The sequence below is a fragment of the Tribolium castaneum genome, chromosome 1 (genome assembly GCF_031307605.1).
Source record: "Tribolium castaneum strain GA2 chromosome 1, icTriCast1.1, whole genome shotgun sequence".
Lineage (NCBI taxonomy): Eukaryota > Metazoa > Arthropoda > Insecta > Coleoptera > Tenebrionidae > Tribolium > Tribolium castaneum.
In genome coordinates this window covers 6,751,231-6,808,941 of record NC_087394.1, presented here as the reverse complement: position 1 = coordinate 6,808,941, position 57,711 = coordinate 6,751,231, and the positions used below count along the sequence as shown (strand labels likewise).

General features: G+C 29.7%; 1 protein-coding gene across 6 annotated transcripts; it reads right to left on the bottom strand.

Moving 5' to 3' along the window:
• Window positions 1-660: 660 nt before the first annotated feature.
• On the bottom strand, window positions 661-56,832 carry Rdl (Resistant to dieldrin). Of its 6 annotated transcripts, none has more exons than XM_015984597.2 (9): window positions 56,287-56,832; window positions 55,912-56,015; window positions 52,383-52,450; window positions 33,967-34,193; window positions 24,256-24,338; window positions 16,251-16,388; window positions 10,096-10,380; window positions 6,047-6,204; window positions 661-5,994 (listed from the first exon to the last, which is right to left on the bottom strand). In XM_015984597.2, exons 1-9 carry the CDS (start codon window positions 56,352-56,354, stop codon window positions 5,677-5,679), a joined length of 1,449 nt encoding a protein of 482 aa, XP_015840083.1. In that variant the 5' UTR covers window positions 56,355-56,832; the 3' UTR covers window positions 661-5,676. The 6 variants fall into 6 exon arrangements, with proteins under 6 accessions (XP_015840083.1, XP_015840084.1, XP_015840086.1 ...); XM_015984598.2 differs by lacking the exon at window positions 16,251-16,388 and adding an exon at window positions 15,984-16,121 and having other exon boundaries at window positions 661-5,991; window positions 56,287-56,631; NM_001114337.1 differs by lacking the exon at window positions 16,251-16,388 and adding an exon at window positions 15,984-16,121 and having other exon boundaries at window positions 5,677-5,994; window positions 56,287-56,354.
• Between the last annotated feature and the right edge of the window lie 879 nt (window positions 56,833-57,711).

The following is a 57,711-nucleotide window of genomic DNA, read 5'->3' as shown; positions in this document are numbered from 1 at the left end:
CGGTATACAATTTGAAACGTGCTTTCATTGCAAGTGTTAAATATGGGTTTGAAATTTGTAATTTAACCAATTCGGCGATTTAAGTAGTTTTAATTTATAACTACACATAGATACACAAGTTTTTTCATTTTGGAATAACTTTGGAATTGCTATTGCTAAAAAGAACAATGCAAAAAAATTTAAAACTGTACTGTTAAAAATGGTGGATGCGCCGGGATATCTTTTGCTCTTTTTTTTTATAGCATTATTTTGAGAACTATTTAAGACACAGAAAATGTAAAACCTCCGTTGTGTAAAATTAAGATAGGCAATATCTATAGTGAAAAATTTTATTTACCAAAAAAAATTCATAACTCAAAAACTAAAAGTCGTAGAGCGATGCGGTTTGTTCTAGTGAATTCAGCGGCTCATTTTGCGTATAAAATCATTTTTTAACAAGACGTAAACTTTTAAAGTTTTTTGCTAAAAATTAAGGTATGCAATATCTATAGTGAAAAATTTTATTTACCAAAAAAAATTCATAACTCGAATTTAGTAATCAACGGAGCAAAAAATTTATTTCAGCGTAGGACTTCTAGCTTTACTGTAGATTTATCCTCTATCTCTTTAAAGAAATTACAGTCAGTGTGGTTTTGTTGTGAGGGTTTGAAGTGAAAGTCGTTTCATTAAAATTTTTTTTATTCAAATAAAAACGCCAAACAGTATATACCTACGCAATACGTAGTTAATAAATAATTGGAATGTTTCAAATATAGTACATACAACTCTTTCTTATCATTTAGAATATTCAATAGTGAGCAATAGTCGCTCGCAGTGCGGGTGAGGGAGTGCACGGAGCCCGAGCCCTCCATGGAGTCCGCGCGCCCCCTGCCCTCAACGAGCTCGCCGTCACTGACACTGGCAAATTCTAAATTCGTTCGTTCGATCGTATTTGAAAAGTGTTGTTGGTTGGCGGCCGCATCATCATCATCATCCACTCGATCACACGAAGCGTCGTCGTCAGTTTCCGGTGCGCTCGCTGGTGGGTGCAGGATGCGGTGTCGATTTCATAAGAAGGAAGTTTACTCTGTTATTAAGTATTGCTCCGTAACTTCAGACTCTTGCTCTGTGCGCTGTGGTGCTACAACTCGTTTATAAATACTGGTGGAGTGTGTGTACGTTGTCGGGGAAATGTTTCGCTTAATTCACTGGGAGTTATTTACAGACGCGCGCTGCGCTTTGCCACGAAGAGGACGCCCAGAGCGACGCAGTTTTCGTCTGTTGTTCAATCTGTGCTGATCCGACGCGCTCGCAATTATGCTAAATGCGTATATACCATTATTTATAATATATAATCATGGGTCTAGTTATTTATATATTATGTACAGTCAGTGTCATCTAGGTATGGTATCAAGTTGACTACGAGCGCGTGTCCTATCTAAGTTTTTTTTCATTTATGTATAATATAATATTTGTATATAATTATATTTATTTTACATTTTTTAGAATTTCGTTTCGCCGCTTTCTTCCAACGGCTTCTGCATAGTATATGCGTGGATCCCTGAAGGAGTTCGTCTCCTGTTTGGGGTGCGGGTTTTTCGCGTGCGGACTACACACTAAATGCATTTTTCTTGGGCTCTGTGCGCGAAGAATATAAAACAGGAACGACTATCTTATGGGTTTTGGTTGCGTTGTTATATGTACAAAGATAAATAAAGTTTTTAACTCAACTAGACTACCTGCGACTAGATGTAACGATAATTAAACTCTTTTTACGCATAGAATAACTTATACAATTTAACTTATATATGTACTTGGCGGCACGGAAATTGACGCAACGATTAAACGGAACTTTTCAACCAAATTTCATACCTAGATTTTGAAACGCTACTATTTTTTGTCTATCGCTGGACTACTGAATTTTGCAAAAATCCAAAAAAGTGGAACAACCGTTTTGTAGCAAATTTTCGCGGCTTTATTTTTATTGATTGCGTTTTTTTGTAACAAGTATTGTCTTCGAGATATGAACGAAATAGCGCAAAACAACACTGCCAAAAATGGTGGATGCGCCGGGATAATTTTTCTTTACTTTTTTATAGCAATATCTCGAGAACTGTTTAAGATACAGAAAATGTACAGCCACTGTTTTGTAGCGAATTTTGTCGATTGTAATTTTGATATTGCGATTTTTTTCGTTTTTTCGTTGATTTGATTGTTTATAGAAAAATAAATCAATCGTTTTTTCAACTCATTTAAACTTAGATACAAATATTCAAATTGGGGTAAAAACTGAATTGTGATGTAATGATTTAATTTTGCGTAGAAAGTGGGCAATTATTACATTTTCTTCATTTCTAATTTTTACAAGAAATTATTGACTTTTAAGTGCTGATCTGTGTTTTCACTCATTAAAATGATTATTTCTTTAGTTTCATTGAGACGATGTAAGAAAAATAAAATTAAAATAACGCAAAACGGCACTGCCTAAAATGGTGGATGCGCCGGGATAATTTTTCTTTATTTTTTTATAGCGATATCTCGAGAACTGTTTCAGATACAGAAAATGTACAACCACTTTTTTGTAGCGAATTATGTCGATTTTAATTTTGATATTGCGATTTTTTTCGTTACATGTTTTGTCTTTGAGATACGAGCAAAAAACGTCAAAAGTGGTAATGATGTTTTTTTCATTTGATTCAATTGTAACTTTGTTTATAGAAAAATAAATCAATCGTTCTTTCAACTCATTTAAACTTGGATACAAATATTCAAATTGGGGTAAAAACTGAACTGTGAGGTAATGATTCAATTTTGCGTAGAAAGTGGGCTATTATTACATTTTTTTTTGATTTCTAATGTTTACAAGAAATTATTGACTTTTAACTGCTGATCTGTGTTTTCACTCAATAAAATTGATTATCTCTTCAGTTTCATTGAGATGATGTAAGAAAAATAAAACTTATATTACGTAGTCTAATTATATTCAGTAGAGCAATAAATTTATTTGAACGTAGAATTCTCATACATTCGTAGTTACTATTTGTAATATTGTCAATTATAATTGACTATTTTACTATTATAAATCAACTGTTTTTATTTAGGGAATAAATTTGTTTTGTATCTTATTTTGTAATAAATAACACCAGTTTGGTGATTTCTCACTATGTTTTGGCAACATTTTGCTCAAAAATCAAGCGAAACTGGGAATTTATTTTCAAAACGTGCTCAGGCGCTTAGAAAAGTTAAAAGTTGTTTACAATGTTCAGTATTTTTTTGTCACGCTGTGTTTTTTTACGTTCAATAAAATGACTCAGTTTGGAGAATTTTCTTGTTTACAAACAAACCAAGTTTAGAAAAAAGAACAGAATAACAGCAGTTTTTTTTAAATTTGGTAATATTACATTATCACAAATTTTTTTTCACGTCCTTTAACACAATTTTCTACGTGGTTTGCTTTTTCAACTTATTTTGACAAATCTGATTTTTCACTTCGTTTTTTTTTAATCTTTTCTTGTTCAAATTTTCCGAAAAACTAATATTTTATTTTAGAAACAATTTCATTTATTTCGTTTACTATGTAATTGTGAGATTCTGCTTAAAAACGAATTCTGCACGAAATAACAAAATGCCAACGGTTTTTAATCCAATTTTAAAATCTTTTTGAGTTTAACACTGGATCTATTTGTGAAAAAAAAAATTTGCAAAATTTTTAGCCTAATTTGGTTTGGTTATGTTTTTTTTCGGTTTGCTTTGACGAAATTTTGAAAAAAGTGGCTATTTGGGAAATTCATTTTGTGTCGAAATTAAAATTACTTTAGTTCCGTTGTATTGATCAAATAGTTCGAACTGAACTTTTCAGCTTACAAACGTCTTAAAATTTGATTTTTTTCTAGTTTGCGGCTTATTTAGAGATAATTTTGCTTTAAAACGAATAAAGCAGGCTATGAATTAGTTGTTGACCTTTTTTTTTCAGATTTTTAAATTTCAAAAATGTTCTAAAACGGTAAAAAAGACATAAATATGAAATAAGTTAAAGTTTTTGCGTCTTGTTTGTGCAAATTTGTGCAAGAAAATTTTATTTTTGTTTAAAACTAGACGAACTAAATTATACAAAGGAGGATACAGTAACAATATTTTCAGCTTAGTTTTGAGACTTTCTTATTTGCTTTCATGAAATTTTTGTTCAAATTTCAAATTTGAACTAGTTTAGTAATTTTTTGGCAAAATCTTGCAAAGAAACCAATTTTTTCTACTTTAAAATGCGTTTAAACACCATTTTTTATCCAGTCTGATAATTGTTTGACTTGTTTTAACAAAACTGGCTTAAAACGACGACAATTTCAATCTAGTTTAATGTTTTTTTGGTCGAAATTTTACAAAATAAGTAAGTATGTGGCTCGTAAATTGGAATATTGGAAGTAAAGCTAGTTATTAATCTCTCGGAACGAGCAAAAATGACTCTATTTTCAGATTTTGCCTAAGAAACCTCGCCAAAAAGTATGCTATTTCTAATTCAAAAATCTCGTACAATTGAATTATGTTTATTATTGAGTTGGGAAAAGCATGGAACTAAGCGTTTTTTGTCTGCCTTAACTATTCACTTTATAAAAAAACTAATTAATACATTATGATGTACCTTAGAAATGTGATCATTTGTCAGAAGTAAAATTTTTCGAATTTTTTTTTTATGTTTAGCAATTTTTTTTTAAATAGCACCATCCATCAACAATTTTTTTCTCAATAATATTGTATTCAAACAAGCATTTTTTTTAAATACATTATTGAAAAAAAATTTTGCTTCAAATTCACCACGAAGATATTCCACATTTGACCGAAAATATGTTTCATGCAGTGACAGCGTATCAAATCACAATTTATTAATTCAGTGAATTTTTTTCAGTGATTCGAAATTTTTCGCAAATTACAAATTCGGTCAAGTTTGAAAAATCTTACCGTAATGAGCTCGCAACACTGATTTAAAGAAAATATTATTGAATTAGAAGTCATTTTAAAGTATGGATTTTTAACCAAAAAAGTCGTTGTAATTGGGTGCCATTAAAAAAATGCATAACTCAAAAACTGAAAAAGATTTCAAAAAATTCTATTTTTTGAAACAATCACATTTAAGCTAAGTTTGTAATTTACTAATTATTTTTGTCGTAAAGTATACAATTTAGGCAAAAAAAACTCTTGGTTGCATACTTTTGTTCAATCCTGTATGTAGGTACAATCGGTTATTTTTAAAATGTCGGACATTTTTACAATGACCGCAAGTAGTTTGTGTCTTTGAAATAAAATACTGAAAACATGTTACATGTTTTCCCTAATAAACTTTTTTAATTTTATTTAACTACAAAATTGAGTAGTCTAGAGATATATTTGGGAATTTATGGCCGTGTGTTTGAAATTTGGTTGAAAACACTTGTTTGTTCGTTGTAACAATTTCGGTGCTCGCTGATTATGATAGTATAAAGGTCGTAATAATAACGGAAGTGTTGCTAGACGTGACAATGAGTTACCGATGAGAAGGTAGCGGATGTAGGTCCTATATACAAGACGTCTCGCCGTGGAAGCTACGCGAGTCTAAATCTATGGTCGTTGATACTCCTACTGAATGGATCCACTCGAATGTATGTCAGTTCCTCATTTCGGTATTAAAAATGTACAAGTGTTTATGAATCCCTTTCAAGCGCTCGTTTACTTATCCTCCTCCAGAAGCACTAGATCGTCCGCTACAACATCGGAGATGTGCAGATAAATAATCCAGTACATCAAGTTAAAACACACGAAGCACACGGGGAACACGATTCGCGAGTACTTGTCGATGTCCGAGGGCGTGATGCCGTACAGCTTGTTGATGTCCTTGTTGGGATGGATGATGTGCTGGGGGATGGGGGCGGCCGCCTCCTCGTCGGGGCCGCCGCCGCCGCCGCCCCCGCGGCCGCCGTTCACGGTGCTCTCGAGGGTGCCGCCTTTGCTGTGGGCCTTGGGATCGTGCACCTTGAAGCGCACCTCCTGGAACAAATGCTACACTAACAGGGGGCTGTTGCGCCCCAACTGGGCTTACATGACCGATGGGGCGGCTCACGGTCTGCTTGGGGGCATGGTCGCTGTCGGGGCCGCCGTCCACGTTCAGCTTCTTCTGCTCGGCGATCTTCTGGATCGCCAGGAAGCGGTTTTTTCGCATTTGGATACGTTTTGCCATGTAACCGACAGTGGCATATTCTGGAAATTAAACACTTGTTTTTTTTTTCAAATTCTCTAAAAAAATCATAATCAGACAAATTAACACAAATTTTGGTCGTTTTTAATTATGTGTCTGCTGAAAAATCAATAATAATTTACTAATCGGGGTTACTTTTGTGGTATCAAGAACTCCAGATTTTTTAAAGTTATACATAAGAAAAAGTGTGTAATGTGTAACGACGTAAAAATCCGGATTTGTTATTCCAAGACTTTACCACAAATTTTAATCTTTTTTTTAACGTCAATGAGTAAGTTTATAAACAGCCAATACCTAATGTTATTTAAAAAAATCCGCTTGAAAACACTTTGGTAATATTCCATAAAGGTTAATCTAGTTAAAACTAGATACTTGTGCCAGAACATTTTAGCTATTTGCATTTTATTCTACGCAAAACTTCATTTATAGGATGAACCAGTTTAGGATGAATCTTTTATTAATTCTTACGATAGGTAAAATAAAAACACTATTTTATTGTAATAAATTTTATTCCAGAAAGAAGCAAAACAAAGCGAAAATAAAAAAAAGAATTTAAATTTAAATTAAAAGAACTAATTTAGAATGAATCTTTCACTAATTCTTACGGTAGGTAAAATAAAAACACTATTTTTATTGTAATAAATTTTATTCCAGAAAGAAGCAAAACAAGGCAGAAATTAAAAAAAAAATTAAATTTAAACTAAAATAACTAATTTAGGTTGAATCTTTCATTAATTCTTACGGTAGGTAAAATAAAAACATTATTTTTATTGTAATAAATTTTATTCCAAAAACAAGCAAATCAAAGCAAAAATTAAAAAAAAATTAAATTTATATTTAAAATAAAAGAACTAATTTAGAATGAATCTTTTATTAATTTTTACGGTAGGTAAAATAAAAGCACTATTTTTATTATAATAAATTTTATTCCAGAAAGAAGCAAAACAAGGCAGAAATTAAAAAAAATAAATTTAAATGTATACTAAAATAACTAATTTAGGTTAAATCTTTCATTAATTTTCACGGTAGGTAAAATAAAAACACTATTTTTATTGTGACAAATTTAATTCCAAAAAGAAGCAAAACAAAGCGAAAATAAAAAGAAAGACTTTAAATTTAAATTAAAAAAACTAATTTAGAATGAATCTTTTATTAATTTTTACGGTAGGTAAAATAAAAACCCTATTTTTATTGCAATAAATTTTATTCCAGAAAGAAGCACAACAAGGCAGAAATTAAAAAAAAAAATTAAATTTAAACTAAAATAACTAATTTAGGATGAATCTTTTATTAATTCTTACGGTAAGTAAAATAAAAATAGTATTTTTATTATGATAAATTTTATTCCAGAAAGCACCAAAACAAGGCAGAAATTAAAAAAAAATAAATTTAAACTAAAATAACCATTTTAGGTTGAATCTTTCATTAATTTTCACGGTAGGTAAAATAAAAACACTATTTTTATTGTAATAAATTTTATTCTAAAAAGAAGCTAAACAAAGCAGAAATAAAAAATAAATAAATTTAAATTTAAACTAAAAGAACTAATTCAGAATGAATCTTTTATTAATTCTTACGGTAGGTAAAACAAAAACACTATTTTTATTGCAATAAATTTTATTCCAGAAAGAAGCAATAGAAGGTGGAAATTAAAAAAAAATGCACCAAGGAAAAAGGCAAATTAATTTGTTTTTTGCAACTTTTCAGATGAAATTAGGTAGATTTGTAATGTAATTATTGTACTAAATTTCTTCGTCTTAAATTATTGCGTTTTTATGTAAAAATTTCTATCGTAAAATCTTATTGGCGCATGTCTGTAACTACTGTGCATTACCAATATTTTATACCATCGTCAAGGATAAAATTGCAATTGATCTCCTGCTTTCGTCATAATAAAATAAAATTTTATTGTCTAGATCTAGAGAAATAAAGTTTTTCTGTTTTTGACGTTTTTTTCATTGTGAGATCGGAATGAAAAACAATTCTTACGTTTTGATCTTTTCTCTCAAGTTTTACTTTTTATTTGCTACAGGTTTTGATCACTCACCATGTGGCCATCTTCAGGCATCAATTTTGAATTTTTACAAAATGGTGAATAGATAAGAAAAGTAAATCCTAATAGATGCCTGAAGATGACTACATGAGAAGTGGTCGAAACATGTAGCGAAAAAAAAACTTGAAAGGAAGGATCAAAACGTTTGTGTTGTATTTCGTGCACCGTTTTGTTCAATGTTGAATTTTTTTATATTTATAACTGGATGAAACGATAGAGTAAAATTTTGTGTTGTACCTACATGACGATAAAATTCACCATTATCTTCTTTAACATGTCTGCTCCCAAAAATAAAAACAAATTTATCGTCTTTTATAACTTATAACAAATACGTAATAGATTTTAATACTCGTGAGATTTTTGGTAAAGTTTGTCTTAGTTTGTCACAACTTCTGGAGCATTTTTTAGAGAATTTTTTACTTTAGTTATCAGTTCACTAGTTTGTACAGTAACAAAAGATACTGATGCTTAGTTTAATGTGGTCTGATTAAAATAATGTTTGGATTTTTCTACGGCTTGTGAATCTATTTTTTAGAAGACAGGAGGTACAATCTGAGGACAGTCTGAAAATTTAATAATGGCTTGTATAAAAATAAGAATAAACGTGTAAAAATACGGAAAATAAGAAATATAAGTGCTTCACAATCGATATTCGAAAAATAAAATTTCAGAATGGCTCTACATTCGTACTACTAGAGCTAAAACTAAAAACATTTCTACTAGATAATACAAACTTAAAAAAAATGGTAGCAAATATAAACATACATATTTAACAAAATGGATTTCAAAAAAACAACTTTTAAACACTGTGGGTGAGGGATGTTTTTTAGGATCTGTTTTTTAATAATAACCAACAATTGAAAGTAGTTAATTGCAAATCAATTTTTTATTTTTACAAATAAATATAAAAAATTCTACTAAAGTAAGTGTACGCACATAAATCCTTCTTGACAATGTGTAAGGTTTAAGAGTAATTGTTATTATTATTATTTTTTTGAAACTATTATATTTATATCAGATTTAAAAATACCCACGAAATTAATATTTAATTATCTACCAGACAGCAAAAACTCGAAGTCCGTAGTTATAATCTTAGTTTTTTCTGCAACCAACTAACGTAGTGAAATTCTTAATTAATCACTCGAAAACTATAGGTCTTAAATAAAAAGGCTTTTTATATTTAAATTTTTTGCACGAATTTACTTATGCTTCTAAATTATGGCTTACAACTTCTATGTATTATTTTATTTACAAAAATTTTTTTTACATGTGAATAGACGGATGTTTCGGTAAATATATTACCATCATCAGCTTTCACATATATTTAAAATACAGTAACACTCAAATAATATTTTAACTAACAATAATAGCTTTATCAAAGTTAAAGCCATTTTTTATAGAAAAATGGTGACCGGCAGCCATTACACCCAATCTGCTTTTCGAGAAACTAATTGCTAGTTAAAGTATTTTTTAAGTGTATTTGTATGGTAAAAATATCAAAAAAATCTTTAGATATTTTAGGACTGACAAAGTGCTACTTCAGATTACTTAATTCTATTAGTTAGCAAGCAGAGAATATTAATCAGGCTTTTGAAAATTTTCGAAAACTCTTTGTGTTTTCTCACAAATTTGCTTTCACTAAACATTACGGCCAAATTAAGAATTTGATTCCCATAGAAGAAAGACGTAAGGTATTTTTTAAATTTGTAAAAGAAATTTGATTTAAATTTTTGTCGGAATCTTCAGATCCGGTTTAAGGCCCGTTTCTATATCACAAATAAAAAAAATTGTCTGCTAGTATTTTTGTTTTTTTTTAACTAAAAAGGGGAGAATTACTCACCTAATAAGCTTGCGAACACCATAACGAAGCATGTTCCCAAATAGACGTCGATCGATTTAACGTAAGAGATCTTGGGTAAAGCAGCGTTAGTCGAAGACATGAGCGTGGTCATCGTCAATACGGTGGTGACCCCCAGAGCCACTCTGGCAGGAGTAGCGTTACGATTCAGCCAAAAGCTAACCCAGGAGATGATGACGATAAGGCCGGACGGGATGTAGATTTGAATGAGGTAGTAACCCATAGAACGAACGAATTGGATTTCACATGCTAGGCGTGAGTAGTTTCCTGTGGTAATTGGTAAAACATGAATCAAATTTCAAGATTGAAGCTGATTAAAGCCTAGAAATTGGCTATTCGCACAACCACTTTCTGTAGTTTTTTCACAGACACGAAATTAAACACTCGCAATGTAATTAAAATCCAAACACCCACAAAAAATTGATTCTGATTGATAATATTTGTATTATGTTTTAGAAATTTTTCACTAATCAATAAATAAATGGACAAAATCCAGATCTACAGTCAATTGACATAACTGACATTACACCTACAGTCTATTTTTTGTAACAGAAAGTTGAATAATTCTGTTTATTTTCTCAAAGTTTTATTTTTACGTTTAAACTAATATTGAACTAATAAAAACAGGTGTTTTAAGTACTTATTCAAAAATGTACATCTTTGTTTATCATTATGTGTACAACACCCTGTGGATAATTTTTTGTATAACTTTGTTAGTTTCAGTTCTTATTTTTTTAAATTCATCTCAAGAACTAGAGAACTAGACGTGATAGAATAATTTTTAAGAGCGATAAAAAATAGGCATTTGGAAATTATTTTAAAAAGTGGTGTAAATAGCTGTTATTGAAAATTAATGTGAAATAATTGTATGTAATTTTTTATTAATAACAAATTTTTGTGTAAATAAACTTTTAGTATCTCTATGTCTGAGCTGAAAACATTATGAAGGAGAGAGGAGACTTTTGATACGATTTATTAATGTCATTAAATATAAATTTACAATTAATTGTACAAAAAGAAAACAGATTACTTTTTAAATGATTTTCTAACTTTTTTTGAATGAGTTATATGAGGCACAGTTGAAAAAATCAATATCTTTAAACTTATCAGTGCAACGAAATGACTAATTCGAAAGAAAAAAATTGCCATAATTGGCATTGTTATAAAAATCTAAATAAATAGAGGAAAAGGTGGAATGCTGATTACTTGAACGTATAAATTGTAAAAGATATAATAATTGCTGCCAAGTGACAATATTGAATTAGTCAGTTTAATTAGTAAAGAAAATTGAGATTTTTTTACTGCAGTCTTTTCTCAAATAGAATTTATTTTTTTTGTTGACAGAATTAGCTCGGAGCAGTTGTTTCATATCAAAAACTTAAATGTTGCTGATATGAAAGTAAAAGTTCTAATGAACATTTATAACAGTTGATTATAATAAATTGATCGAAAAACGTTAAGACTTTGGTATTTTAAAATATTTGCAAGTATTATCTGCATTTTGAGACTATTAGGTTCTAAGGGTGACAATTTTTATTGGAGGAAATACTCGTAAAAAGCTACATACAAAACAGATATGATACTGTTTTTGATGCTTTTGCAAATTTTTTTTCTATAATTCAAAAATATTCTGAACTTTTTTGATCAGTTTTTTTAATTAGTGAGTGCAATTATGTTGTGTTCTTTTGACTGCAAAACTTTTGCCAAAAATTACCCTGGTGTCTTTGTGCATAATTTTTTGCTCTATTGGGGTTTTCGTAAGGGTTGTTTTAAGCCAAAAGTCTAAATATGCTGCCTTGAATGTATAAATTGTAAAGGATATTACAGTTGCTGACAATATTTAATAAGTTAATTTAAATATAATAATTCGTATAGAAAATATTGATTTTCTTTTATCTGTCTAACACTGTCTCAGACATTAGCTATAAGGCCTTATACTCAAATATTTTTTTGGTTTGGTGGCGGTAAAAAACTTTTGACTGCAAAACTTTTTATCTTCAGGTTTTACTCGCAAATAATGTTTTCTTGCTGAGTTGGCGTTTTAGTTTGAATCAATTAAGAGTTGTTTTAAATCAAAAATCTGTTGTTGCTAAGTTAAAAGTACAAATTGTAGATGATATTACAGCAGTTGAAACAATATGTAGTAGGTTCATTCAAGTATAATTGTTAAAGAAAATTTTGATGTTATTAATTTATGTTTTAATCTTTTCAAAGACAAAAGTTAAAAGGTATAAGTGTTTTTAAAATATTTTTAAAATAAATCGTATTTCTTCAGCTCTAAAATAGGTTTAGGTTTAAAATGTTTCAAAAAATGTCTTAAAGTTTTTCTGGAAGCATACTTTCTTAGAAAATTGATTGCTAAGTAATTTTTGTTTGGTGGAATACATAATAATTAGGAAGAAAATGGAGGAAGCAAAGAATTCTTTAGAAAAAAATCAGATTCTAAAATTTTTTGCTTTTAAACAGAAAATGCTTATTGATTTCAAATAGAAATTTTAGAAACTTTACTTCAACGAATGAAATAAAAAACAATCTGAGCCAGGATTAACATTTCGTTATTAAAACTTTTTAATAAACTTTAATATGATTTTTTACGCAAACATTTGTAGTTTTTTATTATTCTGTTAACGAAATTTTACTTATTATTTTATGTTATATTTTTGTTAATAAAGAAATATCTACGAAATTGTGTGTGAACATTAAATTTTTGTTTATAGAGAAATGCAACAAATCGCAAAAAATTATTTTTTTGCAAGTTTAGCTAATAATGCGAACTGATGTCTAACTATTACAATGTGAATTATTAAATAATTGAAAACCATGGATTGAAGAAAAACAGCAAGATTATTATTAGCACAATTAATTATTTGTTAAATGTGGTGCCACAGTTATCACATTCGTTCAATAAAATTAACTGACTCATGTGTTATCTAACCTTTATGTATGCGTGGTTATATTTCGGTTATGCTTAGTGATCTAACCATTATATTGCCCTTATATAACTTTTGTCTAAAGTTTATTTAAATAAACTCATAGTAGATTTTAATACAAATTAATATTTTAAATATCTAGAATAAACAAATTAGTGCTTCTAACCAGCCTGTTTGGAGTGCACAACAAATATTGTTCATGGTTTGTTGATTCCTTGTTGAAAAATTCTAAAAGAATTTTTAGGAATGACTTCTGCAAGAAAATGTTCGATGAACAGAACTGACATAGAACTACTTATGTTAAGACCGAAGATGCTGTAGGAGTAATAGGAAAGGTGAACTGCCTTCTTACGGCAAAACTTTTAACGTAGTCAGTGTTATCTTTTTCTTCCAAAGAACAAGAGTTTGTCAAACTGTTAACGAATTACAGTTATCAGGAACTATAGTATTACTATTTTCAAAAACGTATTGTTCACTGTTTTCTTCATTGTTTCTTCAACTTTGGACAAATTCTCCGAACCCAGCTTGAAGGATTAAAGGATCGACAGGTAGAAAATGAGAAAACATTCATTCTTAGAATAATTTGCTTTGGTTTTGACAAATTCATTTTTTTGTGATCAAAACTAAAATACATTTAGGTAAGCTTTTTCAGCTTTCAATTAAGTAGAAATTCAAGTTGTACTCTACTTACATGATAAACAATAAATATAGATGACGATTCACGTGTTTGCAACACATAGAAGTAAAGAAAAAGCAAAAATCACTGTTGAATGCATTTTACGACCAACAAATTAGATAATTTTCCACCATATAACCAAAAATTTCTTAGGTCACTTATTTTGTTTTGTAATTATTATTATAAAAGCCCGGCAAATATTAAATATAACTGCAACATAACCATGCTTAGATCACCGATATATAAACTGAATCTAGCATACGCTATATTGCATTACATATATACTGCCGTGCTAAGCAAGAACGTCGTAACTGACTTTTTTGTCAAATTTGAGATAACACAAAATCTGAGATCAATAGTGCAATAACTTTGATTCTAAATAACTTTAATAGATATTATCCAGAAATTAATAAGACGAAATACGTAAATAAAATTGACGTAAGTGGGGTTTGTGCAATATTACTTAGCAAGAAAGTCGTAACTATAAAATGTATATGAAACCCACTCATTAATGAATCAAAAATTGTATATTTTTTAAAATTAATCAAAAACATTAAGTACCACCAAGTTTGGTTGATTACCAAGTCGAATTACAATTAAATAAACAAAAAAAAAAGAGTATGACTTTGACGATTTTGTCAATTCGGTTGGAAGGACGAGTACAAGAACTAAAATTAAACAAATGAAAATTGAACACTTTTTCAAATGGCAAGACTACAGTTCACAGTACAAATTGACCAAAATTATTAATCGACCTTACCTAAGCGACATGACTAACGTAACGTTTGAACGAGGAAAAAAAACATGAAATATAAATGCAGTTTTGGTAGTGACTTCATAGAGTTAAATTTCCTAACATCAATAACATCATATCCAAAAAACCCACTCAAAAACACACAACAAATGGCATAGATACAGAAAGAAAACAGGAACTCTTAAAAAAATTTAAAAATATTCTACCAGAAAACCGATTGATTTTTTGGCAAAATTTGCTTTTATTTCAAAAGTATCGTACGCTAGGTGTAATTTCTTGGGTACATTTTTTTATAAATTTCCTGTTGTTACGTATTATTTCATTTGTTTAAAGCCGTTAATAAATATTTTTGTAGTTACGACTTTTTTACTTAGTTACTTTTACTTAATTAAAAAAATAAATACAAAAATTAAACGTCGTATGTGGAATAACAGCGATTTGACAAAATAATGGATACAATTGCATACATATTTCCTTTTTACAAATAAATTGTTAGGTTGACTTCAGTATTCCATGTTACTAGCATTTAAAATAACAGTGCATTCTGAAAATGTAGAAAACAAGACATAACTCAAGATTCATATAAAATCAGTTACGACGTTCTTGCTTAGCACGGCAGTATAGCAGTTATATAACCGTCACATAACCTTTGCTGCATACGCAAAATATAACCATGGTTATAAGACTGATATATAACCTAAATCTAGCTTGGGCCATATTGCTTTAGAAACATAACGGTTATCTATTCGTAATATAATCATGGTTATAGACGCTAAACATAGCCATGGTTAGATAACCGTTATATAAACTGAGTCTAACATAACCAATGGTTAGATTTGTGTATTGCGGTTATATAACGTTATATAACCAAAAGATAACTCAGTAAAACTGTGCTACTAGGGGGGGGATATAAAACCGGTCCAACTCTTTAAACAAAACAGATATGATGCTGTTTTTGATGCTTTTGCAGATTTTCTTTACAATTCAAAAATATTTCTAACTTAAATAGTCAGTGCAATTAATGTAGAAAAAAAATTTTTATTGCATTTTCATTGAAAAAATAGTGACAAATAAATGTTTCTTTTATTTGTTACTGACTTGAAAGTATAAACTGTAGACGACAATAATTAGTAAGTTAGTTTAATTATAATTCCTATCCAAAATATTGATTTTTTTAACTGCCTAACACTCACTCAGAAATTATTATAGGATTATTTGCTGCTTTGAACGTTGGTCAGTTAAGACCACGTTATTGTTAAAATAAGTGTTTGGACTTCAGTGAGTTATTCGTGACTTTGAAAAACTACAGCGGTTGTATCTACCATGCTAGGAACTTGTAACAAAAACCAGGTGGGAATAAGTAAAAAAAAGATCGTTTTGATGATGAGTAGTCCAATCATTTCGAATAACCATGCGTTTGTTAATAAAATGCGAACAAAAACCAAGCCGAATGTAGTAAAAACTGAGACGTTTGATCTACATTGTTACCAATCTCCCAGGTTTGTGGTACCTGTGGTGAGGCTGATCTCCATGGCCCTTTGTCTGTGCCCTAGCACCTTAAATTGCGGCAGCGAAACTTCATTGGAAACGCCCACCGAGTTGGGCCCTTCGTTCCATTTATATCGAATGTCTCGCATGGTGTAACCGACTGTAATCACAAGCCAGTGCTAGCTGCGGATCGGCGGCGGCAACGCACCGCAGCCGAATCGAACTCAAACGGGGTGGAAAAACGAACTGAACAGGAGGGAAGCAAAGGGGGACAGGTGCAGGTGGTTACCTGTGGTCAGGTTAATTACGGTCGCCCTCTGCCTGTGGCCCAGCACCCGGAACTGTGGCAGCTCCACTTCGTTGCTTATTCCGACGCTCTTTACTCCCGAGTTCCACTTATATCGGATATCTCTCATTGTGTACCCGACTAACCCGGCCGCCAGAACAGACAAAGCACGTCATTCGACAGCTCGGATGCAAAGTGGTGTCTACCCAAGACGGGCTTGGGGAAACACGACGATAATGAGCGGCTTTCTAATCACACTAATGAACAAGCCGTCCATCATTTGGGAGCACTACATGAATTATCTAACTACTACTAATCATGGATGATCGGGTCAGTGGCGGGCTGGAAGACAAACAAGAAATCACATCCGACAAGCTGAGAGATTCAAGCGCAAGCAAGTGCAAAGCGGATGGCACAGGACAACTAGTTCACTTTTTTCTTTTTTTTTGGAAGCATTTCCCTCCGAAGCCAATCAAATTAGATGCATTTTTTTCAGTCAGTAGTACATTTTAGTTCAATTCCTGGGTTTACAGCCAAGAAAGCAAGTTAATCGTTTTTTTTTTCAGTTTTCAGATGTTAAATTCAAATTTTGTGATTTTCTGTCGCCAGTCGACTCCAAAAACGCTGATTTGAAACAATTTTGAATTTAAAATTTACACCGTTTTGTAGATTTTTGTCGCCGATTACAACGGTGCTACACTTTTTAAAAACTGGTTAATTTAGCGTAATGGTGTAATTAGTGTTTACCAGACAAAATTGATAACTGTTTCGAATTTTGTGGTTTTTTGACACCAATGGACTCCAAAAAAGCTAAATTTGAAACATTTTTGAGTTTTAAATCTGACACCGTTTTGTAGATTTTTGATGCCGATTACAACGCTGCTAGACTTTTTAAAAGCTGGTTAATTTAGCGTAATAGTGAAATTAGTGTTAACAAGACAAAATTGATATCTGTTTCGAATTTTGTGGTTTTTTGACACCAATGGACTCCAAAAAAGCTAAATTTTAAACATTTTTGAGTTCTAAAATTGACACCGTTTTGTAGATTTTTGGTACCGATTACAACGGTGCTAGACTTTAATAGTGTAATTAGTGTTAACAAAACAAAATGATTAACTGCTTCGAATTTTGTGGTTTTTTGACACTAATAGACTCCAAAAAAACTAAATTTGAAACATTTTTGAGTTTTAAAATTGATACCGTTTTGTTGATTTTTGATGCCGATTACAACGGTGTTAGACTTTTTAAAAGCTGGTTAACTTAGCGTAATAGTGTAATTAGTGTTAACAAAACAAAATGATTAACTGCTTCAAATTTTGTGGTTTTCTGACAACAGTGGACTCTAAAAACTCTAAATTTGAAACAATTTTGAATTTAAAATTGACACCGTTTTGTAGATTTTTGACGCCGATTACAACGGTGCTACACTTTTTAAAAACTGGTTAATTTAGCGTAATGGTGTAATTAGTGTTAACCAGACAAAATTGATAACTGTTTCGAATTTTGTGGTTTTTTGACACTAATAGACTCCAAAAAAACTAAATTTGAAACAATTTTGAATTCAAAATTGACACCGTTTTGTAGATTTTTGACGCCGATTACAACGGTGCTACACTTTTTAAAAACTAGTTAATTTAGCGTAATGGTGTAATTAGTGTTAACCAAACAAAATTGATAACTGTTTTGAATTTTGTGGTTTTTTGGCACCAATGGACTCCAAAAAAACTAAATTTGAAACATTTTTGAGTTTTAAAATTGACACCGATTTGTTGATTTTTGATGCCGATTACAACGGAGTTAGACTTTTTAAAAGCTGGTTAATTTTGCGTAATAGTGTAGTTAGGGTAAAGAAAACAAAATGTAAGTCAAAAAAGCTTAAAAACTTTGTTGAACACAATAAAATATTATTTTAGAGTGACTTTATCGATTTTTATATAAAAAAGTGCAAAGAACATCGGAATATTATTTTGTGAGTAGGCAGATTACAAAAATTTGGACTGCTCGTTATTTTAATGTCGAGTTAAATATAAACTTTAGGTTAGAGCCAAAAAAACATATTTTCAACTTGGAAATAACCTGACTCTTGGACTTTCTCTAAATTATTTAACTCTTAAGTTAACTCAATATTAAAACGAGTTTTTTTAAATTATTTGTCAAGTCTGAACACAAGTCTGAATTTAAAACTTACACCGTTTTGTAGATTTTTGATGACGATTACAACGGAGCCAGACTTTTTAAAACCTGGTTAATTTAAAGTAATTGTTCCATTTGTCTTTTGATATGGAAAATTTAATTTTGCTTTGAAACCTCAATGTAATCGACTGGTTTGACTATCGGAAAAAAAACATTAATTTTTCTTATTTGTTTTCATTTGGATAACTTTGTGGATAAATAACTTATAAATTAATTAAATAACTACAAAATAAGGAAAAGGCAAATTTTTTTTAATAAATTGGAAAACGAAAAATGACAAAATAATTGCTGAGCACGACATACGTACATTTTAACAAGTTATTTTGTTCTTCAAACTTAACTGTATTATAATTATTTTGAAAAGAATAAAAAAGTATATCGTAGTTAAAGAACTCTTTCTGAATTCTCTTGAATTACTTCATCATACACTAAATGTGATAAATTGTTAAACTTTTTATTAGAACACATTATGACTTCTTCAAATGATAATAATTACTGTTCTTGAGCTTAACATCTGAGGTATTCTTCTAAGTTTGATCACTTTTTAATTCATTATATTTTTAAAGTAAAAATACATTATCTTTGAAAGACTATCATAAAATTTCTAATTATTGTGTTAGATGTTTTATTTACTTCTGTTGAGGAATGGTTTAGTTTAAACTTTGACAAAAAAATTAAAATCGACAATTTTACACCATGATTAGAATTAAGCCTACAGCGAATATCTTACTGTTTCGATTTAGCTATGGCAGGTTTAGGTTTGTATTTTTTTTCTTGGTCTTACGTGCGTTGTTCATATCTTGATTTTTATAAACAGATCTAATTTTTTTTAATATTCAAGTTTCTACATAAACCATAAATGAATAATATTTTTATCAAAATTTTTGCATGAACACCAAAACATTAAGGACCGTTACTTCAATGTCGAGTTAAATATAAACTTGAAATAACCTGATTTTTTATTTAACTTAGACTTTTCTAGCATCTAACTAAGTTGTCAGAAGGGGTAGAAGTGCTTAGATTGACTCAGAGTTATTTAACTCTAAAGCTAACTCACTATTGAAAAAAGGTTTTCTTTATTTTTTATCAATATTTTACATATTCTGCACTGTTATTGTTATTGAAAATCGTCATTTTGTTGTATTTGTTCTTGAATTAAAGTTATTATTATTGTTCTAATTTTGAAATTTCGTCTTAAAGTTTCACGTACAAATTTTGGAAATTTGTTGGGACTTATTTTAAATGAAATTACTGGAGTTGGTTATGAATTAATAAAATCTTGTGTTAGTTTTTTGGAGTTTTTTTCTAAGTAGACTGACTTTTTTTTAACCTAACTGGATTTTTTTGCTGCTCGAGTTTACCTACTTGGAATGGGAATTCCGTTGAATTTCTTAAAATCGTCGAAATTAATTTGGAATTAATAGAAATAACTGTAAATTTTTTTGTACTGTTTTTATGGAAATACATTTTTTTAAGTTAAGTTTTAGATCGGCATGGATTATGACTTATAACTTATTGAGTTATTGACATTGGGTATTTTTTTTTAATGATAATACGTACTAACAACGCTTATTTAGATCACCTCCCTAATACTTATTACTTAATAAGTCAAGTTTTTGTGATGGCAATGTTGGTGCGTTTGATTCAATTTTAAGGTCTAATAGTTTTGGATTTTATGTGTCAATTTTTGATTTTGTAGAAAATGTGTTTAAAAAATGTTCATAAATGTTGAAAATGTATTTTAGGTCAGGTCAGGTAAGGTCAGGTCAGTGATATGGGTTTTTATGATTAGTGAGGCGATTCCTTACTTTTGAAATGATGATTTGGTTTTTTTTTCTTGCAAGAATAAGAGGAAGTATAGAAAACTCTACTGTTTCAAAGTGTACAGTAAGAGTGTTTTCATTTTTCGTTAAAACATCAAACGTGTAAATTAAGTTGCTAATGATGTTTTTAAAATTAAGTTTTCGGAATTTCATCTAACCAATATCATTATGTAGCTTAATTTCTGAATTCTCTACAAGAAAAACGTTTAGAATATTTTGTCTTGAAATTTTTTAAATGAGTCCGATTTGATTGGCATTTGTTGTTGGATCGTTGTTTTTTTTTGAGAAGAAAGAGATGCTTAGTGAGAGGTCATGCGGGTGCATGCGTGACTGTCGGCCGGGAGTCGGGCCAGTGGTTGTAGCACATAATAATAATAATAATAATAAATGCGGCCGTCTGTCCGTGAGTCCGGTGTTGTGACGACGGACGTCTGTCCGGGCGCCGCGCCGCCACAGTGCAGAGCGGTGAGCAGGCCGTACTGCTGTTGTTGCTCACGACACGAACACTATCGGTCCTTCCGCGGGTGCTGTATTCGAGAAGGAGACCGCAACCAACCACAACATACAACTCAAAAACATAATCATAAGGAAACGCAAACATTAGGATTTTTGCGGCTGCGGGGCCTGGCTTGACCCAAGGACTGTGATGCACTAAACCGTTAAATACTTCCAATAACTGTTAAAATCGGCGCTCAAATAACAGTTACTTTTAATAAGTTACACGAATCGGTTGCTTTCTAAAACTGTTGCAGCCGGCTTTCAAATGACAGTTATTTTTAATCAGTTACACAAAACGGTTACTTTTTTCAATTGTCACATTTTGCAGATAACTATCAGTTACCTTCATACGAACCGGTTGCTTTTTATAACAGTTACAACCTGCTTTCAATTGAATGGTTGCTTTCTACAACAGTTACATTTAATAAGTTGCTTTCTAAAACTGTGACAACCTGCTTTCAAATGACTTTTATTTTTAATTTTAATGTCAGCAGTTACACGAAACGGTTATTTTTTACAATCGTTACATTTTGCTGATAAGTAACAGTTACTTTTAATGCATCACGCCAAACGGTTGCTTTCTATAATAATTACTTGCAAATAACAGTTACTTTTAATAAGTTACACGAATCGGATGCTTTCTAAAACTGTAACAACCTTTTTTGAAATGACAGTTATTTTTAATGAGTTAGATGAAACGGTTACTTTTTACAATCGTTACATTTTGCAGATCACTAACAATTACCTTTAATGTATCATACGAAACGGTTGCTTTTTATAACAGTTACAACCTGCTTTCAATTGAATGGTTGCTTTTTACAACAGTTACATTTAATAAGTTACACGAACCGGATGCTTTCTACAACTGTGACAACCTGTTTTCAAATGACAGTTATTTTTAATTTTAATGTCAGCATTTACATGAAACAGTTATTTTTATAGAATCGTTACATTTTGCTGATAAGTAACAATTACTTTTAATACATCACACCAAACGGTTGCTTTCTATAATAATTATTTGCAAATAACAGTTACTTTTAATAAGTTACACGCATCGGTTGCTTTCTAAAACTGTAGCAGCCGGCTTTCAAATGACAGTTATTTTTAATGAGTTACACGAAACGGTTACTTTTTATAATTGTTACATTTTGCAGATCACTAACAGTTACCTTTAATGTATCATACGAAACGGTTGCTTTTTATAACAGTTACAACCTGCTTTCAATTGAATGGTTGCTTTCTACAACAGTTACATTTAATAAGTTACACGAACCGAATGCTTTCTAAAACTGTGACAACCTGCTTTCAAATGAGTTATTTTTAATTTTAATGTCAGCAATTACACGAGACTCACATTTTCTACAATCGTTACATTTTGCTGATAAGTAACAGTTACTTTTAATGCATCACGCGAAATGGTGGCTTTCTATAACAATTACTTGCAAATAACAGTTACTTTTAATAAGTTACACGAATCGGATGCTTTCTAAAACTGTAACAACCTTTTTTGAAATGACAGTTATTTTTAATGAGTTAGATGAAACGGTTACTTTTTACAATCGTTACATTTTGCAGATCACTAACAGTTACCTTTAATGTATCATACGAAACGGTTGCTTTTTATAACAGTTACAACCTGCTTTCAATTAATTGGTTGCTTTCTACAACATTTATATTTAATAAGTTACACGAACCGGATGCATTCTAAAACTGTGACAACCTGCTTTCAAATGACAGTTATTTTTAATTTTAATGTCAGCAGTTACACAAAACGGTTATTTTTTACAATCGTTACATTTTGCTGATAAGTAACAGTTACTTTTAATGCATCACGCCAAACAGTTGCTTTCTATAATAATTACTTGCAAATAACAGTTACTTTTAATAAGTTACACGAATCGGATGCTTTCTAAGACTGTGACAACCAGCTTTCAAATGACAGTTATTTTTAATTTTAATGTCAGCAGTTACATGAAACGGTTATTTTTTACAATTGATACATTTTGCTGATAAGTAACAGTTACTTTTAATGCATTACGCCAAACGGATACTTTCTATAATAATTACTTGCAAATAACAGTTACTTTTAATAAGTTACATGAATCGGATGCTTTCTAAAACTGTGACAACCTTCTTTCAAATGACAGTTATTTTTAATGAGTTACATGAAATGGTTACTTTTTACAATCGTTAAATTTTACTTAGAAGTAACAGTTACCCTTAATGCATCACACGAAGTGGGTACTTTCTAAAACAGTTACAATCTGCTTCCAAATAACAGTTACTTTTGATGCGACACACGAGTCGTTTGCTTTTTAAAATTGTTACAATCTGCTTAAAAATGACTGATATTTTTGATGTTTATTGTCGACAGTTACACACACAGTTATGTTTACAATGGTTACATTTTGCTGATAAGTAACAGTTACTTTTAATGCATCACGCAGAACGGTTGCCCTCTGTAACAATTACTTGCAAATAAAAGTTACTTTTAATAAGTTACACGAATTGGATGCTTTCTAAAACTGCTACAACCTTTTTTGAAATTTTTAAAAAGTTACACGAAACGGTTACTTTTTACAATTGTTACATTTAACGTATAAGTAACAGTCTAGTTAATGCGTCGCACGAAATTGTTACTTTCTATAACAGTTACAACTTGCTTTCAAATGATAGTTATTTTTACGTTGAATGTCGGCAGTTACACAAATCGGTTATGGTTTACAATCGTTACAGTTTGCTGATAAGTAACAGCTACTTTTAATGCATCACACGAAACGGTTGCTTTCTATAACACTTTCTTTCAAATAACAGTTACTTTTAACAAGTTACACGAATCGGATGCTTTCTAAAACTGTCACAACTTTCTTAAAAATTAAAGTAATTTTTAATGAGTTACAAGGAACGTTACATTTTACTTATAAGTAAAAGTTACCTCTTTAATGCATCACATGAAATGGTTGCTTCCCATAACAGTTACAACCTGTTTTCAAATAACAGTTACGATTAATGAGTCACTAATAACTGTTTTTGTAATAACGAGTACGAGCACCACTAACTACCGTTATTTTAAATTAGTTTTGTAAAATGACTAGTTATTGGTTACAATATGTAACTGTTATTTTCGAATAACGGTTACAAATAACTGTTATTGCCATTAGTATTTTTTTGGAAGTCAGTTACAATAAAATAACAGTACATCACAACCTGGGGTCAGGCCAGGCCGCTGCGTGTTTCGGCTCAAGAGTTATCTGTGTGCTGGGTGCTATGTGTGTGCCCGAAGCACCGTTGATGGCTGCTGGTGCTTGCTGATGGGATCGACAAGTCAAACGAGGGGCGTTTGCACAAAAGCACGGACACAGGTATCTTTTGACGCCCTTTAACTTATTTTTTCATCTAATTAGTTTTATTTTACATAATTATCTATGTATGTATATCGATTTTGTACAAATTGATTAGTCACTGATTAGTCTTAATTAAAAAACGATACTTACAACTTTCTATTTCTATATGGCACAGTTGACGATCCATAGGAAAGTATTGAAGATTCATGGGACACGACGCCGTAATTGTTAATCTGTAAAAAATTACCAACATGTAACAAGTGCATATATTTGTCAATAAAAGTCTACATGTGATCATCGAAAACAAAATTTTTAGGATTTTATGTATTAATTAATGGCAAAATGCCCGAAATTGATATGACCATTTAAAATTTGTCATTTTTCTTTATTGTTATTTGTGATACCTTTTTGGCTTATTTGCGAAAGTCTCTTGATTTTAATGGCTTTTTTCAGAGCTGAAATAGATATAGCATAATTGAAAAGGCTATTTTCTACTTTAATTGAGCAAAATTTATAGTTTTCAGTAGCTTCTTGACTCAAAATTTGCCAAACGGAATTAACTTTGAAACAAACTAAAATGAGAATATTGTGGCTTATTTTGTCAGAAAGAATTGATGAAAAATATGCTAAATCAATCAGAATTAACTGATATAATTAGCTTGAATCGACGATTTTATTGCTTTTTTGACTAAATCTACTGATTTTTTTGGGTTTTTGGCTCAGAAATGTACAAAATTAATTGAAATTGGTTTATTTAAAACTGCTTTTAGTAAAATCAGTTTCTAGTGAGTTTCTATCTCAAAATGTGCTGAAACGCTTAAAATAACTTAAACAGCGATTTTGGACATAAAAGTAATTTCAGCTTATTTTGACCTAAACTGAATTGTGTTTTTAGCTAAATGACTATGTTACTGGAGTATCATGACATCGTCGACTTTTTTAATGTTTTGATGAAAATTTGTAAACTAATCGACGATTTTGTAACTTTTTCCCACGAAACCAATTGATTATAATTGGTTAAATAACGTTATTTATACGTTATTTTGGCGGAGTTTTTAGCTTAAAGTACATGCTAAGTCGCTCTGAACTTTTCGGCATACTTTAATTTACTTCAAACACAGGTTTTTTCTGAAGATTTAAAAAAAATGAAATTAAAAACCGAATTTAGACAAGCACTACATTTGCGGCTTTGTTTGAGTTAGATATTGTTTGAAATAATGAGATTAATTTTTGCTATTTTTTGGCTAGTTTTGACTAACCCTGGTCAAAATCGCTTAAGATAAATAAATTTTATTCAAAAACGTGTTAATTTGTTTGGCAAAATTCGTCAATTTTATTGATTTTTTAGCTTTAAAACATTGGTATTCTATTGGTATTTGTTAAAATAGCATTATTGAGACTTAAAGCAATCATGATTTTTTAATTTTTTTTTACAAGATTTACAAATATTAGTATTTTAATCTAGAATGTGGTAAACTGCTTGGAATTTGTTGAAATTTAGACATAATTTGGTAAATTTTTTTGACCCATCAGTTTCTTACTCAAAAATGTTAATAAATCTTTCATAATAGCAAGAAATAAGGTAAATTAGACATAATTTAGTGCATATTATCTGGCTTACCTCAACTTATTCTTTCGAAATAGTCTGGAAAATAAACGTAAAAACTACCCATTTTTTTAATCTCTTGGATAAGTAAGTAAAGTTCTTGATCAAAAAAATTTAGTCTTTTGGAATTAGCTAGAATGGCTTATTTAAACATAGAACATTAATTTTCTTGCCTAATTTGTGCAAAATCTGTCAACTTAAATAATATTCTGGCTGAAAAACGTGTAAAGTAATCAGATTTGAACAAATTTAAGGCTCTTTCAATTGTAGCAAACTTTCGTTTAAAAACGCATCAAATCACTTGGATTTAGCTAAAATTTGCACTTTTTTTGAGAAAATAAACTGGTAAGCTAAACTTCTGTGACTTGGACAGAATTATGATTGAAAAGCGAACTAGATTACTCCAAATTTAATGTAATTTGAAGTAATTTAAAAAGAATAATGTTTGCTTTTTTTAAAATTAAACAAGTTAAATTACTCAAAATTGGCAGAAATATGGGACGATTTTTGTAGTTTGTTTTGACAAAGTCCACGATTTTACGGACTTTTTTAGTTTAAAAATGATGAGTTATTAAATTTATATTGGTATTTTTTTAAACCATAATTGCAAGAAATAAGGTGGATTATACCTAATTTAGTGCATTATCTGGCTTTCCTCAACTTATTCCTTCGAAATAATCTCGGAAATAAACATGTTCCTGATTTAAAAACGACCCATTTTTTTTAATCTCTTGGATAAGTAAGTAAAGTTTTTGATCAAAAAAAATTAGTCGCTTTGAATTAGCTAGAATGGCATTATTTTGAGAAAATAAACAGGTAAGCTAAACTACTGTGATTTGCACAGAATTATGATTGAAAAGCAAACTAGATTACTCCAAGTTTAATGTACTTTGAAGTAATTTAACAAGAATAATGTTTGTTTTTTTTTTAAATTTTTAAATTTTTTGGTCAAAAACAAGTTAAATATTCAGAATTGGCTGAAATGTGGGACGATTTTTATAGATTGTTTTGACAAAGTCCACGATTTAACGGATTTTTTTAGTTTAAAAATGATGAGTTATTAAATCTATATTGGTATTTTTTTACTCATATCTAATGAAAATAATTATTTATTTTTAAATTAGTATAGAAAGTAAGTAGATAAGCAAAAAATAAACATTTATAAACATTCTAGAATATTGTAAACTGTTTGGAATTTGTTCAAATTTAGAAATATTTCGGTGATTTTTTTTGACCCATCAGTTTCTTACTTAAAACTGCTAAATCTTTTATTATTGCTAAAATAAGGTGGATTATACATAATTTAGGGCATTATCTGGCTTACCTCAACTTATTGTTTCGAAATAATCTCGGAAATAAACGTGTTTCTGATTTAAAAACGACTAAATTTTTTTAATCTCTTGGATAAGTAAGTCACATCAGTTGAATTTAGCTAAGATTTGCACTTTTTTGAGAAAATAAACAGGTATGCTAAACTACTATGATTTGGACAGAATTATGAGTGAAAAACGAACTAGATTACTTCAAATTTAATGTACTTTGAAGTAATTTAACAAGAATAATGTTTGCTTTTTTTTTAAATTATTAGATTTTTTGGTCAAAAAAAAAGTTAAATTATTCAGAATTGGCGAAATGTGGGACGATTTTTGTAGCTTGTTTTGACAAAGTCCACGATTTTACGGACTTTTTTAGTCCAAAAATGATGAGTGATTAAATCTATGTTGGCATTTTTTTAAATAATATCTAATGAAAATAATTATTTATTTTTAAATTACTATAGAAAGTAAGTTTAAGGTAAGTAGGTAAGCAAAAGATAGACATTTGTAAACATTCTAGAAATAATTTACATTATTTTTCTTAATTTTTGTGGTTTTTAGGGAACGTAAGTGTTATTGTTTGGTTTATTATTCATTGTCTAATGTATTTTTTTTACAGGATGCTGAAAGATTTACAAATATTAGTATTATGTTCTAGAATATTGTAAACTGCTTGGAATTTGTTGAACTTTAGACATAATTCGGTGATTTTTTTTGACCCATTAGTTTCTTATTCAAAAATGCTAAATCATTTATTATTGCAAGAAATAAGGTGGATTATACATAATTTAGTGTATTATCTGGCTTACCTCAACTTATTCTTTCAAAATAGTCTCGTAAATAAACGTGTTCGTGATTTAAAAACGACCCAATTTTTTTAATCTCTTGGATAAGTAAGTCACATCAGTTGAATTTAGCTAAGATTTGCACTTTTTTGAGAAAATAAACAGGTAAGCTAAACTACTATGATTTGAAGTAATTTAAAAAGAATAATGTTTGCTTTTTTTAAAATTAAATAAGTTAAATTACTCAAAATTGGCTGAAATATGGGACGATTTATGTAGCTTGTTTTGACAAAGTCTACGATTTTACGGACTTTTTTAGTTTAAAAATGATGAGTTATTAAATCTATATTGGTATTTTTTTAAACCATAATTGCAAGAAATAAGGTGGATTATACATAATTTAGTGCATTATCTGGCTTTCCTCAACTTATTCCTTCGAAATAATCTCGGAAATAAACATGTTCCTGATTTAAAAACGACCCAATTTTTTTAATCTCTTGGATAAGTAAGTAAAGTTTTTGATCAAAAAAAATTAGTCGCTTTGAATTAGCTAGAATGGCATTATTTTGAGAAAATAAACAGGTAAGCTAAACTACTGTGATTTGCACAGAATTATGATTGAAAAGCAAACTAGATTACTCCAAGTTTAATGTACTTTGAAGTAATTTAACAAGAATAATGTTTGTTTTTTTTTAAATTTTTAAATTTTTTGGTCAAAAACAAGTTAAATATTCAGAATTGGCTGAAATGTGGGACGATTTTTATAGATTGTTTTGACAAAGTCCACGATTTAACGGATTTTTTTAGTTTAAAAATGATGAGTTATTAAATCTATATTGGTATTTTTTTACTCATATCTAATGAAAATAATTATTTATTTTTAAATTAGTATAGAAAGTAAGTAGATAAGCAAAAAATAAACATTTATAAACATTCTAGAATATTGTAAACTGTTTGGAATTTGTTCAAATTTAGAAATATTTCGGTGATTTTTTTTGACCCATCAGTTTCTTACTTAAAACTGCTAAATCTTTTATTATTGCTAAAATAAGGTGGATTATACATAATTTAGGGCATTATCTGGCTTACCTCAACTTATTGTTTCGAAATAATCTCGGAAATAAACATGTTCCTGATTTAAAAACGACCCAATTTTTTTAATCTCTTGGATAAGTAAGTAAAGTTTTTGATCAAAAAAAATTAGTCGCTTTGAATTAGCTAGAATGGCATTATTTTGAGAAAATAAACAGGTAAGCTAAACTACTGTGATTTGCACAGAATTATGATTGAAAAGCAAACTAGATTACTCCAAATTTAATGTACTTTGAAGTAATTTAACAAGAATAATGTTTGCTTTTTTTTAAATTTTTAAGTTTTTTGGTCAAAAACAAGTTAAATATTCAGAATTGGCGAAATGTGGGACGATTTTTGTAGCTTGTTTTGACAAAGTCCACGATTTTACGGACTTTTTTAGTCCAAAAATGATGAGTGATTAAATCTATGTTGGCATTTTTTTAAATAATATCTAATGAAAATAATTATTTATTTTTAAATTACTATAGAAAGTAAGTTTAAGGTAAGTAGGTAAGCAAAAGATAGACATTTGTAAACATTCTAGAAATAATTTACATTATTTTTCTTAATTTTTGTGGTTTTTAGGGAACGTAAGTGTTATTGTTTGGTTTATTATTCATTGTCTAATGTATTTTTTTTACAGGATGCTGAAAGATTTACAAATATTAGTATTATGTTCTAGAATATTGTAAACTGCTTGGAATTTGTTGAACTTTAGACATAATTCGGTGATTTTTTTTGACCCATTAGTTTCTTATTCAAAAATGCTAAATCATTTATTATTGCAAGAAATAAGGTGGATTATACATAATTTAGTGTATTATCTGGCTTACCTCAACTTATTCTTTCAAAATAGTCTCGTAAATAAACGTGTTCGTGATTTAAAAACGACCCAATTTTTTTAATCTCTTGGATAAGTAAGTCACATCAGTTGAATTTAGCTAAGATTTGCACTTTTTTGAGAAAATAAACAGGTAAGCTAAACTACTATGATTTGGACAGAATTATGATTGAAAAACGAACTAGATTACTCCAAATTTAATGTACTTTGAAGTAATTTAACAAGAATAATGTTTGCTTTTTTTTTAATTATTAAGTTTTTTGGTCAAAAAAAAGTTAAATTATTCAGAATTGGCGAAATGTGGGACGATTTTTGTAGCTTGTTTTGACAAAGTCCACGATTTTACGAACTATTTTAGTTTAAAAATTATGAGTTATTAAATTTATATTGGTATTTTTTTAAATAATATTTAATGAAAATATATATTTATTTTTAAATTACTATAGAAATTAAGTTTAAAGTAAGTAGCTAAGCAAAAAATAAACATTTGTAAACATTCTAGAAATAATTTACATTATTTTTCTTAATTTTTGTGTTTTTCAGGGAACGTAAGTGTTATTGTTTGGTTTATTATTCAATGTCTAGCTAAACTACTGTGATTTGGACAGAATTATGATTGAAAAGCGAACTAGATTACTCCAAGTTTAATGTAATTTGAAGTAATTTAACAAGGATAATGTTTACTTTTTTTGGAATTTTTAAGTTTTTTGGTCAAAAACAAGTTAAATTATTCAGAATTGAAAGAAATGTGGGACGATTTTTGTAGCTTTACAATTTTACGGACTTTTTTACTTCAAAAATGATGAATGAATGAATCTATAGTCGATTTTTTTATAATCAACTGTCTAAGAGCCGTCAGGTTGGCATTATCATAAATAGCAATTTTTTTCAATTAAGCTTGGTGTAATTTTTTAGTTGGAAAATTCAATTTCTAAATTTTTTAAAGTGTCTCCAATTTAAAACACGTACAACAACACATTTAGTTATTTAAAACCACCTTGAGACTAACGAATTAACGATTAACACTAACGTCTAATTTTTAAAAATAAAAAAAGAAAAAAAAAAAGAAATAAAGAAAAAATTGAGAATACAGCCAGTTTCAAAAGTGGTTGGACATGAACTTTTAGAGTGATATTGTCTGGTTTTTATCAGAATTTTGACACTGACAGTTAATTATATATAAAAAAAGAACTATATAGCTATTTTTTCTAAAACCATATCTAATGAAAATAATATTTTTTTAAATTACTATCGAAAGTAAGTTTAAGGTAAGTAGATAAGCAAAAAATAAACATTTGTGAACATTCTAGAAATAATTTACATTATTTTTCCTAATTTTTGTGTTTTTCAGGGAACGTAAGTGTTGTTGATTGGTTTATCATTACTTAACTTATTCTTTCGAAATAGTCTCAAAAATAAACGTAAAAACTACCCATTTTTTTAATCTCTTGGATAAGTAAGTAAAGTTCTTGATCAAAAAAATTTAGTCTTTTGGAATTAGCTAGAATGGCTTATTCAAACATAGAACATCAATTTTCTTGCCTAATTTTGGCAAAATCTGTCAACTTAAATAACATTCTGGTTGAAAAACGTGTAAAGTAATCAGATTTAACCAAATTTAAGGCTCTTTCAATTGTAGCAAACTTTTGCTTTAAAAACGCATCACATCACTTGGCTTTAGCTAAGATTTGCACTTTTTTTGAGAAAATAAACAGGTAAGCTAAACTACTGTGATTTGGACAGAATTATGATTGAAAAGCGAACTAGATTTAATGTAATTTGAAGTAATTTAACAAGAATAATGTTTGCTTTTTTATAAAATTTTAAGTTTTTTGGTCAAAAACAAGTTAAGTTATTCAGAGTTGGCTGAAATGTGGGACGATTTTTGTACCTTGTTTTGACAAAGTCCACGATTTTACGGACTTTTTTAGTTTAAAAATGATGAGTTATTAAAACTATATTGGTATTTTTTTAAACCGTATCTAATGAAAATAATTATTTATTTTTAAATTACTATAGAAAGTAAGTTTAAAGTAAGTAGATAAGCAAAAAATAAACATTTGTAAACATTCTAGAAATAATTTGCATTATTTTTCTTAATTTTTGTGTTTTTCATGGAACGTAAGTGTTATTGTTTGGTTTATTATTCAATGTCTAATGTATTTTTTACAGGATGCTGAAAGATTTACAAATATTAGTATTTTGTTCTAGAATATTGTAAACTGTTTGGAATTTGTTGAAATTTAGAAATAATTCGGTGATTTTTTTTGACCCATCAGTTTCTTATTCAAAAATGCTAAATCTTTTATTATTGCAAGAAATAAGGTGGATTATACATAATTTAGTGCATTATCTGGCTTATCTCAACTTATTCTTTCGAAATAATTTCGGAAATAAACGTGTTTCTGATTTAAAAACGACTAAATTTTTTTAATCTCTTGGATAAGTAAGTCACATCAGTTGAATTTAGCTAAGATTTGCACTTTTTTGAGAAAATAAACAGGTATGCTAAACTACTATGATTTGGACAGAATTATGAGTGAAAAACGAACTAGATTACTTCAAATTTAATGTACTTTGAAGTAATTTAACAAGAATAATGTTTGCTTTTTTTTTAAATTATTAAATTTTTTGGTCAAAAAAAAAGTTAAATTATTCAGAATTGGCGAAATGTGGGACGATTTTTGTAGCTTGTTTTGACAAAGTCCACGATTTTACGGACTTTTTTAGTCCAAAAATGATGAGTGATTAAATCTATGTTGGCATTTTTTTAAATAATATCTAATGAAAATAATTATTTATTTTTAAATTACTATAGAAAGTAAGTTTAAGGTAAGTAGGTAAGCAAAAGATAGACATTTGTAAACATTCTAGAAATAATTTACATTATTTTTCTTAATTTTTGTGGTTTTTAGGGAACGTAAGTGTTATTGTTTGGTTTATTATTCATTGTCTAATGTATTTTTTTTACAGGATGCTGAAAGATTTACAAATATTAGTATTATGTTCTAGAATATTGTAAACTGCTTGGAATTTGTTGAACTTTAGACATAATTCGGTGATTTTTTTTGACCCATTAGTTTCTTATTCAAAAATGCTAAATCATTTATTATTGCAAGAAATAAGGTGGATTATACATAATTTAGTGTATTATCTGGCTTACCTCAACTTATTCTTTCAAAATAGTCTCGTAAATAAACGTGTTCGTGATTTAAAAACGACCCAATTTTTTTAATCTCTTGGATAAGTAAGTCACATCAGTTGAATTTAGCTAAGATTTGCACTTTTTTGAGAAAATAAACAGGTAAGCTAAACTACTATGATTTGAAGTAATTTAAAAAGAATAATGTTTGCTTTTTTTAAAATTAAATAAGTTAAATTACTCAAAATTGGCTGAAATATGGGACGATTTATGTAGCTTGTTTTGACAAAGTCTACGATTTTACGGACTTTTTTAGTTTAAAAATGATGAGTTATTAAATCTATATTGGTATTTTTTTAAACCATAATTGCAAGAAATAAGGTGGATTATACATAATTTAGTGCATTATCTGGCTTTCCTCAACTTATTCCTTCGAAATAATCTCGGAAATAAACATGTTCCTGATTTAAAAACGACCCAATTTTTTTAATCTCTTGGATAAGTAAGTAAAGTTTTTGATCAAAAAAAATTAGTCGCTTTGAATTAGCTAGAATGGCATTATTTTGAGAAAATAAACAGGTAAGCTAAACTACTGTGATTTGCACAGAATTATGATTGAAAAGCAAACTAGATTACTCCAAATTTAATGTACTTTGAAGTAATTTAACAAGAATAATGTTTGCTTTTTTTTAAATTTTTAAGTTTTTTGGTCAAAAACAAGTTAAATATTCAGAATTGGCTGAAATGTGGGACGATTTTTGTAGATTGTGTTGACAAAGTCCACGATTTTACGGACTTTTTAGTTCAAAAATGATGTATTATTAAATCTATACTATTGGTATTTTTTTAAATAATATTTAATGAAAATAATTATTTTTTTTAAATTACTATAGAAAGTAAGTTTAAAGTAAGTAGATAAGCAAAAAATAAACATTTGTGAACATTCTAGAAATAATTTACATTATTTTTCATAATTTTTGTATTTTTCAGGGAACGTAAGTGTTATCGTTTGGTTTATTATTCAATGTCTGAAGTATTTTTCTTTTACAGGATGCTGAAAGTCGGTCTCTTTGAATTCTGTGAATTGGATTAATTACCGAATACTACGTGTTATCGATCCCGAATGATGGATTCTGATGAATTCATTTGATGTGGTTGCGATGTGGAAGTACGACTGTTTTTCGTTAACGAAGAATGTATCCGGAACCCAAATGTTCTTGATGAATTCGGATCCCACCGAAAGGGTTTCAACTCCGGGCCGTTTCCGGAATGCCAGACGTGGATCCGTCCAGAACTGACGAAAGTAAAAGTCCAACGTGAAATCCTAGGCAAACAAAAATCGCACCCTTAATACACACACTCTTTGTTATTACGTGCGGTCATGCAACAAAACGACTCTTTTTCTCAAATCGACTTCCGCAATTTTTTCAAACGGAAACGATTCGAGGAAAAAAGTTTTTGTACTTTTTAGATTATAGTATGGTAGGTAACGTAATTATAGCAATAATGTTGAACTAGGTGATGTCATGAAATTGTCATGCAGAGTTTTTTGAGAATTGGTTCATGTCAAAATGCACTAAGCGCATTCTTAACATGCAACATTTTTATTTGGACGACTAACAGCGTGGAGAGTGAAGAGATGGTAGCTTGGCGGCTGGCCAAAGGCGCAGTGCGACTGGAAATGTGATATACTGAACGGCGCAGAAACAGAACACCTCCAAAAATTGGCCCCACTTACGTAAAACTTCTAGTTAGAATGTTTGGAAAACAATATTTAAAAAAGATTTTTTGAAGACATTTTGATGAACTTTTTGTTATTAGTACAAAAAACTGGTATAAATAATATTGTATTGATATTTTGTATTTTTTGTGTTTTTTTTTTCATTCTTATAGTTAAACTATTAATATAGATCAAGGGCAAAGTAAAAACTAAAAAAGAAGATAAAACAAAGAAAAGAAGAAGCAGAGAAAACGTAGGTATGTTTTTAAAATTATTACAAATATCGATCAGTGTACATAAATAGATACGTGAGGGTGAGATATTATTCAGTTCCTCATTTGCTTTAAATAATAATTTTTGTGAGGGTTTTAAACTTAGTTAAACGATTTTTAATGTCATCCAACTTTTAATGTATTTGTTATATTCCAAAAAATTCAATTTGTTTCACCTATTTTTCTTTGAAGTTTTACATAAACATAATTGATTTTTTTCAAAAATTTGCATTTAAATTAATTGTAGAATTTTTTTTTAAAAGGGTATTAAATTTTCTTGTCTCTAATGCGAGTATTTCCAAGGTGAAATAATACTCTTAAACTCAATGTAGAGTATTTTTTCTAGCGAATTTACCCACAGTAAAATTAAAGTAACCAGTAACATTTTCTACATAACAAAAAAATATCTATTATTCTTATTATGTTACAATCTAGACATTAAAATTTTACATTTTATTTACTGAAAAACTGCAATGATTAACTAATTTTCTAAAAGATTAAAAGTTTTCTTTCTAAAAAAGCTGTATTTTGTGCTAAATAATGGTAAGTAAACCGCTTTTTTAACAAATTTTATGAATTATGTGGTTTTCTAAAGTACGTCTCCATAACGAAGTTAAATCGAAGTTGACGCAAATGAAAGTATTACAACAAAAAGAACTGTGATTTAATTTTTAATTTTTTTGTTCGTAATAACATGCTTGGTGAAAAAACGAGTAAAAGAATTCACACAAACACAGTTTTGGTTAATGTCAAGGTAAGGAATTGAGCTAGATATTTTTTGTTACCAAAATTATTTGTTGTAGCAGGTTGATTGAAAAATGAATAGATAGATAGTTAAACTATTTCGTCTAAAAAACAATAAATTAGCAGTTAAAAGCCATATAAAGAAACAGAAGATGAAACAATAAAAGAGAACTATAGATATTACAAAATAAATTTTGTTGCTGGCGTACAAACGGAGAAGAAATATAAATTGTTCTGCAAAAATTGTTGAATATTGTGAAGGTGAGTTTTGTCGCCAAATTTAACCCAATTATGATGAGATAAAAAAGTTACTGAATTAGAGAAAGTCTTGAAAAAGAAGTGTAATCTTAGCCACATCTGCAGCAGTGTAAAATCAAAAGCTTAAATGTGCCTAAAGCTCTGCAGGATTCAGTATATTTTTTCAGTTAACTCAAGTGTTTTGATGGTTAAGAGAATGAATAAAGTGTCAAAAAAATTAAAAAGATAAAAAAACTTTTAAATTATTATCTTTTTTATTCATTTTATTTTTTAGTACACTTGTTATTTTTTTTTTTAAGAACTAATTTTAGAGATGATAGCTGGATATATAATCACAGAACTGAGTGTTGAAAAGACCTCTATAGAGTTTTCTTTTTTGAAGTGTAGTTTTGGTATCACAAGCCTTACTTTAAACAATAAACTAAAGATGTTAAAAGTGCATAATTTTTAGAAATTTGATTACTAGTTGTTTTACAAAAATGGTGGATGCGCCGGGTTGGTCGGTTATATTTTTACTGTATCTCTAAAACTAAGAACAATATTGGAAAGAGAGCAACAGTTACTACATTAACTATTGTAACGAAACCCTATAAAAATTTACTTTCTTTGAGAAAAGTCTATAGTATTTGGATTTAGGGTGTCTCTCGACTAAATGCAAATTTCTTGACTGAAGCTTAAGCTTAAGCTTAAGTTAAAAATAAAGTGACCCATATTTTGTTCTTTTAACATTGCACTTTTTGGATAGAAATTTTGTAATTTTTAGCCTCAAATTTGCTGAAATATACACTGAAATCGTATATTATAAGCATATAAAAGACGAATTAAAACTAAAAAAAACTTGTTGGATTTCTTTGGTGTTGAACTAGTCAAAAACTTTCTTCTCAAAAACACAAAATTGTAGATAAGAAGAATTAAAAAGTAAAGTCAAATACTTATTTTCATCCAGATTTGTATTAATCGTGTGTTCTAAAAATTGATAAACCAAGAAAATTTGTCTTAGTACCTTTGCTATAAAAATGGTGGATGAGCCAGGATATCAAATTTAAATAAAACCTATTTCGTAATTTTCCAATTTGTTTTAAATTTTGCATTGTATTATAAGCTTATTAAAATTATAGATTGTGTGCTCTTCTACAAAATTCTGTAAGTTTTGGGAGAGGTTAGTTAAAAGTTGATAAAGGTTTTATAAATGATTTTGCTTGTTTTTGCTTAGTGTCCAACTAAACTAAAAAATATAAAAATTGACTTTGAGGCATTTCCAAAGTCTAAAATTTAAAGTTTACAATTTTTTTATGTATTTTTTCGGAGGAACATCATAAAGTAGAAATCAAAAAATGTTAAACAACATTTGAATGTTTTTAATTTTACTAAAATTAGTGTTTATAAATAGTTGGTTTATATAATAAGGAAATGTAATCAAATTCTATAAAAATTGACTTGCTCGGAGAAACAGAATATATATAAATTCTCTTAAATTAAATGAAAGTATCTTAACTATAGCGTAAGCATTAAAAATAAGTCGATCCATCTTTTTTTTCTAAGAAATATTTTTTTGCACTGCGATGTCTGTGTTATTATCGACTATATTTTTTACGTTTTATTGTTTTACTTGCAAACGGTACACTTTATAAAAGATTACTGGAGATAAAATTTTTTTAAATAGAATGAACATTTGGCAATATCAAAGCCAAACAGATTTGAGCTACAGATTTACAAAATTATTTATTTTAAGGCGGCACTTGTAAAATTTGTTCAACAATGTTTTTCAACCTTGCAGTGTGCTCTGTTAAAGGATTATTTAATAAAACGACTGTCAAATTGTGTATAAGTTGGAAACGTGTTTTTAAAGATAAAAACATCAGCACTGAATTTTTGGCGTTTAAATTATGACACTAAAAAAAATGTTTAAAAAAAATGCTGTTTATGTGTATTTCTAATACTTAATCGATGAGTAAAATATCTGCATTTTTTCGCAAAACATTTTAACTAATAGCAACCGCTGGTTTTAGTTTTTAATTGTTAAATGTTAAGTTTAATTGTATACTGCTAAAATAATGTTAAGTAGACAATTAAAATTAAACTTGACGAACTAATTTGAAGGGCACATTTTTTGGGTAGTTATTTAACTTGTTCTGCAGATATGGCTTTGTTTTTTTTACAATTTTTAGCATAAATTTGCTGAAATAATTTTGAAATGTTACAAAACAAATTAAAATAAAAAATTGTGAAAAAATATTTGTCTTCTGAAAAATGAAAAAATGGTGGATGCGCTAGGACAGCAGATCAATTTGTATCTAATTTTACAATATGATTAGGATTTTGCATTTTTTGTAATTTTTATGACACTTAAATGAATCGCATCTTGTTTTTTCAGTGCGATTACCAAAATACTGTGAATTGTAGATTGTCTAAAAAAATTTATTTGCTCTCAAAGTCTAAAACTTTTAATTTAAAGTTATTAAATGTTTCGCTGATGTTTTTTCGTATTGAACACAATAACGAAAAAAATCACATTTTTAACTTTTTGGATGCAGTTCCAAAGTCTAAAATCTGATGTTGAATGAGTAAATAATGTTAGAACAAGAAAATTGGTGGTATTTTTGTTACTGGACTACCAAACAATTAAAAACTTCTTTACATTCTATGTCTATGTCAGTTTAACTGAAGAAAACTGCTTTTAGTCTCAAAATATTGGGATTAGTTTAGATCTCTATTAACTTGTACCTGACTTTGACTTTTAAATTCAAAACAAACAATGCTTAAACATTCGTTTGTGATTTGTGCAAAAAATAACCACAAAAAATATTTAATTACAGAAAAATTACAAATTTTAACGAGCGTATTTTGATGTTATTTCCATTTTTTAGGTATTTTTTTTGAGGGACATCAAAAAATGTTAAACAACGTTTGAATGTTTTTAATTCTACTTAAATTAATTTTTTAAATAGTTAGTTTATATTATAAGAAATTGTAATAAAAGTCTATAAATAATTTTTTTTAAACAAAATGAACTTTTGGCAAAACAAAAGCCCAAACAAATTTGTGCTACACATTTACGAAATTATTAATTTTAAGAGGACACTTGTAACTTATTTTAACAATGTTTTTCAACCTTTCAATGAGCTTTGTTAAAGGATTATTTAATAAAACGACTGTCAAATTTTGCATAAATTGGATACGTGTTTTTAAAGATAAAAACATCAGCACTGAAGTTTTGGCTCTTAAATTATGACAATGAAAAAAATGTTTAAAAAAATGCTGTTTATGTGTATTTCTATTATTTAATCGATGAGTAAAATATCTGCATTTTTCGCAAAACATTTTGACTAACAGCAACCGCTGATTTTAGATTTTAATTACTACTAGTTCTAAAAAATAGCAAACTCGATTTATATTCTGCTAAAATAATGTTAAATAAACAATTGTTTAAAAATTAAAATTAAACTTGACGAAATAATTTGAAGGACACATTTTTTCAATAGTTAATTAACTTGTTCTGCAGATATGACTTTGATTTTTTTACAGTTTTTAGCATAAATGTGCTGAAAACGTTGAAATGTTACAAAACAAATTATAATAAAAAATTGTCTTCTGAAAAATGGAAAAATGGTGGATGCGCTAGGACAGCAGATCAATTGGTATCTAATTTTACAATATGATTAGGGTTTTGCATGGTTTGTAATTTCTATGACACTTAAATGAATCGCATCTTGTTTTTTCAATGCGATTACCAAAATATTATTACTTGTAGATTGTCTAAAAAATTTTATTTGCTCTTAATTTTTAAAACTTTTAATTTAAAGTTATTAAATGTTTCGCTTATATTTTTGTAAATTGTAGATTGTCTAAAATTTTTTATTTGCTTTCAAATTATACAAGATTCTAAAACTTTTAATTTATATAACTTTTTCAATTTTTATTATTTTTTACTGTTTTTATGATAAACAATTAATAATCGTTTCTTTATACAGTGATGAACAATTATTTTTAATTTTATTATTTGACTTTACTATTTTTTTTAAACTCAAATCATTCAAAAAATCAAAATTTGTAAATGTGCCAACTCTGGGAATTATTTCCTAAGAAACCGTTTCGGAAGTAATTTATTTTTATTGTTGATCAAGTTCTATTGCGATCACGACTGTGCTTTTGAGTAGATTAGAAATTAGTAGAATATTTACATGTTTAACCTCAAAAATGGTGGATGCGCTAAGACAACGCTTAAAAGTACAAATAGTTTAAATTTTATGTAACAGTGTTTTTTTTCATTTTACGTTACGAACAAATAAATCATTTTCGGTTGCTAAAAAATGGTGGATGCGCCGGGATAGTGTTTTTTTACTGTTTTTATGATAAACATTAAGTAATCGTTTCTTCTTACAATGATTAACAATTATTTTTAATTTTAGTATTTGACTTTACCATTTTTCTTTAATTTAAAAATCATTCAAAAAATCAAGATTTTTTTGCCAACTCTGGGAATTTTTTCTAAGAAACCGTTTCGGAAATAATTTATTTTTATTCTTGATCAAATTTTATTGCGATCGCGACTGTGTTTTTGAGCACTCGGTAGAAATTAGCAGAATATTTGCATGCTTAACCTCAAAAATAATGGATGAAAAGTATAAAAAGGCCAGATTTTTTGTAAAATTGTTGTTTTTTTATTTTGAAACATAATTAAATTAAAAACGCGTTGCGTCAATTATACAAGATTCTAAAACTTTTAATTTATAGAATAATGTTTCGTCGATGTTTTTTTTCTGACGTTGAACACAATAACGAAAAAAAATCACATTTTTAACTTTTTGGATGCAGTTCCAAAGTCGAAAATCTGATGTTGAATGAGTAAATAATGTTAGAACAAGAAAACTGGTGGTATTTTTGTTACTGGACTACCAAACAATTAAAAACTACTCTACATTCTATGCCTATGTCAGTTTAACTGAAGAAAATCTCCTTTCTTAATTCCCAAAATTTGGAATAGTTTTGATTTCAACAAACTTATTGTGGCTGACTTTTTGGAGATGTTCCTTTTTGCGCTGATCAGTGTGTTGTGTTTGGAGCGTCATGCATAAGTCTACAGTTGTAATAACTGAAAATGATGGGAGGGTTGTCGATTGTTGTTCGACATGCAGCATGCCGACACTCAGGCGGTTACTTATCTGCGTCCCGAGTGCAGTGTGCAGGCCATATAGTAAGGGAGAGGGAGAGGCGGGGTGGACTCGCGCGCTCGACAGACAATATGTCGGAAAAGGGGCAGGCCAGGGTCACGTCCTGCAGTGACCTTTAACCTTGATTTGGTTTCCATCGGGGTCTCGGGCCCGACTCCTCGGAGGAGCTCCGCCGGCTTTCAACAACATCTATCCACGGTCATTTGGCGCCCGGGCGCACGACTAAAGCTGGCAAACAGACTTGAGGCCATGCACACAGTCCAAGTATTCAAGACTGCGACATACATACAAACATACATTCTCAGTTCCGGAGACTCTGCCCGGATTTTACAAGACCTTATTATCAAGACTGAGACTTGCAACACACGTACAGATTCGTTACGATACTCGCAAGAGAGATATACAATGCGATATACGATTAAATGCCATCTGAAACACCGAGTGGTTTACAGGTTGTGTCGAAAGGCGCAAATACGATTGCCTTCAAGTCGGTTATTTGTTATTTGAATCAACTATTTCAAGATTTGTAGTCAAAAATCACTTGTAACGATTATATAATGTGAGTCTGGATAAGACAAGAGAAACTGAACGACGAGAAAAAACTGATGAGAAGTTCCAGCTTTTCTTAAAAAAACAAATAATTGAGACTTTAACAAGTATCGCAACTTATATGTCTTTAATTTGATAACTTGAAGGAAAGTTTAATTAGACACGTAACTGAACCAGAGAAAGCTTTTTAATAACAAACTAATAATTTGATATTATTTTCTATGTCGAAAACAAAGACATTTTTGTGAAAGTTAGTACTAGTAAGACGGTGAGTTTTGTTTTTTTTAAGTTAATGCTGTTAGAGTAAAAATGGTGGATGCGCCGGGTTAACAAGGAGACATAATAATGCTGAAATATTTGTGTATTTTTGCTTCAGTTGAAAAAATTATAATAAAAGTAATATTAAACTGGGTTTAATTAATTGTCTTTAAATGCTACACCACGTAATTTGATAAAATTAACTCAATTTAGTGTTTTTTGAAAAACATAATGACGTATGAAACATACGTAACATTTTGTACACTTTAGTTCATACGTGGATTGAGGAAAACATCTTGAAAAAATTACTGAAGTCTTATTAAAATCTGAAGCTACAAATTTATTACGTTAACTCATTCAATTTTCATTATTTTTTACTGTTTTTATGGTAAACATTAAGTAATCGTTTCTTCACACAATGATGAACAACTATTTTTAATTTTAGTACTAGTAAGACGGTGAGTTTTGTTAAACAATATTTTTTAAGTTAAGGCTGTTATAGTAAAAATGGTGGATGCGCCGGGTTAACAAGGAGACATAATAATGCTGAAATCTTTATGTATTTTTGCTTCAGTTGAAAAAATCATAATAAAAAATAATAATGAACTGGGTGTAATTAATTGTCTTTAAATGCTACACCACGTAATTTGATAAAATTAACTCAAATTAGTGTATTTTGAAAAACATAATGACGTCTGAAACACACGTAACATTTTATACACTTTAGCATGAGTGGCTTAAGGAAAACATCTTGAAAAAAATACTGAAGTCTTATTTTAAAAAATCTGAAGCTACAAATTGATTTTATTAACTCTTTCAATTTTTTTACTGTTTTTATGATAAACATTAAGTAATCGTTTCTTCACACAATGATGAACAATTATTTTTAATTTGACTATTTGACTTTATCATTTTTTTGAATTAAAAAAAATCAAATCATTCAAAAAATCACTATTACTATTTAACTTTACCATTTTTTTGAATTAAAAAAAATTAAATCATTCAAAAAATTTAAATTTGTAGATGTGCCAACTCTGGGAATTATTTCCTAAGAAACCCTTTCACAAGTAATTTATTTTTATTGTTGATCAAATTCTATTGCTATTACAACTGTGTTTTTGTGCACCTGGTAGATTAGAAATTAGTAGGATATTTGCATGTTTAACCTCAAAAATGGTGAATGCGCTAAGACAACGCTTAAAAGTACAAATAGTTCACATTTTATGTAAAATTGTTTTTTTTTATTTTACGTTACGAACAAATAAATCGTTTTCGGTTGCTACAAAAATGGTGGATGCGCCGGGTTAACAAGGAGGCATAATAATGTTGAAATCTTTATGTATTTTTGCTTTAGTTGAAAAAATTATAATAAAAAATAATATTAAACTGGGTTTAATTAATTGTCTTTAAATGCTACACCACGTAATTTGATAAAATTAACTCAAATTAGTGTTTTTTGAAAAACATAATGACGTATGAAACATACGTAACATTTTATACACTTTAGTTTATACGGTGTTGAGAAGCATGAATGGATTAAGGGAAACATCTTGAAAAAATTAATTAGTAAAAGTCTTATTTTAAAAAATCTGAAGATACAAATTTATTTTGTTAACTCCTTCAGTTTTCATTATTTTTTACTGTCTTTATGATAAACAATCGTTTCTTCACACAATGATGAACAATTTTTTTTAAATTTTTTTATTTGTCTTTACCATTTTTTTTTAATCTAAAATTATTCAAAAAATTAAAATTTGTAAATGTGCCAACTCTGGGAATTATTTCTTTAGAAACCGTTTCGTAAGTAATTTATTTTTATTGTTGATCGAATTCTATTGCGATCACGACTGTGTTTTTGTGCACCTGGTAGATTAGAAATTAGTAGAATATTTGCATGTTTAACCTAAAAAATGGTGGATGCGCTAAGACAGCGCTTAAAAGTACAAATAATTTAAATTTTATGTAATTTTTTTATTTTACGTTACGAACAAATAAATCGTTTTCGGTTGCTACAAAAATGGTGGATCCGCCGGGATAGTGTATTTTTTACTATTTTTATGATAAACATTAAGTAATCGCTTCTTCACACAATGATGAACAATTATTTTTAATTTTACAATTTGACTTTACCATTTTTTTTAATTAATAGAAAAATCTAATCATTCAAAAAATTAAAATTTGTTTATGTGCAAACTCTGGGAATTATTTCCTAAGAAACGGTTTTGGAAGTAATTTATTTTTATTGTTGAACAAATTCTATTGTGATGATCATGACTGTGTTTTTGAGCACTCGGTAGAAATTAGCAGAATATTTGCATGCTTAACTCCAAAAATGATGGATGAAAAGTATAAAAAGCCAGATTTTGTGTAAAATTGTTGTTTTTTTTATTTTGAAACATAATTAAATTAAAAACAAGTTGCGTGCAAATAAATAGTTTTTCAGGTGCTATAAAAATGGTGGATGCGCCGGGACAGTGTTAGAAAAAGGTCTATAAATATTTTTATAAATTTGTGTTTAAGAATTACACTAAAAATTAACGAAAAATTATAGCATAATTTACGTATTTATTTGTCTTTCAGATTTTGGTTGCCTTATGGCATCAATTCGAATATACTTCTTGGATAAAAGTTTTACAGATTTGTTATTATTAAATTATTGAATTTTATCGAACTGGAACAGCTATAGCAAATAATTTATTTATAATAGCTTAATTATCTATCTTTAATTGTCGTAAAAATGATGCACCTTTGATTAGATATAATATGTTTGTTTTTTTTTGTTCGGTAAACAACAATTTAAAAACTAAAAAAAAGCATTGGTGGAACAACGCTGAAATACAATGTTATGGATCACATACAGTTTTTGTGCATCTTTGCCTTGACCTCATGTAATAAGTAATTTATTTGTGCTTGAGTAACTTCTTACAAATCGATTAATAATGATAAATTTAATAGAGTTAACAAAACTTTATTTCCCGTTTAGTCACTTGCTCTTGTGAGTCAACGTTAATAGGAGGGGTACTCTTAAAGTCAGCTTACCTAACAATTTACAAGTATTTGTAAGTATATTTAAACGATTTGAAATTAATTTTTCTTTTGTCAAAATCTACAAACTTGTAAAATTTAACTGGTCGCTTATGAAATTTTACAGATTTTTAATACAATTTTGTAATTTATGAAATGGCATTTACTGAGAAAATGAAAATAAAAATATAATATTTCAAACTTATGATTTTGTTCATTACGCTTTTCTCATGACTCCACAATTTTCTTTAAGAAATGCTTTGTTAAACTTTTTACTTTATCAAAGCAAATGTTTTACAAAAAAATTTACAAACCGTACAGAATTAAGAAATTTAAGATAACAGTTTTTTTTTCTAAGTAAATTCGGTATATAATGATAAATCACAAAATTAAAAAGTGATTTAGAGAAATTTATTTTAACCTACGTTAAGTTTACAACTCGATAAATAATTTGTGAGTGTTTGGTTGTAATTAAGAAGGTAAGAATTCACAGCAAAAGTCTGTCTGTTGAATCATTTGAAGGAACATTTTATTATACTATCAAACTTTAAAATTATATCTGACTGTTTTAACGTGTTCGAAAACATTCCTAAATATATCTAAATTAGTAAAAGGACGTTTTTTTATTTGTGTAACTTAGATCTCGAATGAACTGTTAGAATTTGTATAAAAATAACTAACAAAAAAGAGCATAATGGTTTTAAACAATTTGGCACCAGTTATTTCTTTAAAGGATGTTTATTATTAACGTTTCTTCAAGTGTTTTTTACGTTAGGCAAAAAGAGAGCAGAGGTAGAAAGAGAGCAGTCTTCTTAATTTATCGCGTTCTCGAGTAATAGTGACATCATCGCGTGTGAAGTGAAATACATAGTAAATTTGCTCTAACAATGTGTATACGTGTTAAGATTTTAAAGTGTGTCGAATTATGTTTATTTCCCATTAACTAAACTTTCCTGAATATTAAATGTTCAATTATATCATATGTTTTAATTTTTCCTTGTGTCAAAAAATGGTGGATGCGCCGGGATAGTTTTTAGTTAACACTGGTTTATAAAATATTACTTATTGTCTGATGCTATAAATTTAACAGTCGATTTTATTTACTGTTAGAAATAGTTTTCAAATTAGAATCAGACAGAATTTCTACAGGGTTATTCTTAAATAGACCGACACACTTTCAGCACATCACATTCAAGGATAAGTAGGGACGACTTGCAGCAATTTAAGCTTTTATTTCGTAGGGATAGAAATATCTTTAATTCGTGCCACTTGCGGCTCTCATGAGTTTAAATAGTTGTATTTGAACAAAATGTGCTTGTTTTCATTATGAATATCGGTAATACACAGTGATTATTGTTGCAATGATCAAGTATATCAAGCATATCAGTGGCGTACGCATGATCTCCATCATGAATTTAAATATTTTTATTTTGAAAATGGTGATTTTATGAATTTTTTATTATTTTTTTCAGCATGTACTTTTTTGATACTACCATGGGTAAAAATTTGTCGGTCGATTTAAGAATCACACTGTATTTCATTCCATAGCTTTGGAAAAGTGTGGGTTTGTAATAGTGTTTCCCAAAAGTGACAAGTTTCAGCTCAGATGAAGTGTAAACTAGTATAATTCTTTGTGTACGTTTTTTTTTTCTTAAAAAAAAACAAAATTTTATCATTTCCTTTAGACCAAATATTTAACAAGACCTAAATTTATGGTATTTTTGCAATTTCAACGTTGGTAGTAATTGCATGTCACATTGGTGGTTGTTAAAAAATAATATTTTTTCAATTATTAAGTGTTTATAAATGGTGGATGCGCCGGGATAGTTTTTTAGTTAACACTGGTTTATAAAATATTACTTATTATCTAATGCTATAAATTTAACAGTCGATTTTATTTACTGTTAGAAGTAGGTTTCAAATCAGAATCAGACAGAATTTCTACAGGGTTATTCTTAAATAGACCGACACACTTTCAGCACATCACATCCAAGGATAAGTAGAGACGATCTGGAGCAATTTAAGCTTTTATTTTATAGGGATAGAAATCCTCTTAATCTGTGCCACTTGCGGCGCTCATGAGTTTAAATTAGTTGTATTAGAACAAAATGTACTCATTTTCATCATGAATATCGGTAATACACAGTGATTGTTGTTGCAATGATCATATATATCAAGCATGTCAGTGGCGCACGCATGATCTCCATCATAAATTTAAATATTTTTATTTTGAAAATGGTGATTTTATGAATTTTTTTATTATTTTTTTCAGCATGTACCTATTTGATACTACCATAAGTAAAAATTTGTCGGTCTATTTAAGAATCACTCTTTATTTCATTCTATAACTTTGGAAAAGTGTGGGTTTGTAATACTGTTGCCCAAAAGTGACAAGTTTCGGCTCAGATGAAGTGTAAACTAGTGTAATTCTTTGTGTACGTTTTTTTTTTCTTAAAAAAAAAACAAAATTTTGTCATTTCCTTTAGACCAAATATTTAGCAAGACCTAAATTTTATTTTTTCAATCTCATCGCTGGTAGTAATTGCATGTCACATTGGTGGTTGTTAAAAAATAATATTTTTTCAATTATTAAGTGTTTATAAATGGTGGATGCGCCGGGATAGTTTTTTAGTTAACATTGGTTTATAAGATATTACTTATTGTCTGATGCTGTAAATTTAACAGTCGATTTTATTTACTGTTAGAAATAGTTTTCAAATTAGAATCAGACAGAATTTCTACAGGGTTATTCTTAAATAGACCGACACACTTTCAGCACATCACATTCAAGGATAAGTAGGGACGACTTGCAGCAATTTAAGCTTTTATTTCGTAGGGATAGAAATATCTTTAATTCGTGCCACTTGCGGCTCTCATGAGTTTAAATAGTTGTATTTGAACAAAATGTGCTTGTTTTCATTATGAATATCGGTAATACACAGTGATTATTGTTGCAATGATCAAGTATATCAAGCATATCAGTGGCGTACGCATGATCTCCATCATGAATTTAAATATTTTTATTTTGAAAATGGTGATTTTATGAATTTTTTATTATTTTTTTCAGCATGTACTTTTTTGATACTACCATGGGTAAAAATTTGTCGGTCGATTTAAGAATCACACTGTATTTCATTCCATAGCTTTGGAAAAGTGTGGGTTTGTAATAGTGTTTCCCAAAAGTGACAAGTTTCAGCTCAGATGAAGTGTAAACTAGTATAATTCTTTGTGTACGTTTTTTTTTTCTTAAAAAAAAACAAAATTTTGTCATTTCCTTTAGACCAAATATTTAACAAGACCTAAATTTATGGTATTTTTGCAATTTCAACGTTGGTAGTAATTGCATGTCACATTGGTGGTTGTTAAAAAATAATATTTTTTCAATTATTAAGTGTTTATAAATGGTGGATGCGCCGGGATAGTTTTTTAGTTAACACTGGTTTATAAAATATTACTTATTATCTAATGCTATAAATTTAACAGTCGATTTTATTTACTGTTAGAAGTAGGTTTCAAATCAGAATCAGACAGAATTTCTACAGGGTTATTCTTAAATAGACCGACACACTTTCAGCACATCACATCCAAGGATAAGTAGAGACGATCTGGAGCAATTTAAGCTTTTATTTTATAGGGATAGAAATCCTCTTAATCTGTGCCACTTGCGGCGCTCATGAGTTTAAATTAGTTGTATTAGAACAAAATGTACTCATTTTCATCATGAATATCGGTAATACACAGTGATTGTTGTTGCAATGATCATATATATCAAGCATGTCAGTGGCGCACGCATGATCTCCATCATAAATTTAAATATTTTTATTTTGAAAATGGTGATTTTATGAATTTTTTTATTATTTTTTTCAGCATGTACCTATTTGATACTACCATAAGTAAAAATTTGTCGGTCTATTTAAGAATCACTCTTTATTTCATTCTATAACTTTGGAAAAGTGTGGGTTTGTAATACTGTTGCCCAAAAGTGACAAGTTTCGGCTCAGATGAAGTGTAAACTAGTGTAATTCTTTGTGTACGTTTTTTTTTTCTTAAAAAAAAAAACAAAATTTTGTCATTTCCTTTAGACCAAATATTTAGCAAGACCTAAATTTTATTTTTTCAATCTCATCGCTGGTAGTAATTGCATGTCACATTGGTGGTTGTTAAAAAATAATATTTTTTCAATTATTAAGTGTTTATAAATGGTGGATGCGCCGGGATAGTTTTTTAGTTAACATTGGTTTATAAGATATTACTTATTGTCTGATGCTGTAAATTTAACAGTCGATTTTATTTACTGTTAGAAATAGTTTTCAAATTAGAATCAGACAGAATTTCTACAGGGTTATTCTTAAATAGACCGACACACTTTCAGCACATCACATCCAAGGATAAGTAGAGACGACCTGCAGCAATTTAAGCTTTTATTTCGTAGGGATAGAAATATCTTTAATTCGTGCCACTTGCGGCTCTCATGAGTTTAAATAGTTGTATTTGAACAAAATGTGCTTGTTTTCATTATGAATATCGGTAATACACAGTGATTATTGTTGCAATGATCAAGTATATCAAGCATATCAGTGGCGTACGCATGATCTCCATCATGAATTTAAATATTTTTATTTTGAAAATGGTGATTTTATGAATTTTTTATTATTTTTTTCAGCATGTACTTTTTTGATACTACCATGGGTAAAAATTTGTCGGTCGATTTAAGAATCACACTGTATTTCATTCCATAGCTTTGGAAAAGTGTGGGTTTGTAATAGTGTTTCCCAAAAGTGACAAGTTTCAGCTCAGATGAAGTGTAAACTAGTATAATTCTTTGTGTACGTTTTTTTTTCTTAAAAAAAAACAAAATTTTGTCATTTCCTTTAGACCAAATATTTAGCAAGACCTAAATTTTATTTTTTCAATCTCATCGCTGGTAGTAATTGCATGTCACATTGGTGGTTGTTAAAAAATAATATTTTTTCAATTATTAAGTGTTTATAAATGGTGGATGCGCCGGGATAGTTTTTTAGTTAACATTGGTTTATAAGATATTACTTATTGTCTGATGCTGTAAATTTAACAGTCGATTTTATTTACTGTTAGAAATAGTTTTCAAATTAGAATCAGACAGAATTTCTACAGGGTTATTCTTAAATAGACCGACACACTTTCAGCACATCACATCCAAGGATAAGTAGAGACGACCTGCAGCAATTTAAGCTTTTATTTCGTAGGGATAGAAATATCTTTAATTCGTGCCACTTGCGGCTCTCATGAGTTTAAATAGTTGTATTTGAACAAAATGTGCTTGTTTTCATTATGAATATCGGTAATACACAGTGATTATTGTTGCAATGATCAAGTATATCAAGCATATCAGTGGCGTACGCATGATCTCCATCATAAATTTAAATATTTTAATTTTGAAAATGGTGATTTTAAGAATTTTTTTATTATTTTTTCCAGCATGTACCTATTTGATACTACCATAAGTAAAAATTTGTCGGTCGATTTAAGAATCACACTGTATTTCATTCCATAGCTTTGGAAAAGTGTGGGTTTGTAATACTGTTTCCCAAAAGTGACAAGTTTCGGCTCAGATGAAGTGTAAACTAGTGTAATTCTTTGTGTACGTTTTTTTTTCTTAAAAAAAAACAAAATTTTGTCATTTCCTTTAGACCAAATATTTAGCAAGACCTAAATTTTATTTTTTCAATTTCATTGCTGGTAGTAATTGCATGTCACATTGGTGGTTGTTAAAAAATAATATTTTTTCAATTATTAAGTGTTTATAAATGGTGGATGCGCCGGGATAGTTTTTTTAGTTGACACTGGTTTATAAAATATTACTTATTGTATGATGCTATAAATTTAACAGTCGATTTTATTTACTGTTAGAAGTAGTTTTCAAATCAGAATCAGTCAGAATTTCTACAGGGTGATTCTTAAATAGACCGACACAATTTCAGCACATTACATCCAAGGATAAGCAGAGACGACCTGCAGCAATTTAAGCTTTTATTTTGTAGGGATAGAAATATCTTTAATCCGTGTCACTTGCGGCTCACATGAGTTTAAATAGTTGTATTAGAACAAAATGTGCTCATTTTCATCATGAATATTGGAAATACACAGTAATTATTGTTGCAATGATCATGTATATCAAGCATATCAGTGGCGTAAGCATGATCTCCATCATAAATTTAAATATTTTTATTTTGAAAATGGTGATTTTAAGAATTTTTTATTATTTTTTTCAGCATGTACTTATTAGGTACTACCATGGGTAAATTTGTCGGTCCATTTAAGAATCACACTGTATTTTAAGTGTGGGTTTGTAATACTGTTGCCCAGAAGTGACAAGATTTCGGCTCAGATACAGCGTAAATTAGTGTAATTCTTTGTGTAATTTTTTTTTCTTAAAAAAAAATTTTGTCATTTCCTTTACACCAAATATTTAACAAGACCTAAATTTATGGTATTTTTGCAATTTTAACATTGGTAGTAATTGCATGTCACATGGTGGTTGTTAAAAAAATTTTTAATTTTTTTTTAATGTTTATGAATGGTGGATGCGCCGGGTTAGTTATGGAATAACTTAGAAATTTACTATTTTTATATGGACTTTGTATGTAAAGTAGTATTAAAACATTGACAAACCAGAGTTATTAACCACATATTACATTATTGGTAGTTAATAAGATACGTGGAATAAATGGTGGATGCGCCGGGTTAGTTATAAATTAACTAAACATTTTGCCATTTGTGTATCGAATTTATACAACAGTGTTAAAACAGTAGCATATTAAAGTAAATCCGTCTTCTTGGTCATCGCTACAAGTGATTTTTTCAAGTGATTATTTATCTCTTTCGAATAATTTTTTTGCGATTTATTTAGTCTCAGTGTATTCCAAGTTTGAAAAAGTAAGTTTTCGAGGTGTTGTCCGCACCTTAGGACACCCCCTGTATGCGGTACAGTACAAGTGACTTGTTAGTAGTAGTTAATATAAGAATTGAAGTGAGTAAGTACCATCAAGACTTCGGAGACGGAGCTGATACTGAGCACGTACATGGTGACTCCCACCTCGACGGGCGGGCCTGCAAGCGCAAAGATTGATAGAGGAGGTGTCGCGACATGAAAACCAAATCAAATGAAACACGTGCCCTCGGCCTGCCCCCACAGGCCAGTGCCGCCAGCGGCCCCGCTCGACGGCGGCACCAGGCTCGAACGAGGCCGTGGCTGGCAATCGGCGGCGGCGGGACACGACACAACAAATACAAGAGGCCGGCTTTAGATAGATACCATCTGGACCTCGGACAGCGAGCTGATGCTCAGCACGTACATTGTGACTCCCACCACGACGGGAGGGCCTGCAAGCCAACAACCATCACATAACAACACCAACCCGCTTCCCCAGGCCGCCAAGCGCGCGAGTCAGGGAGCGGGCGTGCGGAAAGGCTCGGGCGGGATTTTGTTTGTTTGATTGTTTGTTCTAACACACTCTTTTTACGCTTTTACTTTGTACCATTTTCACTTCGGACAGCGAGCTGATGCTCAACACGTACATGGTGACTCCCACTTCCACGGGGGGACCTGAAACCACCACCGATACCAAGTCACACACAGGGCCCAGCCAAGGTGCCATAGCGCCTTCGACTTATTCAATAAATGTACAAGAATTATTCAAAAATTTTTTTGCAGTTAAAAACGCAACACCTAGAAAATTATTATTTATGTAATTTAAGAAAACTGAACTGAAGAGTTTTTGATAATTTTATTCAAAATATTCCAAACCACATTCTATTTGGCAGCCCAACAATTTTAACTTAACAGCTGTGGGAGTTTTTTTTAAATCAAATTTTTTATTTAATTAGGAGTCCATTCAAACCTGGGTTGTCTTTATATATTGTCACAAATATTTTTCACAGTATGAAAGAGACGATTATAGATTTTTGTTTGTAAATTGTGACTTTTAATTTTAATAATTTTTTAATAGTTTAATGTTCGAGCGCTGTCGTTATACAACGAGCGTATGCGAGAACGTATGAGTGTTATTCAAATTTTTTTTTATTAGAACATTTTAATTTAAAACACCTTGCTATGGAAAGCGTGTTTTAAAATAGTGAAAATACGTTGCTATGGGCAACATGTAACCAACAAAAAAATGGTTTAAGTGTGACCAATGACTTTACTACACCGTAAATAACTACAGTTTAAAATTGCCTAAAGCTTGGTTTAAACTTTTGATAACATTTTTTTGATCGATGAGAAATTGCGTTAATTTTCTTGTTCTTGCTGTCACTTAAAAATTGAGAGTGGTTGGTAGTAGTTGTTCTAGCAGGACTTTTACTGATTATTCTTTTTCTGCACTTAAATGTTTTTTTAAATTTACTTATTTAAGCTGTTATACTTAATTCGAATTTTTTTTTATTTTTTTATTTAACTCCACTGTCATTTCTCAGTTTTATTTTCCAAAATTTATATTTTTTGAGAGGGCTGGATTTTTGTTTGTAGTTGGTTGGCATAAAAGTAAAAAAAAATGTTTTCAAATTGCAAACTCTAATAATATATATTTTATATAAATATATAAAAAATAGATCAGTAGGTAACATTTTCAGAAACAGTGTATCTTTTCAACAATACCAAAAAATGTTAAAAGCAATAGGATTTTTTTATTTACAACAGTTTTACAGACATTTCAATTCATCCAAAATAGACTAAACCAGAATGGATACATAAGAAGCAATTTATTTCTTTTCATTTTTATTAAAAATAAAATTGTCATGAATTTAGATAAAGTCGATAATTTTTTAGAAAAACTGCAGCAGTTATTGACTGTCGAAATACAATTCCAGCGATTTATTAAACCTTTTCTAGTTTGAAAAAAGTTTAGCATTGATTGTTCAATAAGCGGAATAAATCTGATAACTCAAGTAAGACTTAAATGTTTTGTGTTACAAACCTGAAATAAAGATATGTTTTTTAACAGTGGTGATATAAACCATCAAATTTCAACAAGGCGTCACTTGAAATGACACTGTTGTCTCATTCAGTTTTAAAGAATTATTATTAATTATTTTTTCTCTTCTTAAAATACTTTCACCGTTATACACTAGTACAACAAATATTAACAATAAATTATTTTTATTGTATATCACGGATTAACATAACAACTTTCGGAAAAAAAACTTTGTTTTCTCACTTCCCTGAAAAAAGAATGATTTTATTTGAAGTTGTTGTTTTTACAGTTGGAGTATTGCATAGTTCAATATTTTTAACATGTACTTTAAAATTAGCAAATAAAATCGTCACCATTTAATAAAAACTCTAGTAATATTCATAATTCGTACTTTTTTCTAGATGTTTGCGTTTTTACTTACATTTGGAACCAACTTACAGAAACCAAATTAAATTGTACTTAGTATTAAACAAATTTGAAGTAGATTGCAATTTATTTTTTATTAACAAATGTTATTAATCACGAATTAAAATTTAATTGCAATTAATTGTCATATAAACTGGCTGTTTGCATAGTTATAAAAAAAATCGAGCAAAGTAATTATATTATAAGGCTAGGTTAAACGTAAATAAAGTAATTTGAAAAGATTTCCACTTTATGTCAAAACTTAACTTAACGTAGAAATAAACTTATCACATTTTTCAAATAACTGTAATAAAATTATAGGTACGTAAATGAACATGTTTGAAGATATGTATAAAAGATGCTAAGTTTGTAATCCAAAAAACTGATCGCCTTATTAGTACCATTTTTTAATAGTTTAGTATTTTTAGTTTTTTTTCTGTTATCAAAAATTAGCCTGATATTGCCACAATTATGATTTCTTGGAAGTTCAACATTTCGTCAATTACCAATTACCGGAACCTGGTGAAAATAAATAACTATTATATTTATCATGTCGTTTCTATTTGTTTTTAACCTAGCCTTAAAACTACTTAATTTTATTCCACAAAAGAATTTTACGAGTATTTTGTTTGGAAATCTTGCAATTGCAATTCCAAATGCAATCAAAGAAATTTATAGATGAAACTGATTATCGTAAACACAGGGACTTATAGGGAGAATTTAACTGGAAATTCTACTTATTTCTTGTAATAAAGGATTTTCTAGCAATTCAGATACAAAAAAAATGTAAATTTGGAAAAAAATTCTTTTATTATTTTGAAAATTATTTCCGATTAGTCCAGTCAAAAAAAGTTATAAATTGCATGGTTAATGGAAACAGAATTTTTGGTTTTATGACTGTATTTGGACTAATTAGAAGGTAAACATCTCTCAGAGTCATACAATGTGATTAGACTGAAACTTTTTTGAATCGAAGTCTCTCATCTGAAATTGAACAAGAAATGTTACCACAAAAAAGTGGTATGAAGAAAATAGCTTACAGTTGCAGCTCATCAGCAATGGGCAATTGTTGCTGCACAACAACAATTTATATTCAGTATGTAAAATTTTTACTGTTATAATAAATCGATTATGGATCAAACTGCCGACAAGTTAGTACATTTCTATCTGTTAACGAAGATATAATAACATTTATTGTTTTTATTTTATAGGAACTTTAATAAAGTTTTAAACATCGCGCGAAAGCGCAGTTTTCACACCTTCTTGAAGAAAATTCTCTCAGTTTTAATTTTTTAGCGAAACACGTACCGTTTTTAAGATAATAATGTTTATCTCGGAACTAGTCCACATACAGTCCTGAAGTCAGAAATTCTGTTTGCAATCATACATTCAACTCATTTATTGAGTGGCCATGTCGCTGTGTTAGTTATCAGCAGTCGGCGGCCACTTGGCTTGGCTCTGGTCACAGTTGGCGATGCTTTCGGCCCGCCGCCGCCCGGCGGCGACAATGGCGGTCTGGAGAGATGCTGCGCGTCGCTAGGCAACCCAACCCGAGCATCGATCTGGCCCCACCCTGCCAACGCGGCCCGCGCCAACGCCGAACGCCCATATCTCTAGGAGTCGAACACTAAACGGGCGCACGACGGAGACGCTCCCCTTCAACAACACCACAAACTCCACACATACTCACCTCCATAGTTCGGTCTTACTCTTTTGTCGTAGCTGACACTGAACGAGTCGAGAATTGCCGATATGTTGACGTCGCCCAAGTAGCTGCCTCCTGCCCCCGGCGATCTAAAACACCACCAAACACTCAAAAAAAAGCGATTATAGCTTTTTTCAAACTGTGAGCCAAAGACACAAACATGTGTCCAACTCGAAGAGAGGGTTGTTTGGAGTAGGACCCCGTTATTTTGGGGCCAAAAAATCGATTATAGCTTTTTTCAAAGTGGGGAACAAAGAGGTAAACAAGTGTTGGAGTTAACGGGGGAGGTGTCTGGAGTAGGACCTTGTGATTTTCGGTGCTGGGGATGGTTTTTTGTGGGTGTTGTGTTGGTGTACTCACCCAGCTGAAGCCCAGGGGAGGGCGAGGGCCAGCAGCACGGCTGGCCACACCACCCGGCTGTGCCCCATGTCCTGGGGCACCTACACGTGTCCCCTGCTTCTCGTCATTTCGGCACAGTTCACTTGTAGGACAACTGTAGTGTCACATCAGGCACCAACACTAGGAGTGGTCTCTGGGCCCAGCTAGCTGTTCACCCAGTGCGCATGGTGGCGAAACTGTGCGAAATAATCGCAGCCCCCAGTCACAGCCCCCTCAAGCGCCCGCTTGCGTCTCCTTCTGGTGCATGGAGGTTGAGTGAAACGGGAGGGAAAGGGTTGAGACGGGGTTGGAACGCAGTCGCGGACCTGGAGCTGCCGGCACCTAACCAATCAATACCATCAGCTAAACCACCACTCTTATTATTGCTTTCGGCCTGTGACGTAATACTCCTCAACACTGTTACCTGTGATCGAGAGTGGATTTGCTTCATAGACACTGCAGGTTAATGAGGAGGAGGGGCGGATTGGGAAAGAGGGGCTTTAAAGTTTGACATATTTTTAGATAATCGACGGGTTACGGGCAAAAGGTCCGAGGCGGCACGCGACCGCTTCCGGTGACACTGCCGGCACGCTATTGCAAACACGGGCGCCGAATACGCGGGGCGGAAGCACCAAGTCTCAAATTTGTTTTCAATTCTCAAAATGTTTTTTTTTTGGTTTTTATTTTAAGAAAGATTTTTAAAGTTTTAGATACTCTTCGGTTAAATTTATTTGGATTGTTGAAACGTGTAACTTTACACAGACTGAAGTATACGAGGGCCAGGTGAAAAATTCTTGACCAACATTAGGATAAAGTTGCTATGTGTCCTAATAATGTCTATCAAGTTTTGTCTTTTTTATAAATTCAAGCAAAAAATTATATTAGCAACAATGAATTGGCTTGATAGCTTGTTACAGTAAAATCTCTCAACAACGGACATCGATTGGAAACTTTTAATTGTCCGTTGTAGAGAGGTGTCCATTGGTAGGAGGTGTAAATTTTAATATTGTTACCTTCCTACAAAAATGTTCATTGTGGAGAGGTGTCCGTTATTCGGAGGTGTCTATTAAGGAAGATTTTACTGTATATTTACTTGACCTGACCTGACCACCATGCAAGTGATCGTCGGTTGAAGGTGAATGATAATAAAGTATAAAATTTTGACTTTTATTAGTTAGAATTGCTAACATGACGACAAAAATCATAATTTTTAATCGCCACTTGATAGGTTTTTAGTATTTTCGGTGAATAAATTGAAGTATTGTGATACATTTTTTGTTTATTTGGATGTTTTATCGGCAAGAAAAGTTTTCAATGGCTTTCACCTATTCTCGAGCCTATTCCTAAATTTTAAAGCCTGGATAAAGTTATGAGGCATTTTCCACTTTAAATTATTTTACGAAGTTT

Bases quoted from the DNA above. Each gene is read 5' to 3' on its own strand.
- Rdl (XM_015984597.2), bottom strand. From the start codon at position 56,354: ATGGGGCACAGCCGGGTGGTGTGGCCAGCCGTGCTGCTGGCCCTCGCC. The intron at 56,016-56,286 runs GTGAGTACACCA...GTGGTGTTTTAG, and splicing joins CTCCCCTGGGCTTCAGCTGG to ATCGCCGGGGGCAGGAGGCA. The intron at 16,389-24,255 runs GTAAGTATCGTT...CGGCCGGGTTAG, and splicing joins CCATATAGAAATAGAAAGTT to TCGGGTACACAATGAGAGAT.